Genomic DNA, 72,089 nt, shown 5'->3' on the forward strand with positions numbered 1-72,089 from the left:
TGGGAAGCCCAACAGCCACATAGGTACAACTTCTATGCGAAGGCACATGAACGGCAAGCACAAAGCACTTTGGGAGCAACACCTCAAAGGCAACAGGCAAACTAAAAGCCACCCTCCTTCTGGTCCAGCATCTTACTGCTCTACCTCTGCTGTCCTTGACCCGTCTGAACCACCCTCCACTCCGCCTTCCACCTTGACCACCAGTACCCATTCCCAGTCATCTGCCCCCAGCCAAGTTTCTGTGAGGGCCATGTTTGAGCGTAAGAAGCCAATGTCTGCGAGTCACCCCCTTGCCCGGCGTCTGACAGCTGGCTTGTCTGCACTCTTAGCCCGCCAGCTTTTACCATACCAGCTGGTGGACTCTGAGGCCTTCCGCAAATTTGTAGCAATTGGGACACCGCAGTGGAAGGTACCCAGCCGCAATTTTTTTTCAAAAAAGGGAATACCACACCTGTACCACCATGTGCAGAGCCAAGTCACCGCATCTCTGTCACTTAGTGTTGGGCCAAAGGTCCATATGACTACTGACGCATGGTCCTCCAAGCATGGTCAGGGCAGGTATGTCACCTACACTGCCCACTGGGTGAACTTGGTAATGGCTGGGAAGCAGGGAATGTGTGGCTCAACAACGACAGTGGAGTTGGTGTCACCGCCACGGATTGCACACGGTTCTGCCACCACCTCTACTCCTCCTTCGCTCTCTACCTCGTCTTCTTCCGCTTCTTCCTCCTCTGCTGCTGGGTCCTCCTCCTCCACACCTGTGCACCCCCAGCTCCCCCTAGGCTATGCGACGTGCCAGGTACGCCGTTGTCATGCTGTCTTGGGGATGACGTGCCTGGAAAGCAGAAACCATACCGGATCTGTACTCCTGTCATCTTTGCAGTCACAGGCCGATCAGTGGCTGACCCCACACCAACTGAAGATCGGAAAAGTGGTGTGTGACAATGGAAGCAATCTGTTGGCAGCACTGAGACTGGGCAATTTAACACATGTGCCCTGCATGGCACATGTTCTGAATGTAATAGTCCAACGTTTTGTCTCAAAGTACCTAGGATTCCAGGACGTTCTCAGGCAGTCCAGGAAGGTGTCGGCCCATTTCAGACGTTCCTATACAGCCATGGCACGCCTTGCTGACATTCAGCAGCGGTACAACATGCCAGTCAGGCGTTTGATTTGCGACAGCCAGACTCGCTGGAATTCAACGCTCCTCATGTTGGAACGTCTGCTGCAACAACAAAGAGCCGTCAACGAATACCTGTTTGAACTGGGTGGTAGGACTGGATCTGCAGAGCTGGGGATTTTTTTCCCCCGTTACTGGGTGCTTATGCGCGATGCCTGCAGGCTCATGCGCCCTTTTGAAGAGGTTACAAACATGGTCAGTCGCACCGAAGGCACCATCAGCGACCTAATACCCTTTGCTTTCTTCCTGGAGCGTGCCGTGCGACGAGTGACAGATGAGGCTGTAGACCAGCGTGACGAGGAGCAGGAAGCGCACGATTTCTGGTCGGAATCACCAGAACGAACCCAGGCACCTGCTGCAACGCAGGGAGAGGTGTCAGAAGTGGAGTCAGAGGAGGAAGGTGGCTTTGTGGAGGAGGAGGACCAACAGGAGCAGGCTTCACAGGGGGCTAGTGGTGACCTTTTGGGGACCCCTGGTCTTGTACGTGGCTGGGGGGAGGAGACCGTGGATGATGCAGTCCTTGATAACGAGGAAGCGGAGATGGATACCTCTGCATCCAACCTTGTGAGAATGGGGTCTTTCATGCTGTCATGCCTGTTGAAGGACCCCCGTATCAAGAGGCTTAAGGAGAAGTACCTGTACTGGGCCGCGACTCTACTAGACCCTCGGTACAAGCATAAAGTGGCAGAAATGTTACCAACATACCACAAGTCTGAAAGGATGCTGCATTTACAAACCAGCCTGCAAAACATGTTGTACAATGCTTTTAAGGGTGATGTCACTTCAGGAACTCATCAACATTCCAGGGGCAGAGGTGCCAGTAATCCTGCCACGAGCGCACCTGCAAGGACAAAGCACTTTGGACACTCTGTAACATCAGACATGCAAATGTTTTTTTGTCCAAGGCAGCGCCAGAACCCTTCTGGATCCACCCTCAAAGAACGCCTCAACCAGCAGGTAGCGGACTACCTGGCATTAACTGCAGATATCGACACTCTGAGGAGCGATGAACCCCTGGACTACTGGGTGCGCAGGCTTGATCTGTGGCCAGGGCTGTCACAATTTGCCATGAACCTCTTGTCTTGCCCCGCCTCAAGTGTCCTCTCAGAAAGGACCTTCAGTGCAGCAGGAGGGATTGTAACTGAGAAGAGAACTCGCCTAGGTCACAAAAGTGTGGATTACCTGACCTTTATTAAAATGAATGAGGGGTGGATCTCGGAGGGTTACTGCACGCCGGAAGACTTGTTCTGAGTTTCTGACTCCCCATGCAGCTGTCCTTCTCTGCACGCCTCATGACTCCACACACAGCTGTCCTTTAGCGTCCTCCTCCCTCCACCACCGTTACAAACTAGGGTGCAAACCCTACTGGTTTAATTTGAATCCAGGTAAATCCTGAGTTTTTCTGGCCTCCGTGCTTCAGTGGCTGCGACAAAAAAAATGAATATTTTCAGCATTTATATGGCATATTGTTTCTGGCCTCTGTGCTTCAGTGGCTGCGACAAAAAAAATGAATATTTTCAGCATTTATATGGCATATTTTTTCTGGCCTCTGTGCTTCAGTGGCTGTGACAAAAAAAAAAAAAAGAATATTTTCAGCATTTATATGGCATATTGTGTCTGGCCTCTGTGCTTCAGTGGCTGTGACAAAAAAAAAGAATATTTTCAGCATTTATATGGCATATTGTTTCTGGCCTCTGAGCTTCAGTGGCTGCGACAAAAATAAATGAATATTTTCATCATTTGTATGGCATATTTTTTCTGGCCTCTGTGCTGCAGTGGCTGTGACAAAAAAAAATGAATATTTTCAGCATTTATATGGCATATTGTTTCTGGCCTCTGTGCTTCAGTGGCTGTGACAAAAAAAATGAATATTTTCAGCATTTATATGGCATATTGTTTCTGGCCTCTGTGCTTCAGTGGCTGCGACAAAAATAAATGAATATTTTCATCATTTGTATGGCATATTTTTTCTGGCCTCTGTGCTGCAGTGGCTGACAAAAAAAAATGAATATTTTCAGCATTTATATGGCATATTGTTTCTGGCCTCTGTGCTTCAGTGGCTGCGACAAAAATAAATGAATATTTTCAGCATTTATATGGCATATTTTTTCTGGCCTCTGTGCTTCAGTGTCTGTGACAAAAAAAAATGAATATTTTCAGCATTTATATGGCATATTGTTTCTGGCCTCTGTGCTTCAGTGGCTGCGACAAAAATAAATGAATATTTTCAGCATTTATATGGCATATTTTTCCTGGCCTCTGTGCTGCAGTGGCTGCGACAAAAAAAAATGAATATTGTTTGCATTTATATGGCATATTTTTTCTGGCCTCTGTGCTGCAGTGGCTGCGACAAAAAAAAATTAATATTGTTTGCATTTATATGGCATATTTTTCCTGGCCTCTGTGCTGCAGTGGCTGCGACAAAAAAAATTAATATTGTTTGCATTTATATGGCATATTTTTTCTGGCCTCTGTGCTGCAGTGGCTGCGACAAAAAAAAATGAATATTTTCAGCATTTATATGGCATATTGTTTCTGGCCTTCTGGTTCAGTGGCTGCGACAAAAAAAACATAATTTTTCAGGAAAGTACACATGCCTAATTTTTCAGGGTTCTGCAACAGTGGCAAAATCGCATCTTTTATGGTCACCGCAGGTGATCAATAAAGTAGACCAAAACTGGGCCCACACTGCAGAATCAGTGTTTTTTGGTTCACTTCACTGTACATTGAATTACCTCTGCCTGACCGTGCGCACAAGCACGGTGACTGCTAAACACACCACTACAGAAATATTGCCACCAACAGGACGAACATCCTGGAGGTGACAAGCTCAACTAGTAATTAACAACTATCATTTGCTCACTTGACGGTATCATTCATTAAAGCTCTTTGCGTTTTTTTGCGTTGCAGTAAGCGCCGCGTTTCGTCTTTGCGTGTGAACAGGCTGTAACCTTTACATGTAGACGCCGGACGTTTTAAAGCATTTTATTACACAGGTTTAGAAATGTAGTGTGATTTCTGCCCTTTACAGCACAAAACGCAGCGCTGTGTCAACAATGTATTTTTCCGATACATTTTTGCCATTGATCCCCCTCTGGCATGCCACTGTCCAGGTCGTTGCACCCTTTAAACAACTTTAAAATCATTTTTCTGGCCAGAAATGTCTTTTCTAGCTTTTAAAATTCGCCTTCCCATTGAAGTCTATGGGGTTCGCGACGTTCGCGAACCGTTCGCATTTTTGACGCAAGTTCGCGAATATGTTTGCAAACTTTTTTTCCGACGTTCGCTACATCCCTAGTGCTTACATGGGTTTCTCTAGGCACACCGGTTTCTTCTCATAATTCAAAAACTTTCAGGCAGCTAAAACAATTCCTGATGAAAAATATGTTATATGTAAATATGACAGGGACCTTAGATGGAGAAGATGGGCCTGATGTAAATGAAATATAATTCCTGTAAATTGCTGTGGAATCTGTCAGCTCTCTATAAATAAAATAATAGTAATAATAACCAAACTCTATAAAGTTGTGTTTAAAACAAGACAAAACAGACAAATAATGAAAAACCGGTTGTTTGATAAAAATGCTAGATATGTAATTTATAATAATGTTACTGCCCAGACCTGTTATCATTATTATTAAAAGACAGTCAGGACAGCTTTTTCCATTAAAAGCAAAAACAGTGTAAATTTGTAGTTATGAAAAGATATAACTACAAAGTGAGATGCGTGATGACAGTGAATAAATCGATAAAGTCTGTTTTTAAAAAAAAAAACTGCAAATAGTTAATAAGCCAGTGTTTTCAAAAGTTTTTTTTTGCATAACTGTGAATAACATAAGTTTAGAACTTGGAATCAGACATGGAAATCGTGCAGTTTCTTTTTTTTTATGCCAGCTGTTAAACAATATGAAACACACATTGGAAAGAAATAGCATTGAAAACACCTCTCCTGCTCTGCCCTGTGTTTTCCGAAGGTGAAAATCACTTTTTGTGTACAGACACAATTACTAAATGTGATATCCTTGCTCCTGAATTATACTGAAATGTATGATATATATATGTGTGTCATGTAACACTGTTATTTGGTAAAACAGGCAAAGTGCAATGTAGAGGCTCTGACCATTAGTGCTAGATACAAAAACAATCATATAGCAGGAAGAAAACAGTTAAATACTTTGAGTGGGAGAAGACCAGCCTAACCTAAATTTTTCAGAGAGTAACCTAAGAGAGTATTGCTTGAAAAATAATTTGAATAATTTTGTTCATGTTACCAAATCTGTCTATTTAAAGGACATGTCAACCCAAAAATAACGTTTTGTCTACTAAATGAAAACTTAATTCTAAGCAACTTTGCCAAATACATTCATTACAAATTTTCTATGGTTTTTATGTTATTTGTATTTGTATTGCTGTTGAAAGCAGTGTTTCTATTCTCTGCCCTGGTGGCTCTGGCTTTTGAAACAATGTAACCAAAGCCAATGGATTAACAGACCTGTTTTGCTGGAGGAGACAGGCTTTTGCAACATTGTTTAAAAAGTAACAAGCAGGAGTTAAGCAAATGCTGCTCAGTAGCAATTACATTTACAAAAAACTTTTAAAGCACTATTCATATTGGAAAGTTGCTTGGAATTGTGTGTTCTTTTATTCAGCAAAAAATAGTTCACATGTAGTGATGAGCGAATTTATTCGCCAGGTGCGAATTCGCGGCGAATTCGCTGCCAGCGAATAAATTCGCCAAACGGCTGCGAAAATTCGCCGAAAAAATTCACCAGCTTCAAAAAATTTTTTCAAAAAATGGGCGCCGGCGTCAAAAACAAGAAACCGGCGCCGTTTAGTGAATTTTTCACCGTTTCGCGAATTTCGCGCAAAATTCGCGAATTTTTCGGCGAAGCGAAACGGCGCAAATTCACCCATTACTATTGTCCTTTAACAACGGCTTTGTATTTTTAGAAATCCTCACTGTACCCATGTATTTGTTCTTCCGCCACCAATGAAGAAACATATTGCTAAGACAGTGAAACCCACTCAATAAAAGCAGGCAAGAGATATAGGGAAGCAGAGAGAATAAATACTTTGCAGAGTTTCACAGTAGTACACGTGGCAAGAGGCTGCCAACAATCCCCCAGGGTCTTTTGCTCCAAAACTGTAAATAGCCCGGTATCTGTTAAAGAAAGGCAACCGCTTAAATTTATGTACAACGTAAATGTATGTATAATTTATGTATAACATACATATATTTTTAGCATTTGTGAAATGGAGAAGCTGATAAAAATTCTTCATTCACCTTCTGCTCATATAAAAATATTGTCACCTGCTCCCTGATGTACCTATTTGTATGATAGTGAAGCTTGATGTGGATCTAGACACTTCAGGACTGGAGCTCATGACCGACCTCAACATGGAGGGGAGCAGGTAATCAAAGAAGCAAGTTGCTGGTTCATATAGTATTCACATTATGAAAAGGATGGAGCTTTCTCAAGAATCCCTAATATATGTCATACATACATGTGATTCTCTTATAAGGCAGTTCTCCAATGTTAGGGGCTATTGGAACTACAGCCCAGAGACAAGTAGAGAGTGAGTGGTCAAGAATCAGCCATTTCTTTAGCTTCTATTTACTTTGAAATGAACTCTAGATGATTTGGGGTTGTACTGTAGATATAGAATGGAGTTTTGCATAAAGAAAAGAGAGACTTGTTTTGGTAGTTGTAAGATAGTGGTTAGTGCTACAAACTCCAATCAAATCCGCTTGGATTTTTTACGCTTATTTATTATTACATTTTCCTGAAAATTTGCTTTACAGGAAAAAAAATATCACTTTTCCACAATTTTTTTGGATTTTTCACCCAAAAACTCTGGTTTCTTATGCTTTTTTGCCTGAAAACTCCTAAGACTTTGCGGTGTTGCACGAAACCCAACGCACATCAAAAAATCATTGGGACTTCTCCCATTGACTTATATGCAACCTCGACAGGTCTGAGATGCCAGATTTTCTGACTTTTCCATCCTCAGGGTTTAATAAATTCCAAAAAATATGTGATTTTTTAAAAGTCTGATTTTATAAAAAAATCACTTATTTTTTGGGATTTTTGCATTCAGAGTTTAGTAAATTATCCCCTAAGCATTTTCTTTCTGGCTACTGGGCAATCAATTAAAAAATCCCACCCACTGCCAACTGTTATTGTAGGGAAACCTCAGAAAACTCTTGCAGTGTACCAGTGGCATTTTCTGTTCTTTTCTGTTTTAAATCATAAATTGTTTAGCTTCACTGTGGCAGAATCAACTTTTATACTTCATAAAATGTAAACAGGTTTTTGTTATTTATCACTTATTACACAGTGATGCCCTTGAGAAACATACGCAGAGAAAGAAAGGGTATGAGAATGATGTGTGTTGATGTGTTGAGCACCATTTATTCCATAGATTTAAGAATATACTGTATATAAATTGTATTTGTGACAAGAGTAGGTTGTAAGTTATCCTTATTATTATTGTCTAGGCTACTTTGGGGACTGCTTTTTTAATACATACAATCATACACAGCAGTGACCACCATTTTATCTCTGCTCGCTGCCCATGTCTGTCATACTACAGAGACAAGAATCAGAGCCGGGTCATTACTGATTATCTGTGCTCTTTGGACTGAGTTTAAATGGATTAGAAAAAGATGGTCTACAGGGAAATTCTATTTCTTCATGCTCGTTGACAGAATATGAGAAGAATAGATTTAATTTATATTTTGCATGGTTTCCTTAAGAAGGGCTCCAAACTGCAAGATAGATTGCCTGATAAGTGGCCCATCACATTAATTCCAATTTAAACACAATTTCATTCTCTTTAGAATGAGGTTGGTCACCGTGTTTTAACAACAGATTATCTCCTTCATGCAGTTGCCAGGATTATAGCTACTCCAATGTAAGGGATTCTTTTGAATTATTCATGTGTCAGTATTTAGATGAAGGAGCTGGGGTTAAACCCAAGTAAGCCCATAATCACTTTTTTTAAGAATCTAAAAGCTAAACTAAAAAAAAGCAACACTTTTTAGAATAAACAGTAAAACAGAAAGTGAAGTTTTGGTGCTTTATTATAAGTATGCCTCTCTTATGAGAAGACTGTGTTTTTGCTTTATTATAAGTATGCCTCTCTTATGAGAAGACTGTTTTCCATTTGTTTTGACTTTATACATTATGATGAGGATGAGGATCAGTTTTTGTGTGATCAGTTTTTGTGTGAAATGTTTAAAAAAAAGGGCAGTTCAGAGGCTTTTTTATTTACCAGTATCAGTGAACGGTAAAAATGCAGTTTATTGTTTATTCAGCATATTCCTTTTCAATATTATATTTATACTTATAAATAAGAATAAGCTGCCATATATTAGAATCTTAGATAGTGAAAAGTCACCACAGGCGGGAATAAAACTACTCCTGTGGTCATAAGAGCAGGATTTTACTTATGGACAATTCTTCTTCTGCAACAGGCAAACCTTTAATCATTTTATATGATATGAAATATTAGCCTTTAATAATTCTGCATAATATGGAATACTATAAATAAACAATTGTATCTGCATTTAATATACTATTCCCTAATATTTCCTTCAAATCTAAATATATTGCTTTTTATGGCAAATAAATACACAATGATTACTGTAGGGGCTTGGGTCATCCTCTTCTCAGTGTTTTCTTATGGCGTGCTGCCTGACTATGAGCAGGTATGCGGTGTCTGTGGAGAGAGACATATTTATTTCAGTGGCACATTGCCTTCACATATAATATTTTTGGAGAATATTTACTCATACTGATGGTTTAACTCTTAGCTATATCAGTCGATCATGCATGTGAACCAATTCTAGCATGTCAAGTGAGTATTGGCTGTGTTTTATCTTTCACTGAACCAAAAAAAAAACCTTTCTTCCCTAAAATAAATAATGATGCTACAGTATTTTAATATACAGCATAGTTTTTGTTATTTATGTCTCAATGTTAGGCTCTAATGTACTGTCTGTTATTAATACGCTGCTTTTAAGGAAAAAAGCTGCCTTAGGCAAGAATATAGATTGGTATAGATCATTTAATAAAGAAGGACCAGTTAGGTAAGGGGACTAACCACTAGTTTGTACTTGGATATGTCATTTTATTTATGACCAATGCTTAAAGTACTTTTCTCAAGTTCTTTTCTTATTATTTTTATAATCAGCTTTTTAACTTTATCTCTATTTTGGTTCTCTTTAGATGTCTTTTATAAAGAGATCATATAAATGCTAACATTGCAGTATTTCTCTCCTCCAGCTCCACACTCCTGACAATAGATATAGGGCAATCAACAGATGAGTAAGTGAGTTCAACGCTTCTGTAAAGAAGCACCACATAAAGCTGACAGTAGCTGTTACAAAATTTTGCTTCAACACTGAGATTTCAGGTCCTTTCTAAAGAACCACTTGTCATGCTTGAGAACTGACAGACAGAAAGGAAGGAGGCTGTAGGCAAGAAATCATGAGGGGATGTGTATAGAGACATATAAATACTATTTATGTGCATGTATAGTATAGGGATATGCTTTGAAAAAACAACAATAAATACATAAACGTGTGTGACTGTGAATATGTCCACCTACTATTATATTGATATTTTAGAATGTTCCTGGAGTGCTGAAAGCCACAAAATTGCAGCACTTAAAGCATTTGCACCTACCTCTTGCTCTGTATATACTGCTCACGGTAGCTTGGACTGGATATAAAATCTGGCGCCAATCACAGTACAACAAATAGTGGTGTAAGGGAGTCCTATACTTACGCAATTATATAATACTACATAGTTACATAGGATTGATAAAAAAAGGAAATTGTCCATCTGTTCTGATCCCTCTAAATTAGTCTCTTAGCATGTATATATTCACATTCGGGTCAAGATGTTTTGTTCTGCATCCTGGAGTTGCCCTTGGCAGTGTGCCCATCACTACTGAGCACTTTATAGTGAATTGTGCCATGATTTTTACTGTATGGCTCAAGCACCCAGCTTTATTCACACAGAGATAACTATGAAAGATCTACAGTAAATCATGGTGGCACTCTACAACAAAGTTATTTGAGGCTGGTTTTTATGAAGAGGAGCACCATCCTGGACATGAAGGCTAGCAGTTAGGGTCAATGGGGGGCAGTCCAACCACTTGCCCTCAGAACAAAAAAAAATTTTACACAGCCAGCCCCCGGTGCACCAAGGGAAGCTATAATAAGCAGGCCCATATAATATGATCTCAGAGCCTGCTAATTCTATATAGTTGCAAAGATATGGTGAAATGCCATGAAGCTGCAAGCGACATTGTGCTAGGTGCTCTGTATTTTGCAGACATTGTTCATTTTATACAAATTTAAAGTATGAAGTAAAAAAAAAAAAAAATCCTTTGCCAGAGAGAATGCTTGCCAATAATCAACCACCATATGACCTCCTGGGCTACTTAACATGCTGGCCGCCCAACCAATAGGAGTCAGTTGGGCAAGTGGAACCAGGCAGCCAATTGTTACTACTCCTGCGGGACCCCTGCCTGTCTTGCTACCGGTTGGCTACTCATCCTTATCCTCATCCTTATAAACCCTGACCATAGGCCCCCGAAGCAAACAACACAAAATTGTTCTAGTTGTGTGTTGTTCTACCGTGTTGGTGCTGTATGCTAATACAATCTACACTATATATATATATGCTCACATCCCTAAATGCAGTAAAAGTACATCTGATCCAAGCTACAATAAGCAGGCTCTGCTTTATATACTTACTCATTGGTATAAGGAAACCTCCTAGACATACTAACAGGGGATTTTACTATATGTCGGTTCTGTCCGCAGTAGTAACAGATTATCCTCTAAGCACAAGCTGAAATCCATGACTCAATATAACCCAGTAAAAGTAGAGGTCAGAATCTAATGACAGGCTGCTGAATCGAGTAACTATATGAACAGAAAAACAGTGCAATGTACATACTCATGAAAGCAAAGCCTTGGGAAGTTACTGTATTCTGGCTTATTCAGACTAAGCCCCACTGTCCTCTCTGTACTCTATAATTATTTGCAGTATTAGCAGCTCAGTGTCACAGGCTGGATTTCTATATAATACAGAGTATGTATTTAAGGCCCAGGCTGACCCATGCTGCTTGAGTGACTACAGTGAGATTAACTGCTGTAAAACAGATAATAAACAACCAAAGACTAACAAGCAGCTGCCCAAATAGTTCTACCCCAAAACCAGCAGTATACTGAGAAGTTAATGTGTTTATACTGCAGTTAATAACATTATATTACAGAGAGAGCTCTGCCTCATGTTTCTACCTGCTCAGAAGATAAGGAAGTGAACTGCTTCTTCCCCTGACATCACATCTGTAATGTACTCGTCAATCAGGAACCTTGAAGGCAGTGGGTACATGCAGATGCACAAGGGAAACCTCTGTGGATTTCTGCTGCGGAACCAACAAGGAATTGGTGCGTTTGGTAGTAACAAGTCCGTAAAGAGGTACCGGCAAGGATAAGGCAAAAATCTAGTCACAAATCAGGCAAAAAGGGTCAAGGCAGGCACCAGGAATCGAAGTCAAAAACTAGAAATGCCCAATAATAAATAACGCTTCTGCAGGATCTTTGAACAGAAGCCAGCTTGGGCACTGTTAAGATGGAGACAGGCCTTTTTAAAGGACAATTGGTGGCAAAATTTGAATCTCGCGGCGGAAAATGGCATCATGCCGCTCTGCATCAAGCGCAGGCAAACCAACACCAGCGTCACTTGCGCAGACCGGTGCATGTGACATCGCTGTGAGCGCACACCATCCCCACGTGGAGCAACAGCGTCACACGCTTGGCGCGAAATATAAAGACCCTGCCCAATTATAGCGTTTGTTTGGAACATTCCTGGGTTTTTGATATTTCTTGTTAACCTGATTCCTGGACTTTTGACCATTCCTGAACCTTGATTCTGAAATTATTCTGCCTGTCTTTGGACTTTTGCCTGGACTTCAATTACGACTTTGCTTGAACCTTTTTGTACTGCGATCTTGGAATAACTCCTAAAGCTTCCTCCTTGGTCTGGACTACTCCATTTTAAAGTATGAAGTAAAAAAAAAAAAAAATCCTTTGCCAGAGAGAATGCTTGCCAATAATCAACCACCATATGACCTCCTGGGCTACTTAACATGCTGGCCGCCCAACCAATAGGAGTCAGTTGGGCAAGTGGAACCAGGCAGCCAATTGTTACTACTCCTGCGGGACCCCTGCCTGTCTTGCTACCGGTTGGCTACTCATCCTTATCCTCATCCTTATAAACCCTGACCATAGGCCCCCGAAGCAAACAACACAAAATTGTTCTAGTTGTGTGTTGTTCTACCGTGTTGGTGCTGTATGCTAATACAATCTACACTATATATATATATGCTCACATCCCTAAATGCAGTAAAAGTACATCTGATCCAAGCTACAATAAGCAGGCTCTGCTTTATATACTTACTCATTGGTATAAGGAAACCTCCTAGACATACTAACAGGGGATTTTACTATATGTCGGTTCTGTCCGCAGTAGTAACAGATTATCCTCTAAGCACAAGCTGAAATCCATGACTCAATATAACCCAGTAAAAGTAGAGGTCAGAATCTAATGACAGGCTGCTGAATCGAGTAACTATATGAACAGAAAAACAGTGCAATGTACATACTCATGAAAGCAAAGCCTTGGGAAGTTACTGTATTCTGGCTTATTCAGACTAAGCCCCACTGTCCTCTCTGTACTCTATAATTATTTGCAGTATTAGCAGCTCAGTGTCACAGGCTGGATTTCTATATAATACAGAGTATGTATTTAAGGCCCAGGCTGACCCATGCTGCTTGAGTGACTACAGTGAGATTAACTGCTGTAAAACAGATAATAAACAACCAAAGACTAACAAGCAGCTGCCCAAATAGTTCTACCCCAAAACCAGCAGTATACTGAGAAGTTAATGTGTTTATACTGCAGTTAATAACATTATATTACAGAGAGAGCTCTGCCTCATGTTTCTACCTGCTCAGAAGATAAGGAAGTGAACTGCTTCTTCCCCTGACATCACATCTGTAATGTACTCGTCAATCAGGAACCTTGAAGGCAGTGGGTACATGCAGATGCACAAGGGAAACCTCTGTGGATTTCTGCTGCGGAACCAACAAGGAATTGGTGCGTTTGGTAGTAACAAGTCCGTAAAGAGGTACCGGCAAGGATAAGGCAAAAATCTAGTCACAAATCAGGCAAAAAGGGTCAAGGCAGGCACCAGGAATCGAAGTCAAAAACTAGAAATGTCCAATAATAAATAACGCTTCTGCAGGATCTTTGAACAGAAGCCAGCTTGGGCACTGTTAAGATGGAGACAGGCCTTTTTAAAGGACAATTGGTGGCAAAATTTGAATCTCGCGGTCGAAAATGGCATCATGCCGCTCTGCATCAAGCGCAGGCAAACCAACACCAGCGTCACTTGCGCAGACCGGTGCATGTGACATCGCTGTGAGCGCACACCATCCCCACGTGGAGCAACAGCGTCACACGCTTGGCGCGAAATATAAAGACCCTGCCCAATTATAGCGTTTGTTTGGAACATTCCTGGGTTTTTGATATTTCTTGTTAACCTGATTCCTGGACTTTTGACCATTCCTGAACCTTGATTCTGAAATTATTCTGCCTGTCTTTGGACTTTTGCCTGGACTTCAATTACGACTTTGCTTGAACCTTTTTGTACTGCGATCTTGGAATAACTCCTAAAGCTTCCTCCTTGGTCTGGACTACTCCAGCTGGGAGCCGATAGGCCCCCTGACAGAGGGGCATGAGTATCCTCAGCTTTCACACAAGATCTCTCCTCTGGCCCAAAACCCGTCCAATGAACCAAGTACTGATCATTGCCTCTCAATTTCCAAGAGTCCAAAATCTCTTGTATTTTGAATTCTTGATGTTCATCGAGAATACTGGGAGCATGAGGAAGTTGATCACCAGAAAAAAAAATTCTAACAAAAGGTTTGACCAGAGAAACGTGGAAGGAATTCGAAAATGTTCATACTAGAAGAAAGATCCAATCTGACAGATACAGGATTAATGATCTCTTTAATCTTGAAGGGTCCAATATAACGAGGTCCAAACTTGGGAGATGGCAAGCGAAGTTTAACGTGTTTAGTGGACAGCCAGACTAAATCTCAGAGTTGATAGGTAGGACTAGAACGACGGTGTTTGTCAGCAAGACAAGAAGAGGCTTTGAGGAGAGTTTGGTGGGCCTGGGTCCAGATGGACTTAAAGTCACGAACCAGTGCATCTGCTGCAGGTATCTCCATCTTAAAAATGTTAGGCGGAAAAGCCGAAGGTTTATAGCCAAATACAAAGAGAAACGGAGAACAACCCAGAGAATCATATTGTAGATTATTATGAGCAAACTCATCCCAGGGAAGAAGTTCAACCTCATTGTCTTGATTTTGGGAAATAAAACATTGTAGAAACTGCGCCAGAGTCTGATTGGTCCTTTCTGTCTGACCATTGCTTTGAGTACAGTAAGCCAAAGAAAGTTTAATTTGATAATCAAATGTTTTGAAAAAGCACGCCAAAATCTGGATACAAACTGCACCCCACGGTCGGACACAATAGACTGAGGAACACCACAAAAGATCTCTTTGATGGAAATTTGGGCTAATCCAGCAGCAGAAGGAAGTTTCTTCTTCAAAGGAATAAAATGAGCCATCTTGGAGAATCTACCTACTACTACAGAATAGTAGTCATATCCAAAGATTTAGGCAAATCCACGATAAAGTCCATAGCAACGTCTAGCCAGGGTTGAGTAGGTATGGGTAATGGTTGGAGAAGGCCACACGGCAAAGCATCCCATTCTTCTGTTGTGCACAAACTGTGCAGGCAGATACAAAGAACTTGACATATTAAGCAAGTGAAGGCCATCCACAATAAATCAAAACAAACTTGTGGGTCATTTTGATGCCGGGATGACCTGAAATCTTAGACGAATGAGCCCATTCGAGAACTTGATCAACCCTTTGCTGAGGTACAATTATCTTCCCAGGAGGACATTCAGGAGGATGTTCCAAGTTGGAAAAGTCTGAGAAAGATCGCAAAGTTGGAGCCACTACTAATTCAGGGGAGATATATGGGGCATGATTACCCTCTCTCTGCACAAGACATCTGGATAAGGCATCCGCTTTCATATTCTTTAAACCAGGCCGATAAGAAATATAAAAGCTAAATCTAGAAAAGAACAGAGCTCAGCAGGCCTGACGAGGATTGATTGTATTCTAGGATTGAATGTATTCTGGATTCTTGTGATCCATTAGGATGGTAATGGGCTCCTTAGCGCCCTCTAGCAAATGACGCCACTCCTCAAGTTTGAGTTTAACAGTCAAAAGTTTATGGTTGCCCACATCATAATTTCTTTCAGCTGGAGAAAGTCTATGAGAAAAATAGGCACACGGATGAAGGGTCCCTTGGAACTCCGCTCTTTGAGACAGAACTGCACCTATTCCCACCTCGGAAGCATCAACCTCCAGAATAAACGGCTGGGCAGGATCTGGATGAAGAAGAATTAGAATTTTTGATTGTAGAGAACGTTTCATGTGCTTGAGGAGTCCATGAATATTTAAAAGGTTTCTTCGTGAGAGCCGTAATGGGAGCCACGGTCTGGGAAAAGTTCTTTACGACTTACGATAGAAATTGGCAAATCCCTAGAAGCATTGTATGGCTTTCAGACCCGAAGGAATGGGCCAGTCTAGAACAGCAGAAACATTAGCAGGATCCATCTCGAACCCGGAGGGAGAAATAATGTAGGCCAAAAACAAAATCATGGTCTTGTGAAATTCACATTTCTCAAGCTTGGCATAGGGACAATTCTCTCTTAACTTGAGTAGAACTTTCTTTACTTGGGATAGATGAACAAACAGTGAGGAAGAGTAAACAGGATGTCATCCAAATATACAACACAAGTCTTTAGAAACTCACGAAGGACATCCCTGATGAAATCTTGAAATACTGCGGGAGCGTTGGATAAACCGAACAGCATGACCGAATATTCATAATGGCCATCCCGGGTATTGAAGGCTGTCTTCCACTTGTCCCCCTGACAGATACGAATAAGGTTGTAAGCACCTCGTAAAGACTTCCGGGATTAGTGGTAGAGGATAACAGTTTTTGATTGTTATTTTGTTCAAAGCTCAATAATCAATGCACGGTCTGAGTGCCATCTTTTTTCTCAATGAAAAAGAAACCAGCTGGAGATTTCCTTATAAAGCCTCTGGATAGATTCTCCAGAATATATTCTTTCATAGCGTGTGTCTCAGGCATGGACAAGGTATATGTTCTTCCCTGGGAGGAATGGAGCTGGGAATTAAGTAAACGGGACAATCGTAGGGATGGTGAGGAGGTAGGATTTTAGGATTTCTCTTTTCAAAAACATCAGAGAAGTCCTTATAAACATCAGGAAGGAGAGGATTGGATGCTGGGAGCAATGGAGAAGAAGACACTAGAATAATCAAAGAAGAAATGCAGTTTGTATGGCAAAACGGACTCCAGGCCGCGAGTTCCCCAGTAGACTAATCAATAGACGGATTATGAAGTCGGAGCTAAGGAAAACCCAAAATTATGCGGCTTTCAGGGTGTTGAATAATCAGGAAGGGGACCTCCTCTTTATAAAGACTGCCAATACAAATTAGGACTGGAGAAGTAGCAGAGGTGTGGCATGCCATCCACAGTGCAGGCAGAAAGAGGAATCTCGAGAGGCACTGTACTTAAACCACAGGACTTAGCAAAAGAGATGTCAATAAAATTTCCTGCCGCTCCAGAATGCACAAAAGCTTGACAGAAAAACGTACCAGATAAGGTAAAGAGGGAAGCAGGGAGAAACACGTGAGAGCTGAAGGTAACTGGGAGTGCAGAAATCTTGCCTAGGGGAGACTCACATCTTGGCTGGAGCGCTTCCCTGATGCTGAGGTCTGGTTGGACAGGATCTAATGAGGTACCAGGCAAGGCCACAATACATACACAGACCTGCAGTTCTCCTACGTGTTCTCTCCTCAGCAGTTAAACGTGTAGCTCCAATCTGCATAGGTTTGTCTCGTACCGGCAGAGTAAGAGTAACGTGAGCGGGAAGTTAAGTCCCAAGAAAAGTTGAGGTAGCACGTTTGTGGGTTCGAAATTTAAGAGAGAATTTCTGCCTCATTCTGGAATCTATTTTGACAATGAAGATAATGAATTCTTCAAAAGCAGTAGGTAGATCCCGAGTAACCAGCTCATCTTTCAGATCCTCATTAAGCCCCCTCCAGAAAGCTACTATAAGAGCCTCGTTGTTCCAGGACACTTCTGCAGCCAGGCTCCAGAAGTTTATGGCATATTCGGATGTCAAACTGGATCCTTGACGTATTTTCATAAGCCTATCAAAGGCATTCAGTTTACGACCAGGAGCATCAGATCTGACGAAACATGGACAGAAAGGCAGTGGAGTCATGCACCAAGGGATCATCTCTATCCAATAAAGGAGAAGCCCAAGCAAGAGCTTTTCCCTGAAGCAAGGCAATAATATATGCAACTCTAGCTCTTTCTGTTGCAAACTGCTTAGGAGCCACTTCAAATTGGATCTTGCATTATGTCAAAAACCCACAACAGGCATCCGGATCACCACCATAAAGAACAAGGGCTGGAATCTTGGGAACCAAAGGACGTGCAGCCTGTGAGCACTGTGCAGAAGAGGATTGATGACCAGTGGTCCCACCGGGAGCGCGCACCTGCGCACCAGTAGACAGGGAGAGACGGACCAGGAGGTAAGAGAACAGAGAAATCGGCCGGCGCGTCTTACAACATCCCTCTATTTCTCCACCCCCAGCCCAGCTTTCCCCTGTCTTAACTCATTCCTTAACTCGCCCAATTACAGCTACATCTGATTTTGCCAATCTTTAAATATAAACCAGTGTAATTTGGCTGCTGGTTATTCTAATACCTTTTCACGCAGCCCTGCATTTATAGCTTCAGGGCTTTCCTTTTTTCTGACAAAGGAGCAGACTTCTCTATAAGCAGACTGAATACCTCAAAAGCTTACTTTTTGAGAGTACCTCTGCCTCTATTTGGGCTTTTTACTCAAGGAAAGTATCTATATTCTGTTACCAAGCTTTTTGGAGATTTTCTTTTTCTCAGCTCTCCAAAACTGCACAATCTGGTCTCTCTGCATCCTGGTTTCTACTTCCTGGACAAAGAGCTTACTTCCTTTTATCACAATTGATCATTCCAGCACGTGAACTGACCTTTCAGTGCACAACACAACTGCCATCTGCTGTGTGTCATTCAGAGAGCCTACTGGAAGAGACATACCCTGTAGTGATAGTCTGGTCACTTAATACTACTTAAAATGTATACTTAAAAACAGAAGAAATTGATGTTTCAAGGATTTGTTGTGCATTGCCTTGACCAGCACCACACATTTAAAGTTGTATTATCTTTAGTATCTCTTTTAATTATTTAAATCTTGGAACGCACTGTAGATGTAAGTGCAGTGATATTAATATTCAATGATATTAATATGTACTTTGGATAGTTTTGATAAACGTTTCATTTGCGATGATTCTTTGCAGCTCCACTAAGTTCTACCACAAACCAACAGCTGTGCTTAAAATGATGCTTGTTTTAATTTGTGTATTGGAGTTTAAATCCATAAACAGGAATAGCAGCTTAATACGTACCTGTGGTTAGAAGTACACATAAAATGTTATATTTCATGGACAATTGAATATCAATTATGTTTAGTTCCGCCAGTAGGGCACTAAATTAACCATACATAAAATTAAAACCCTCAGTCATGGACTGACTTTGCACCAAGCTAAACCTTAGGTATTTCTGCTTTAGGCATTGTCACATGCTAATTCTTTGAAATGATTAAAAGGATGAGTGGGTTGCTCTGTCTTTAGGACATATATTGAATTCTGTAAGACATTTTTACTGTAACACTGTAAGCTCTACAGGGCAGGGATGTCCTCCTACTGTGTTTCTTAACACATAGCACTTAAACTATGTTTCCTTATATGAGCTTTGTGTCCTGTGTATATTTATTGTATTTATTTTCTGACTTGTCTACTTTTACACTGTACTTTTATTTATATTGTATTTTATGCATTGTATAGCGCTGCAGCTCCTTAACAATTTTTATAAACACAAATACATACAATGTAATACAAGTATGTAATAAAAATAAGGTACAGTAATAGAGACACATATTTAGGCCAGGTGTACAAACCATAGCAACCCAATGGAATCAGAGGTTTCTTTCAAACAGTTCTATTCTTAAGTTATCACTGATTATATTGCTAAATCACAACTAACATTAGAACAAAGCTAAATATTATTGTAATACATATTAAATCTCCTTTCCATAAAATTTAGATTAGAAATTTTATGTTAGATATGAAAAATATAGATAGGTGACATTTTTGATGAAGCAAATGAACACCTCAGAAAACATTGGCAAGCTCATAAACAATATATATTTGCTCCAAAACTCTAGACCAGTGATGTTAACGTGGAATTTACATGTCATTGTAAATGTCATATCAGAATAATTGTATAAAGCATATTTCCTGTTTTTAGCATTCAAATAAAATGTATTTTTATGCATAGCACAGGATCCATTCAAATATTCTCTAAAAGAAGACAATTCTTTCTAAAGAAAGTTAATAAGAGGGAATGGCAGATTAAGATGTGAGCCGATGCAATCTTTTTAGAAACCTAAGCTTAGCCTGGAGAAACTGTGTTATGTTGAGATAGCACCACAAATAATATATTGCCCTGCCCAGCCTTTCACTACTCATTTTGCCTAATTTTGCCTATCTGCCACAGACAGCCTTCTACAGAGTTGTCAAAACAGGGCAATATGGGATAAATGGGATACATTTTCTTACGCCTAGCCTATTACGATCTCATTCATTTATATGAGTGACTGTGAAGCCTTTTAATGGAAACCCCTTCATGCGGCTGTCTCCTATTTAGCAGCCAGCAAACAAGAAGCCAATAAAGGTGCCTGCGGGGGTGAAGACCAAAACGGTTTTGATTTGCCTTTGCTCAAAGCAAAACTGTTGTCATTCATGTCATCTTTGTTTGGCTTTATCGACACACAAAGTGCTTTTATCTTGTGCAGCACACCCACACAGGGATGTAGGCTGGCACTATCAAAGAGCGATGACCAGGATGGCCAGAATTTTAAAATTCACTGGGTTTTTTTTATCGAACATCCAGCCATCCTGCTAGGAGGTTAACTATTTCTGTGAGCTGCAGCTAAACACATTGTAAGGAACACTTTTTATTTGATTATTCCTTCTGACCTAAATGTAAAATTGGTACATATATACTTGCCAGATTATGTTGTTGTGCCATTTCTATATTCCACATTTGATTTGTATTCCACAAATGCTCTAAGGGCATAATTTAAGTGAGGTAGACAAATGAATGTTTGTGAAGAAGTCCAGCAGCACTATTGACACACAATATCACTCCATGCCATTATGGCTAATGGCACATGGAGCATTTTGACCACTCGTGCCATCCAACCCAAAAGAGCAGTGATCAAAATGCCTCTGTCTGTCACATTTGTAATCTTATTGAATGGAAAGCTATGATACATGGACCTAAAATATGTTCAAATGAGGTGGCTCAGTTGTTAGCAGTGCTTGCCTTTCAGCATCAGGTATTTGAGTCCTATGTTTCATTCCAATTAGTGGTTTGTAGGTTTTCTCTGTTTTTGCAAGAGTTTCATTTTAAAAACAAAGACAAGTTAATTTTTGTAAGAAATGCTATTGTGTCAACGTAATAAAAATATACAGGTATAGGATCTGTTATTAGGAAATCCATTATCCAGAAAGCTCTGAATTAAAGGATGGCCATCTCCCATAGACTCAATTTTAATAAAATAATTCATAATAAAATGATATTCACTCCTTGAACCACTTCTGCTGTAAAGGACCAGAACAGGGTGACCCTTGCACAGTGGTGTCACAGACCCTGCTCCGCCTATTACATCGGAAATCCTCCTTCACTACAATACTACAGGTATGGGACCTGGGGTTGGAACCAGGGGTTTTCCGGATAACAAATCTTTATACCTCAAATCTACTAGAAAATCATGTTGGGTTTATTTCATGAAAACATTAAATAAAACCAAAGGGCTAGTTTTGCTTCCAATAAGGATTAATTACTAGTGATGAATGACATTTTTTGCTGACAAAATGGCGCCCACAGACTACAAGGGGTGAAAAAAATTGGCGTGCCGCATCGTGCAACAAGAAAATTTGACACCCATACGCCCATCAATGTATTTTGGCAAATATTTGACATTTCAAGAATTTTTGGTGCCACTGCCCTAGATGAGCAGACAACTAAGGCTCTGGTTCACTCCTATTGCTTTCCATGTAATTGCAAGTAGCCTTGACTTGTTTCACCTGTTAATCTGGTGTAAGACATTAAACTGCATATAAAACCCCCTGCGCTGCACTGACTCATTGTAGATCTATTTCCTGATAGTTCCTGGGTGTGATTCTTGTCTGTTTATCTGTTCCTGACCTTTACCTGTTTTGACCTTGCTGTATTGCTGCCTAAACCAACCCATGCCTGTTTGATGGATCCTGACTTTGTACCATGTTACCAATTGGTTTTGACCTCAGCCTGTTTATCCTGACTACACTCCTGGTTCCTGATTCTGTATCTGATTAGTACTGTTCCTGCCTGCTCCACATCTGCACTCTCTGTTCCCCATCCTTCCTGTACACATTATGGTTCCCTTGCCTGCCCAGAACTTCCCCCTTTGTCCTCTCACTTTAAGACCTGGCGGCAATCTGAGTAGCATAGAGCTCCTCCCGAAGTGAAAGGAGGTTTGTTCTGAGTTTTGGGATACTATATGTGGCAGTCTTATAATTTATTAAAAGATCCCAAATGAAAAAGCACAAACTAAAAAAGTCGCAAAAAACTATGACTTTTTCGTAATCAAAAACAACCCGAAAACCTCTAAAAATATGATCAAAGAAAGATCTTCCAGTTGTCATCGAGATTTCAGCCATTGACTACTACATGATTTAAATAGGTTTTAGCTGGAGTATTTTCGGTTTCTGAATTGTGGCAGTTTTGTTTCATAATAAATCCTGGAACTGTCGCTCTTTTTTCCCAGTGAAAAATGTGTGAAACGGCAAAAAAATTTGCGAAATGGCAAAAAGTTTGTGAAAAGCATTGCAGTCAATGGGTGCCAAAAAAACTGTTTTTATACACGCGACTATTTTATCCAAATTAATTAAAGTCAATTGGTGTCCGAATAATTTTTATGTATGCGCCAATTTTGACATGCGACCATTTTTTTTTGTCTCGTGAAAACATTCCTGGACGGCAAAACATGGAAATTTGCCGCGAATCCATGCCTGGTGAATTTATTCACCCATAACTATTGCTGATGCTTTGACTCCAAGAAGAGGCTCTGAGATGAAAGCCTGCTATTAGCAGACATAAAACTTATGTTAATGCTCAGAGAAGCATGCTGAGCAAGTCATCAATTAATTTTTATGGGTTTATGCTCCATTTAAAGAGTCAAAGAGTCAAGGGTTGCTACTGATAAACAAGAGATGGGAATGACAAAACAAACATATTTTTAAATACAATGGTGGTGAAATACATTATTTGCAGTGTAGTATCTGAAAATAGTAAGTTAGGCAGTTGGATGTATGAGCCTAATTACTGTATAATTTAACAAATGTCTTAACATGCATATTTCCTTTCCCTTTACATTGGAAATGATAACATTTTAGTTTAATAAATACGTGTAAGGGAAAATGTATACATGTGAGTAATCATGTGCACATAGTTTAATTATTTTTACATGGCTGAAATACTTCAAATTCAGTGTTCAGTGTTTTTAATGACACTATCCATTTAAAGCAACGTGTATCTTTATTCATGCAAAAAAGCACAGAACTGACATTATAAAGACATTCAGCATATTTTATTTCCTTGCATAGTACTGAGCTTGCATGAATGGCAATGTCGTGTCAGATATACTGATACCACTGTGATACAATGAGTTTACAAGCATATAACATATTACTGATACCGGGTGGATTCAGATATAGCTGTGCTGCTAAACCATTAATTAACCTCTAATGCACTTGGATTTTCTCTTATGCAGTCTTATCCCGATCAGGTAATTATTTACTATTATTTCTTTAACAGAACAGCCAGGAAGGGACTGTAAAAATGTGTTTTTGACCTTACCACATTTCTCGCTAACCAAGCCTAAATCAATTTCTATTCCTTTGCCTCCTCTTCTGTTTCGAGAGCACAAATCTGATTTTACCTTTAATCAAGCATATTGGAATCAAAGCAAGTGAAAAAGAATTCAGGATTTTTGGTTTTACATAATCAAACAAAAGAAAATGTGAAAAAGTGATGCCTTGGTAATGGCAATAACAGCCCAACCATTATTTTTCTTTTTATACAAATTGAAGTTTGTGACCAACCAAACAGTACTTGTTGCTGGACTACACATCCCAGCATACTTTAACATTTTATAAAGTGGGAGCTGCAGTCTAGTAAGATAAGAGTTATATTTAAAGGACTTAAGGTGGCCATAGACGCACAGATAATATCATACAAAACTAATTTTCGTACGATATTCGGTGCGTGTATGGTGGGAAAAGAGTCGACTGCTATTGGCAGAAGACTTGAATATCGGTCGGCCTTTGAATATCAGTCGGCCTTTGAAGGCACCCAAACATTGGGCATCGTTAGTGCTGAATCGTCAGATACAGGTAGAATTCTATTGTTTCTACCTGTATATCTGAAAATTCAGCTCTAAACGTGTGTATTGAAATGAACGATCTATCTTGGAAAGATCTTTTCCAAGTGTCACAGACACTTTCCAAGATGGTGACCCCCTGTGGCAAGGCTTTAACAATAAGTTCAGTATATAAAATATGACATTTATAGCCATATTCATTTTTAGGGTATAGTTCTCATTTAAAAGGATGCGCACACTATGGGGGACATTTACTGAAACTCAACTTTTTCTCACTATATATAAAAAAAATTCAACCAAACTCCCAAAACCTAATGCTCTTAATGTACTAATAAATTCAAACAATAAAAGAACATGCGGGAAAAAGTTGCAACAAAATCATGTAACTTTTATTTTTATGCTGGAAAAATTAGACTTTTTTGTATTATCGAACGAAACCCAGCTAAAACCCTTGAAGATCATGAAGGTAAAAACATCTTCAAATTGTTAAAGGGACATCTGCCCTTATCTTTTACATGTTTTGGACAGGTTTTTAGCAGAGTTTTAGTAGAGTATTTCTAAAAAGTCGAGGTTTAATAAATAGACCCCTATAGTTTATCCATAAACCCATCACATATTAGGTTGATGCAAAGTGGGACAAACTGTGCATAAAAATGCTCATGTTCATAAATATACTCCAAGGATTTTCTTGGCTAGCATAGTGAGATGGATATAGAAGTGAAAAAGCATGCAGCAATATGACAGACACTGGCAGTAACTATACAGAATTTACATAATATCTATTTAAAATGGCCCACAACTTGATGGAACAAGAGACATGTACCATGAAAGAGAACATTTTCCTAAATCTTAATTAGCATTTTAGCAGAAGCCAGCAATCTCTGAAATATAAAAAAAAAACATTTCATAGCTGTTAAGCAAATGTGTTTACTGCCTGTTAATTATGTAACTTGCAGTTATTTTAAAATGGAAATTGTAACAATCACACTGTATTATACACCTTTATTTAAAGTGTTTCTGGCTTCCACAGACATAAAGTAGCGTAGAAATGATGTCTGCCCACAGTTTGATTTAAAACCTTTATATAGAATTTATTATAGACCCTTGGCCTCATCCAATATTTGTTTTTGTTATTTAGAACATCATTAAAATCGCTGCTACAAACAGTGCCTAAGTAGCTGAGCAATTATTTTATATGTACAAACTTTATATACAGGGCACAATGACATACACCCTTACAAGCAATTATTCATTATCCATTATGCAGCAGCCAGTACTAAAATGATAGCTAATTTCCACAGTATGACAGCAAAGAGCCAAATAGGCTCAAAGCAATACATGGGGGGTAGCAGTCAAAGAGTTAACTGCACAGGTGTTAGGTTTGTCATTATCTTAGAATATCACAGGTGTACCAGATTGCTAACAGGTGAGCTACTTGATACAGGTAAGGCTATGATTGGCTAAAGGGATTGAAATGTGGTCAGGTGATAACAGTGATCCCCTATACAAGCAGGTCTCCAAAGAGGTATCCTTACCATCGGGGAATCAGGTCCTGTGACATCCATGAAGAACCTGGAGCATAGCGAGCTTCATGGCAACAACCCACCCCCTTCCCTAAAAGGAAACAATTTTCAGATACATTTTTGAAATAAATTGTCGCAGCCTGAGGAAGTCTGTTTGGAAAGAGAGTTATGTATAATTTTGTCAACTGCTTCTGGCTGGTGGCAGGGCGGGAGCTTTAAATATTGTTAAGGTGGTCTGGGAACAAGGATACCAGGCTGGCTGGTTTTGACATGAATGTTTATGGCATTGTATTTATGTTAAAGCTAGGTCAGGTTCACACAAATGACTTAGAGACAGATTTATTAACATTCATATTTATTTTTTGAAGGACACTGCAAACTTTCAAGTGCTAAAACTCTTGCATGTGAAAAATGTCGTAACTATAAAATGTATTTATAATATTTATTGAACATAAAGACCACAAAAACTATTTATTAACATTCTCATTTTAGTGGTTTTAGAGGTTTTTGAAACCTCAAATAAACTCACTTTCTCTAAAACCATGAATAAACTCACTTTCTCTAAAACAACAAATAAACTCACTTTCACTAAAACCACGAATAAACTCACTTTCTCTAACACCACAAACAAACTAACTTTCTTTAAAACCATGAACACTATGGAATTTATTAAAAGATCAGTTTATAAAAAAATTAAAATAGCCTCTGAATGATCCAAAAGAAAATCGAAATTCTCTGAAAAACCTCTAAAACCACAAACAAATGACAGATCTTTTCAAGATCTTTTCAACAGCTTTTACTTGGCGTACTTTTGTATTCATATTTGAATTTTACACTTGATGAATTAGAAAAAATTAAAGGATTAAAGAATTGAGAAAAATGTGCTAAAAAGCCTGAATCAGAAAATCTAACTTTCCCAGAACATTCTTAAATTGGCCTCTTAATGTAAATGTATGCCGTCTAAAAAATGCCCAGTACATGTAGAAGTCAATGGGAGCTGTACTTATTGAATTTAAAAATATTTAGTTACTCATTTAGTTACTGCTTTTTATATTTCAATCTTTTACTAAATAAGCAGACCACCTTGCTAAAAGAATTTAAGCATATAGAAGTTACTGAAGAGAAGTCAAACTCAGTGGTTATACTTGGCTCTTGTGTATTAAGTATGTGCGTTTGTATGTGTGTGTTACTAAATAATTCAACTAAACTTATAAAACAGTCACAAAAGCTTGATTGATACCATCTCTTTGATTATTGACTGAGAAAGTCTTCAAGTGACTGAACACAGTTCAGTGAGAACTCTGAACATGACATCAATCAAATCCAGCCTATAGTGGAAGGTCTTTATCAATGTCCACAAAATTACTGGAGCATGACTTGGTTAAAGAATGATATACATCATCTTCCGATAGCTAAGATTCACCTCTAACTCAGGAACATTGTTATCTAAGACTCTGAAAAGATTTGATAGCATATACACGAACATGTATTATCGAAAAAATGTAGTATTTATTAAAGCAAATTTCTATGGACGTCAATGGAATTGTCTAACAATTTTATTTATTTTTCCAGTTCCTGAAAACATTTAAGATTTTCAGCCTCATAGAAAATAAATGGAACAATGTGATTCTCCTGGGCAATTCTGTACTGTTTTGCTGAAAAATTATCAAAACTGCAAAAATCTGTAAAAATGCGTTGACGTCAAAGGGCGTATTTAGCAATAACTTTATTCAATCCTCAGCAACTTTTTTTTTATTGAAACCTGCTGTAGAATTTTGCTCATCACTAGCATTTTTTCCAATTAATCTTGAATTCAGATAAATTGGCCACTCTAGTCTACTAAAAAAAAACCTTTAAACATATAGGGGGTTATTTATAAAAATACAAATTTTTCTGATAATTTTATTTTAAAAAGTCAGACTCCACAATTTGACCTTATTTATTTAATTATTTAATTGGATTGGGGAAAAACTCTATCAAATCAAGTGAAAATCCGAATCGTAAGATTTTTTCTGCTTTTTTTCCCGAATTGCTTGATTTTTTCTGGGGTTTTCCCCAAAAAGTCTGAAATAGTCTTATCTTTAGGCTAATTCCAGTCCAGACCACAGAAACCTCCAAACAGATATGGGACCTCTCCCACTGACTTATATACAGCCTTGGCAGGTCTGAGATACCGGATTTTCAGATTCTGACTTTTTCCATCCCCGTGGTATAATAAATGTCGAAAAATTCAGATTTTATAGTAATTCAGATTTTGTAGTAATAAAATAACTTTTTAAAAAGTAATTATTTGCTTAAAATTTAAGTCTATGAGAAATGGCAATTCTGTAATTCAGATATTTCTGGACATTGGGTTTGTGGCTATGAGATCCCATACCTGTACATTTAACTTAATACAATAAAAACAAAAATAACATTTGTTGCTAGCTGGTAGCATTAATTGTGCCCCTGGTTGATGTTGTGTATTCTGCAATATTATTCGTATAGTGTTGTGAAATGTAGATTCTGCAATTTACCACAGCCAGGTAAATGATGCAACTGAGGTTCCCACAGATTAAACAATTTATTGAGATTATCCAGCCCAGACATCAAATTATACAGTGGTTAGGGTTACTTCCTTCCTCTCTCCTTTTCTTCTCTACTTCTCTTTTCTCTTCCCTGTGCTTCTACCTCTTTCTCCTTCTAAAAATCAGCCAAAACCAGCTCCATTGTTATACTGTTTCTATGCCATTGACCAAAATGGGAATGGTTCGGATTGGCTGATGACAAGTTAAACAGGTTTTTAGTTAAACCAGCTAATTTCTTTAGATTTTCTTTTTACCAATAACTACTGTACAAACAGTTCCTCTTTGAAATGTAAAAGACCCTCTCCAGATGGTTTCTTGGGGTATTTTGTTGTCACCCACCTGTTAGCATATCAGTTAGTAAACAAAGTATCCTATCTTACTACAGGATGGGTAATCCTTTGAAGTAAGCAGGAACTAGAGTTTGGGTCATACACAGTCAGCACATCTCCTATGTAACTAAGGATTATTACAATCCTATGACAGTCAGGAACTAAATGAATTTATACAGCTGTCATTGTTGAATACCAATGTTTTGTGGTACACACACACACGGCTGTTAACATATATACAGTACATCTAATTGGTTTGTTTGGTTACTACACACAGACCATATGCTGTGCCATTATTTTTTTGTATGTTAGAAATATGAAGTGCACTCCTTGCATCATTGCTTACAGACATTGCTATTGTGTTCATGAAACTCTGTTTGAAATGCAGTGTCCACCAGGAATGAATATAGAGAAATACATTATTAACTGATTACAGTGCTTAGGTTAGACAGTCTAATATCTATTCAAACACACAGCACCATTGAATGATTTTCATTGAAGCGTATACTTCCTTACATAGCTGAAAGACATGCTGTTCTGTGCTGTCTGGGGTAAACTGCCAATAAACCACTTACAGTTCTAAAAATGCATAAAGTACGAGCACCTTAACTTGTGTGCACTGCTGACTTGATTGTGTTTTGCAACTTATAATGCTCATATACAACTTTTCTTTCTTTTTTACCTTCATTTCTGAGATGTCTGAAGGGGAATCAGATGCATCTCAGCATGCGTGTGATAAATTATCTGGGAAAGCAGAGTGTGATTAGGGTGATATTCACAGAATCACTGACATTTCTCAGCACAACCGACATCCCAATAAATGTCAAAAGCTGTGTTGGTTCTTTGTGCTTTGTGAGCAAGAAATCAAATGGCACCTCTCCAAACTCCTTTCATGTTAGGAATGTAGTTGTTATTTCTGAAGAAATGATTAATCCGTTGTATATATCTTGTGCTTACAATACAAAAACACATTTGAATGCACGTTTGAATAATCTAGTAAAAATTCCAGATTTATTATTAGAAGAAAACATGTCTTTAAGGCTAAGACTGAGGGCACGTGGAACACTACTTATGAAGGATTGAAAATAAATGGGACAAATTCAGGTTGCAAACAAAATCTGGTGTGAACAATGGTGTAAAAAGCATTGGTGCTCAAAACCGTTTTCAAGAACAATTTTAACTTGGCTGCTGATTTTACATGACACATTCTGGTCAATATTTTTGTTGTGTTATAATGCTGCTTTTTACACACATCTATAAACATGCCCTTAACTGTCATGTCAGGTGAGACCAACATCTGGTTGAGGTTAAATTACAACTTTTAGGATACCACTGACATTTGTGGGATTGTGTGAGTTGCCATTTCACAACAGATGGACATAGAGTCCCATTTTGGATAACCCATCTACATGTTTTTTCTTTTCAATTTTGGGTTCCAGACTTTCTACCTTGCCCTTCACCCTTTAAAGTGCCTGTTTTGTCTTACAGATAAGCATAAATAATTTTGCTCCACTAATCTAATTATCTAATAAAAAATTAACTTTCATCTCTAGAAACAATGTAACAAAACAAATACAAATACGTTTTTTTTCTGATTAAAATAACAGGCAAAAAGTATGTTCAGCACAAACCCAACTAATTAAACCCATGTTGAACAAGGCAGACATTGGAAACCAGCTGTCCTTTCAAATACTGTAAAGGTGAGGGCCTCCTTTCCTATGTACAATATCTCAACATTTAACAATTATACTTAATAAACTTGTGCACTTTTTATTGTTTATAATTCTTGTTTTCTATGCTATAATATATTATACAATGATGTTGTATAAAGTTTTACATACAGTATATTCATATTGCTGAAAAACTATGCAGAGAAACCCTCAACAGTTGAAGAGCTGCAAACACAATTTTTGTTGTTTTAAATATATATGGCAAAACCATATTCATATAACATAAAAGAGTGGTTTGCTGCTATTATGCTATTTCAGTGCAAAATCCATTTAGTATCAAGTTTTGAATGAAAGGAAAAGATGGCAAATGGCAGTGCTGTATTTTGGGCATTTCTAGATAATAGGCTCCCTAGTAACAGCTTTCATACTTATGTTATATAACTAAAAATGCACACCTTTTTATTTTGGATTGCAAAAACATAAGGCCTGTTATCTCAAGTGGGAAGTCATCTACTTGTAGCTTGGCTCAAATTTCCCAATGGGCCATAGACTTTATTTTGGCTTTTTTTCAGTCAGTTTTGTATGAACTGAGAAAGCTGTATTTTCAATGAAGCATAGGTCTCTAGAAACAAGTAACACCTGAATGAAATGATAAACCAAAATAAGAACATGAAAATGTATTGTAATTTTAAAGAAAAAGGCAGTGGGCTCATTTATAAACTTTGCGCAGGGCAGATTGGTTCGCAAAGTGAATATATTTGCCCTGCGCATGGTTACATTTATGAAGCTGAATAAGAGGGTGCAAATAGAATTGCAAATTATCTATAGGAGCTTTTTAAATATGTCACAATTCACAAATTGCGAATATTTATGCACACACTCAATTACACGACTCAATTACGCCACAACATTGGTGGGGGATAAAATATTCTCAAAACAGTTTCACAAACTGCAAATTTAAGTTACTGTCAACGCTATTTTCGCGCACAACAACCTCGCACATTGGGTGCGCTAGCGCAAACTCCCGTCTCATTTGCGCACCATTTGCGAAAATTTAATTCACACTGTGAATTCGCAAAACCGGAAAGAGGGGCAGAGCAGTGCAATATATTAGCATTCAGGAAAAAACATGCACAATACTAAAAAAAGTTTAAATAGTAACCCATACATTCAAATTTCAATAAATGCTTTATTTTGAATAATAATAAAGGCTATGAATTCATTGTGTTACCTTGTATCTCTAATAGAGGTCACGTTGCAGCACTGATGAAACAACTAGCAAACTAGGGGACCTACATTGTATGAAAAAATTGGAAATGTCCCTGAGGACTATGATTACGGAAGAGGGAGTTTTGTGATCTCTCTGGCTTTCATTATAATGAAGGGTGAGTCCTTATGACTCTGTAGTTCGCTACGCTCTCATAGAGATAATTAAGTAATAACATCTTCTGAGGCAGGTAATGTCATCAGAGCCTTTTGGGAAAATTAGCACCAAAGGCAAAGACAAGGGTGGTTAATGGACTTATTACCTGTAGTATTATCTGTCTTGTAATGGAAGAAAGGTCTCAGGATATCAACAATAAAGAAGAATTTTTCTCCAAATCTTCCATATGTTTCCTCAATCTACTTATAGTACTATATCCATATTTTGAAGAACCAAGACGTGAAAAGATTTTAATGTGACATTATTTTTCTAAATTAGGTAATAAATCAGCTAAGTGGTTTTATGACCAGAGCAAACAAAACCCTTGAACTTTTATATAAATATATGAAATCAGAAACTCTAAAGGTATGAAAAGGTCTCTAATGGAACAGAACATAGCCCAACAATATTAAGAATTCTTAAAAGTACATCTGTGTTTTCAGGTGATAAGCACCTGAAATTAATCAGTTGAAATCTTTAGAAATGCTTTTCAGTCAGGCCTAAAGAACACCTTATTCAAACATTTTTGGCACCCAAAATTGCTTTTATTAAAATGCATCATTTAAACACAGCCTGTGCCAAGATTCATAAAAATGTATTGAGACTATCATTCTCAGGACTGCCCTGTTTTGTGAAAAAGGGGTTTGCAACTTTTCTTAAGCACAAAAGGTGTTTTTTATTACTAAATTAAACAGTGTACATTGCAGCTAATTCATTTTACTATTTTTATGTAATTGTCCCTTATCCTGTGCTTTCAAAAACAGACAGCGTAGTGCCTTCAGATAAACTATTGTTTCTCCTACTCAATGCATTTGGAGGAGTTACATTAAGGGGCCAATTTATTAAAATGCAACTTTTTTTTATGCCAAAAATTCCAAAAAAGTAGTGGAAAAAAAGTGTGACTTTTCCGGGATTTATTATGCAACAAAACTGAATCCAAAAATATTCCAACTAAGATCTATTGAAATAATGTCGAAGTCAGTGGCAGATGTCCCTTTGACACTGGAAGTTCTTTCTTTGGTTCTTGGCTTTTTAGAGGTTTTCAGGTGTTCTTGACGCTGCCTTTTGTGCGACAGTATGAAAAAGTTATAGTTATTGTGTGACAAGTCCAAAAAGTTGCAGTTTTTCAACTTTTGTGCTGCCTTTTCCATTCATGCTTTTTCTGATCTTTTAATAAAGGGCATTGGGAAATGGCATTTCTGCATTTAAAATATTTCTGGTGTTTTTTATATAATTATCATACCTACTGTATATAAACAAATAATGAGAAAGTTAGTTTGTTTTTATACATTCATTGGTTCAAGAATAACATTGAAAATGAGTTTATTAGTGGTTTCTGAAACAACTAAAATGAGAATGATGAATACGCCTCAACATGTTCAAGTCACTTTTAGCATGATATGCATTCCAGAAATACTCTCTGCTTCTCTGAATTATATTTGATTCAGTTGAATTTATTTTATGTTTCTTAGAGGACCTTGGAAAGCCTTCTTGTTGCCTCTAATATCAACAACTGTTTCCTGTCCCATTTCTTTCTGTACTCTACAAGCTGGTTTGTGGGACGTTGTTAAGTTCGCTTGCTTGTGAAAATTTCTGGATTTCAAATGACTCCGAAATTATCTCTTTGCAGCACTATATGTTCCCAACCCTTTTCATCCCTTTGTTGGGAACATAGTGCTTTAACGCTTTGCACCTAAGAGAATATTTTAGTGTTCAGTCACTGAGCAACTCTATGGTTAATGCCCATACAGTTTATAGAAAACTAAAAAAGGGAAAGAATCAGTGCCTTAAATGGCAACCTAAATCATAAAATGTTGAAAGCACAATTTATTATTTATGTATCAGGATGTCCTCATATCTGGTATTTAATCCCTATGTGCTCATTGAGATAGCACGTCCTATTACAACCATACAAGCTTCTCCCATCCCACCTTCAGGGTCTTGTGTCTAGATTCCAAAATTAACAATTTAAGTATGCTTTTCAGCTTAAGAGCAATAGGTACTTATAGTTTATACAAAATATTAATTACAGAAACTTAACAGTTGTTCTTACTTTTTTGCAGGTACAGTTTGACCTCCAACTCATCACTGTTATTACTGACAATTACGTCCGTTAAGAGCTGCTTTGCATTTGGTCTGTTAAAATATTCCTTTTAAAGGCTGTTGTTAACTGCTGTACTTAGCATGCATTCACACCAAACCTGCACAAGGTATAGCTGGTGACTGAAGAAAAATAATTTTGGCACATTCCCCAGTCATGTACCCTGGACCTGATAATTTTCTTGGAAGAGGAAAACTTGCTTTGTTAAAAAGGTTAGCACTTTTGCTCAGTGGATTATTATCCTCTAACTTTTTAAAAATTATGAAAATAATTATTCTTAAAATACAAAGTCAAACATATATGGCAAATTGTTTTTCATCTATATTTCGTTATGTAACAGGTGAATGGGTCAGGGTCTGCCTCAACCGCTTTTGGTATGGAGGAAGGGATTACCACTCTGGTATAAGCATACAGCAATCACTCTTGATCAAATAAACTTTGGGCGCCAGTGGTTCTTTAAAACAGCAGAACAATTTATTGAACTGGTGGTGCATTTCTAAATGGTCAATCACATTTCAAAGTGTATGCTCAGATGGTACTCTACACTCCACTACTCACAGATACTGTCTGATCCATTGTTAGTCAGCTTTATGAATTTGGTCACCTTGCCTGCCTTTGGTGCACATTCCCAACTGAAGTAACCTATTACACTTTCTGACCTGACACTTGCTTGCTCCTATACTGAGGTCTACCTCCACCTCCAGTCCTCCCAGATACACACCACCTCCTCCAGAGAGCGGGTGCACCAGAATGAGAGAATGAACACATGGGAGCATCCCCTTTTATAACCTCTGGGAAACTACTCACCCTCCCCTCTGGGAAAAAGGACACAGTCTAGCTAGCTAACACATTCCCTGGGGCATAGGAAAACCTTACACTCCTACACTTATTTTCATACTTACTTTGTGGATGTTATTACCAATAACCTCTGTTGGTTCCTGGCTAAGAGATAAGAAAATTATGTTATGAGACATATTTAGATCTTGGTTAAAGAAGCCAAATGATATTTCCTTTAATATACTGGATTTTGGAGCATTTTCTTTGTTTTCAATATACCAGGTAAATTATGTTGCCAGATCCTACAGTGTGCACACATGGAGCCTGTTAGGGGTTTCCTGGATAAGGGGTATTTCTATAAATTAAATTGTTATACATTATTTATTATAGGTCAGATTTTAGTGGTTTTAGTGAGAAATCACTTTCTTTAAAACCACAAATGTCATGGAATTTATTAAAAGATCTGAATACAAAGGAAAAAAAATAGTTTTTCTGACAATTTCTAGCAAAAAAACCCCTGAAAACCTCTAAAATTCCGAACTGATTAAAAGTGGTCCAATAAGGTCAGTGCAGTTTCCATTGACTTCTATAGCTACTTGACAACTTTTATCTGGCAAATTTTTGCATTAGAGGTTTTCATGGTTTCTACAATTAATAAATCTCAAATTTTTAGAGCTTTTCAGAAATATAGGTAAACTTATGCTTGATGGAAATAATAGAAATTGGTGAAAGTAGTACAAACTACACCATATAGGGCTCATTTGGGCTCGTATTGGGGAGATACTTTAGTAGGACCATCTGACCTTGGGAGTCAGCCATTGGTCACAAAGATAATTGCAATCTATAAATTGGGATACAAATAAAAAAGGTTATTAAACGATAAAGTTACACTTAAGTATTTCCCTCTCAGCATTTTGTCTGTCTCTCTAGAAAAAGAAAAGAATGTGCATGCATGAAGACTAGAGAGACAAATGAGTTAATGAAGAGAAACTGAAGAATTCTAGAAATTGTACAGAGTTTGACAATGGCTGTATTTAGATCGATTTTTAGTTAAATGAAAGGAAACTTTTGTTGCAATTTAAAATTTTTAATAATAACATGGCACTCTGGCTCATAACAGGTTAAGGCATATATACAGTGGTGTGAAAAACTATTTGCCCCCTTCCTGATTTCTTATTCTTTTGCATGTTTGTCACACAAAATGTTTCAGATCATCAAACACATTTAACTATTAGTCAAAGATAACACAAGTAAACACAAAATGCAGTTTTTAAATGAGGGTTTTTATTATTTAGGGAGAAAAGAAATCCAAACCTGTGTGAAAAAGTAATTGCCCCCTGAACCTAATAACTGGTTGGGCCACTCTTAGCAGCAATAACTGCAATCAAGCGTTTGCGATAACTTGCAACGAGTCTTTTACAGCGCTCTGGAGGAATTTTGGCCCACTCATCTTTGCAGAATTGTTGTAATTCAGCTTTATTTGAGGGTTTTCTAGCATGAACCGCCTTTTTAAGGTCATGCCACAACATCTCAATAGGATTCAGGTCAGGACTTTGACTAGGCCACTCCAAAGTCTTCATTTTGTTTTTCTTCAGCCATTCAGAGGTGGATTTGCTGCGGTGTTTTGGGTCATTGTCCTGCTGCAGCACCCAAGATCGCTTCAGCTTGAGTTGACGAACAGATGGCCGGACATTCTCCTTCAGGATTTTTTGGTAGACAGTAGAATTCATGGTTCCATCTATCACAGCAAGTCTTCCAGGTCCTGAAGCAGCAAAAACCCCAGACCATCACACTACCACCACCATATTTTACTGTTGGTATGATGTTCTTTTTATGAAAAGCTGTGTTACTTTTACGCCAGATGTAACAGGACGCGCACCTTCCAAAAAGTTCAACTTTTGTCTCGTCGGTCCACAAGGTATTTTCCCAAAAGTCTTGGCAATCATTGAGATGTTTTTTAGCAAAATTGAGACGAGCCTTAATGTTCTTTTTGCTTAAAAGTGGTTTGCGCCTTGAAAATCTGCCATGCAGGCTGTTTTTGCCCAGTCTCTTTCTTATGGTGGAGTCGTGAACACTGACCTTAATTGAGGCAAGTGAGGCCTGCAGTTCTTTAGATGTTGTCCTGGGGTCTTTTGTGGCCTCTCGGATGAGTTGTCTCTGCGCTCTTGGGGTAATTTTGGTCGGCCGGCCACTCCTGGGAAGGTTCACCACTGTTTCATGTTTTTGCCATTTGTGGATAATGGCTCTCACTGTGGTTCGCTGGAGTCCCAAAGCTTTAGAAATGGCTTTATAACCTTTGAAATTGAACTCAGGTGTGATAAACCACAGTTAAGTTATTTTTTAACAAGGGGGGCAATCACTTTTTCACACACGCCCATGTAGATTTGGAGTTTTTTTTCTCCCTTAATAACGTAAACCTTCATTTAAAAACTGCATTTTGTGTTCAATTATGTTATCTTTGACTAATAGTTAACGGTTTTTGATGAGCAGAAACATTTAAGTGTGACAAACATGCAAAAGAATAAGAAATCAGGAAGGGGGCAAATAGTTTTTCACACCACTGTACATGATAGCACTATTAACTAACCCTGCAAAACAGAGTTATTGTGAAGGCATTATTAGTACCTTTCATCTTATTAAATACCTTTTATCTTACTCAGATTCTGATTTTTTCATTAGCTGCTCCTAAGAAGTCTTAAATAATACCGTATATCTCTGACTTTCTTCACAGGATGCTTTTTTAGAAAACCCTTCCTAGCTTGTAACTTCACTTCTGTTTGTGATGACTTTACTCAACAGGTATCTCAAGCTGATCAATATACCAGTCAATAAATGCCATAATCATGATTTACAGTCATTAAATATTTAGATATTCTCCTTCATGCCATGAACAAGACTTTGGATTAAGTCTCTGATGACACTGATACATTACATTAAGCAAATCTGAAATAATCAGAGTGATATAATTAAAATGAATTTGCCGATAATATTTTCTCTTAATGTTCAATGGTTTGTCATAGTAAAATGTATTAAATGAATATGGTTGCTATGATAATGTATTGGTATTGATTTATTTTTTTGCTAAACTCAATGAATAAAATGATCAGTGTTAACTGCTGACATATAATTATGCAGCGAAACATGGGAATTTGCAGTAAATTCATGCCTGGCGAATAAATTCACCCATCACTAGTAATCATTAAATTTTCAATGATTTGGGCACAATTTGGAAAGTCTCCCCAGCGAGAGTGTTAGTCATAGCTGTTCTCGCTGGATGTTTATTCCTTAATGGCATTCACCTATCTACTGTACCATCTCCAGAGTCACCCTTATATAATAACAAACAAAGATTAACATAACTTCATAACCATGGACAATTACCAATGACATTTTTCTAGTGCATTTAATACCCAAGGAATGCAAAACCATCTTTCAGAACTGATTGAGAGTGTTGTATATGGTTTAATCATAATCAAACTCCTGCTAGAACAACTAATTCTCTCTTTCACAAAAGAAAGGTTACCTGACTGTATCACAAATCTGTAATGCCTATATAAATTCAGCTAAAAGTACTGCACTAATTACATCTATTTTAAGTACAATAATGCTGCAATTGCTGAAGTCCAGCAACATAAGGGTATTAAAAGTGTCCACAGAAAAAATAACAAGGAACTCCTGAGAGCAGCTTTGTAGGCAATAATGGTTTTCAATGTGCGTATTTCTTTAAAAAGTAGTGGGCGAGAAAAAACTACAACAGAACAAATTAATTTTAATTGTAAAGATGGAATGATGCGTGCTCCTGCATGATTGTTGAACTACCTTTGGGAAGAAACATTAATAATTCCAATTTTCTTGCCATCATAATTGATTGCAGCTACTCATTATAAATGTGGAACAGCAAGAGATTTGGCATGGATCACCAACTGCAAAGCTATGTACAAAATCTTAATAAACAAAAGGTTTTCATTTTGATATGAAAAGCCCAATGAAAAAAATCCATGATACTAAAACTGACAAGGCTATAGTAAGCAACGTTACGTGGTTTGATGTGATTCAAGACAATACTGTATATCAGTTATCACTGAAGGGACAATAAAGGTGGCAGAAAAACATAGTTTCAGAAACCAATTGATTCTTTTAGTATTGCAATTGTAAATTGCAATTGCTGTGGTGCCCAGTGATATCTAGTTAAGGTGGCCATAGACGCACAGATAATATCGTACAAAGCGAATTTTCGTACAATATTGGGTGCGTGTATGGTGGTTAAAGAGCCGGCAGAAGACTTGGATATCGGTTGGCTCATCGATTGGGTTGGACAGAACATTTTTATCAGGTGCCTTTGAAGGCACCCAAACATTGGCCATTGTTAGTGCTGAATCGTCAGATACAGGTAGAGTTATATTGTTTCTACCTGTGTATCTGATAATTCACTTCTACACGTGTGTATGGAAATGAACGATCTTACCTGGAAAGATCTTTTCCAAGAAAGATTGTAATTGTTACGTCTATGGTCATCTTTACTCCACTGGTATATGCACTTCCACATACTAGTACGGAATGCTGATTTGCTGGTTGTACCATGCATAATTTTCTCATCTGAATCGTTAGTTATAGTATGGAAAATTCTAAGCAACTTTTCAATTGGTCTTCATTATTTTTTGTAGTTTTTTTAAAAATGTATTTTCCTTCTTCTGCTGACTCTTTCCAGCTTTCAAATGGGGGTCACTGACCCCATCTAAAAAAACACAATGCCGTTTAAAGCTACACATGTATTGATATTACTTTTGATTATTCACCTTTCTATTCAGGTCCTCTCCTATTCGTATTCCAGTCTCTTTTTCAACTCAGTTCATAGTTGCTAGGGTAAGCAAAATAACTTAAAACCACAAATGAAAAAATTAAAACCATTTGCACAATTTCTCAGAATATTTCTTTCTACATCATAATAAAAGTAGATTTAAAGGTAAACAAATCCCTTTAAGCCCTGTGTAATGGCTCCCAATTGTGAGAAAATGTGAACCCGGTATGTACAGGAGGTGGGCAGAGGGGGGAAACTAGCATAGCTGCGGTAAAAAAAAGTATCTGTGGGAAAAGGAGATATCTGAAAAATGGTTAAAAATCAAAACTACCAACAATGGGACAGAGTCCCTAAAGAGCGAAGTGACTAACGCTATAGAAAATTCACCAGCGTGACATCATTTCGGAACATCGCCAATTTCCTAACAGGCGCAGGCGTCACTTCCCTAGCGAAGGAGATGGAAACTAGTAGTGCTTCGCACTCTAGCGCCAGGCAAATTTTCGCTCTGGCGAACGGACGCAACTCCGCAAATTCACTAAGATGCTGATTTTACTGAATGCTACCTCATTCGCCAGACTTGCCTTCGCCAGCTCAGACCAGGAAAAGTGCAAGGAAGTGCATAGGACTTCCTCAATTTTTACTCCCAAAAAACGCTGGCGTCTTTTCCTTTTTTCTGAGTGATAGCCTACAAAGGTCCATGAAATTTTTTGGGGGTAACCCAGTTCCCCCCTCCATTTTCTAACATATGGAACATAAATTATACACTGGGCTCATGTGTAAGGCATTATAACATTAATTATTTAACTTAATTATTTATTAAGGTTCCCTGGACTTGTGTAATGTAATGTATTTGCTGCAACATAAGTCCATGTAACTTTATCATTTCCCGCCATATGCAAATTAGGCAAAGCTAGCGCATCTTCGTTTTGATTGCGTAACGATAGCGAAAATTCGCCAGCGTTCTGTGCCCTGGACATAAGTTCGCACATTAGAGAATTGCCGTTGTCCCTGTCGCCTGGAAAAGTGTTACGATGGCTGTGAAGCTGTCGCTGGCGAATTTTCGCCGGTTAGGGAATTTGCCCCAATATGTATCACACTAGTTATGTATATTATGATTGTGGTGGTTGTTAAAAACATTCTAATTTTAGCTTGGCAATGTGTATCAGACTGTAACTGATATATTGGAATTGGCAAGGACGAAAAGTGGAAGGGCTCATATGCATTGTTCACCATATTTTTCACCTAAATATATTTTGCTAGAATTCCAGCTTAATTGAGTGCGGCTGCTAAGTAGAATATGCCAAAAGTTGGTGCAGTTTAGAAGTGGAGATGTTTATTAGTGTCTGTATTAGTAAATGTGGTGCAAGTTGTGTTTCTGTTTTGCTTGTCAGTAGGAGTGGGCTTTGCATTCTTTCCATTGAAAGAAATAGCATTAGTGTGCAATTAAGGACAGGCGAGTTGCACCATGGGGGGTTATTATTCTCACCTGGCTCATTTCATAAATATGGAACTTTTCTATAGAAAAAAGAGTGTGGTATTTTGTGTCATGATGTAGCAGAATGAGAGGGATCTGACAACATATGCAGGGGTCAAACAATAGACTTCTGTGGGCTGGATTATGGACAAGTGCAGTTGCCTATAGCAACAAATTAGAAAATAAATTTATCAGTCAACTACCATTTAAAAAATTTAAAAAAAAAAACAGATTAAAAATCCAGTGTGAGGTGCAGAGTGCGGTGCTAGTGGGTGCAAGGCAGTCCTGTTCTTACATCCTGCCATGTGGCACAGAACTTTGTTCAGTGGCATGTTAGGGCTGGGGGAAAACACATGGCAGTTTGCACACTGTTGCACATTTCATAATTTACTTCTATAAAGTCTATATTACAGTGATATATTTGGTTTCTGAAATGATTATCTTTGATTGAATTAGGGATGCACCGAATCCAGGATTCGGTTCGGGATTTGGCCAGGATTCGCCTTTTTCAGCAGGATTCGGATTCGGCCAAATCCTTCTACCCAGATGAACCGAATCCGAAATCCTAATTTGCAAATTAGGGGCGGGAGGGAAATTGCGTGACTTTTTGTCAAAAAACAAGGAAGAAAAAAATGTTTTCCCCTACCCAGTGGATTCGGTGCATCCCTAGTTTGAATCAAAGTAAAAGCATATTCAAATCATTCAATTGCGAGATTTATAGGCATCCTATTCTCAGGCCTAAGTAGCTGTTGTGTACAGTAGCATGTCACAATCATTAAGTAAGCATTCTATTTAACAAAAATAATTTGGCCTTGGGAAAATTTGACAAGTACATTTAACACAATGCAAAGTGTTACTTTCCTATGTAATTCTGGGTAGCTGAATCACACCAAGTTGGTCATAGTCAAAACTTTAAACAAAAAAAAAAGTATCTCAGGAAGATGCTGTAATACAGAAACACACATGTAACATTCTCATTATTTTCAAATACAAATTGTATTATCAAAATTTAGATAGAAATTGGGTGCAGTGGTTTACTAACAGGTCATGTGTACATTCCAAACCCAACAGAATTCTTCATGCATTTTGTTGCGGATAAAAAAAAGTTGCATGCCAGCAAGGATCAGATTGTTCCATACATTTTAAATGAGGCTAAAAAACCCTCAAATGTTTTAATGAACTGGGAAATGAAACTTGTTAGAAACAATCCCTATAGAACCTTGCCAGATTTTACTTGTTTTTTTCTGGTGACTTTTCATAGTTTTTTTTCTTTAATAAATTCTGACTATTTATGATTCCAAAGAATATTGTCAAGTATATTCACATTCAAGTTTTTTTTTGTGATAAAAATACTTGAACTTTAATAAATCTCCCCTTAGTCTTTCTTATCATCCATCAACAAGCCAGCTAAGCAATATGGATCAGTCCACAAGCACATGACTTTAGAAGTTAGTAAGGTCATATAGAAATAATTGTTATAAAATTGTCCTCATCGCATCAATCTCCCCATATCATTATCCCAAATTTTTGTGAGTCTGTGTTGGTTATGTATACTGTTGGTGCTCACTAGTTGGAGCCACCTAGGTTCTGGGGGGGGGGGTTGTTGAGCGCTTCTGATACAATACAATATCACTTTGTGGTAAAAAGTATTTGTTTGGGTGGTTCACCATCATGGTTGCAACTAACCTTCTGCTTTGTAAAATGTGCAGGGTGTCACTTCCAGTGTTTAATTACAATAACAGCATTAACAACGGATTTGCTGAAACAAAGCAGTTGTGTATTTTAGATGCAAAACTCTTTTTTACCCATGAGCCATATTCAAATGTAAAAACATTTGGGGAGCAATACCAGCATGCAAACATCCCTGAAGGTGCCAAATCAGGCCAACTTTGACTGGCAGACTAGAGGAGACTCACTTAGGCAGTATACCAGGTTTTTATGTAACCTGAACTTGCCTCCAAGCCAAGAATTGAAAAATAACCCCCATGCTTTTGATGCCACTGGGAGCAACTTCCAAGTGGGTGGTGAGCAACATGAGCCACTGATTGGGGATCATTGCTCTAAGGAGACCCTGAAATTATCTGCAGGTCAAGGCTGGTAATAATTGCAGGGCTTATTTACATCCATTGGGGCCTTTAATAGGCACTTGTGTGAATTCATCAGAGCAGGCTGAATGTCACATTAGTACTTGCTGACTCTAATAAGTATGTATAGCATAAAAGTAGACAGAGCTCAGGATATGGGATATTAGGCAATGGTAATATTTGGTGCTCCTGGAATCTTCCAAATAAAAGATTCCTGTTCCAAGCAATATATTTTATTAAAAATTAAATACAGTATCAAACTATGGGCCATTTGCTCTTTCCAGTGAAGCCAAATGGTGCATAAGCATTTGATTGCAGCGTTTCAGTTTATGAACCAGCCCGTAATTGTAGTACACGTATGGGACTTGTTATTCAGAATGCTTGGGATCTGATTTTTTTTGGATAAGTGGTCTTTATATAATTTGGATCTCCATACCTGAAGTCTACTAAAAAAAAATCATATAAACATTATTTAAACTCAATACCATGTTTTGCCCCAGTAAGGATTAATTATCTCTTTTTTTTTTTTTTAAACAATCTAAATTATATGGTTTAAACTGAGGCAATGGGGTATACACTTCCTGAGTTTTGATGCTGTCTGGACAATGGATTTCCAGATAATGGATCCAATACCTGTATCACCATTCTGCAGACTTGTCTGCTGGTCCAGTTCATTAGAATGTGAAATGTCTGGGCACTGTTAACAATGAAAAATTGCCTCTGATGACTGTAAAAAGCTAGTGGAAAAAGGTTTGTTGCTATGAGAGCAAGGTAATAAAAATGTGGCCATTTCTGCCAAATCAGACAATACTCAGGGCCGTTCCTGCCATGAGGGAATGGCCAGTTACAAGGGGAGGCAAAAAGCCACCTCCTGTAACTTTAAGAGCCGAATTTCCGTTTTTTAAACCAGAAATTTGGCTCTGCTAGTGCAGAAAGCGCAGTAGAAGCTCATTACACTAGCGATGCCGCACCTTTTGACCCGCTCCGCTAAACTTTTAAGCGCGGAGCAGAAGAGGGGGTGGCATCGGGGTTGCTGCCTCAGGCGGCAGCAGCCCACTGATCGCCCCCTGACAATACGAGCACATAATACTGTATATAAATATGTCACACAATAATTATCAGTTTTGATGTAGGTTTTATTTCCCATTAAGTCATCTGTCTTTAGTATTTTACACCCATTTATTGTAACATGTAGAATACAGCGCTCATCTGCCATTAAGCAAAACAATGCAGTGCTAATTCATTTAGATTAATTACTTGTGTGGGGTTTTTGCAAGGGCATGCTACAGAACAGGGCTGTAATTTTCCCATCTACCAACTTCATTTGCCAGGCTACATCTTCTTAGTCATTACAATGTGCAATTCCCTGAGTTATGTTTATAAGGGGTAACAATGATTGGATCCCAATGGCTTGCTAATAACAAAGGACAAGAAAGGACAAGAAAGGTGATTATTTCCTAATACACAGTTAGGGCAGGCACATAAGTACAAGACTGAGGACAAGTATTATACAGATAGTTGTAAATATTTAAACAGTAATAAATCAGTACCTGCACTGGTTCCAGGAAATACCTTGTAACTAATTGTCAAGCAATTGATTAGCTGACACTGAAACACAGAGGAAACTGCAGCCTTCAAGTTGCTAGAGAGAGGAGAAAGGCAGGTAAGAGAAATGGCTGAACTACACGCCAATACAATTTTAATAAAATACAGAACTCAGAAAGGCCAGGTTATACATGGTGAACGCAGTGCTAATAAATTATTAACAAAAACAGACAAGACCACAATAAGACTACAGTAGAGTTTAGACTACAATTTGCAGCTTTTCAGACACCCACACCTAACCTGTTTGCTCAGGCAAGGAACTGTAGCCACAGCCCACAGGGGTCCTATACATAGTCTCTGACAGCACCTGATTGGTGCAGACACAACATGCAATTAACCCCTATCCTTGCTGGAACAAGTAGCAAGTCTAACACCTTGTCTGTAGGACTTGCTAATAACACTCTTAGGGCTATGGCACAAGTTTAAATGTTTTGCCACCTCTGGGATTTTCAACTCAGTGGGCAGATAAAATGTCAGTTGGAAACAACACGGGTGTTGAAATGATTGAATTCCTCCATGTGCAATTGTCCTTATTCTTCTTATTTGATGTAAGAAGCAACCTCGAATCTTCATTTTCTTTTTTAATTAGAAATCAGCTTTCACCTATCTCTAAGGGAGTTATTTATTAAAGTCCGTTTTTTTCTGGTTGGAGCTTTAAAGCGGAAAACACAATTTTTTCGAAGAAAAAAACCCCTAAAATGTTTTGTGTTTTATTAAACCGGAGGCTGCTAAAAGTCCAAATAAAAAATATTCCATCCCAAACATAGCCCATCCCCCTGGTCTATTGTCTAGTTTTATTAGAAGAACTTGAAGAAGTGCAAATGGTGCAAATCACTAAGAAATGTATTTATTTCCCTGTTGTTATCCCTCTGCATTGGTCTACAGATGCCATTTATGCTCTGAACAGCCCACTAGAAATCCCTTTATCCTGATGTGAGTAATGACAGCTTTGAATGAGTGCTCTGTACCACTTGCTGAGTCTCCAAGAAAACTGTTTCAGAAACAGTTGTCAATCACAGCACCAGATACCAGCATTAATAAGATATGTATGAAGAATAAATGTGGTAGAACAAATTTAAGAACTTTCTACAGCTGTCAAAGCAAAAGAACTCTCCCCTGCCATTGAAAGGAATATATCACATGAACAGCAGGCATAAAATATCTACATTGTACCTAAAATCCCATTTCTCTCAGATATTGGCAGATATTTTGTGAAACTACTATAAAAAATACTGCACAAGTTAAAAAGGTAGTACATTTTAGCCAAACTGAGTTGTTGCTATTGCCAACTGATTTTTCTGTTATTACCAGTCATAACATCAAAGGGAACACTATAGAAACTGTCTCCTAAAGGCATTTCATCATCTGTGATTATCCAGCATTTTATAACTGAATTTCAAAAGACATTGAGATCACTTAAGATAACAGCCATGTTTCTCTTTGTATCATCAAAACTGCTGACAAATTATTTCATGTTATATAATTATATCAGTGACAACGCTAAGCTTATGAAACACAAGCACCTATGCAAATTTATTAAAATCAGAAATCGTGCCTATACTAGATTAAATTTATCAAGCCCTCAATAGAGTGAGAATCTTCACCATGTGTCTCTGTCTCCACTTCACCACAGCAGATGAGACTGGGCCTAATGTATTTTATTCCAATCATTTCAAAGTTCATGGGCAAAATATTTGGTCAATCTTCCAGTAGCCTGCATGTTACTCTCCCAAGTTCTGCATGCAAGCCATATATACTACAAACACAGCTAGAGGAACTTCTGGTATGTTGGAGAGAGATACAATAATGCAATTTGATGAGTGCATTAATGAGTTTAGAATAGACTTTCAATAGTAACAACAGTAACAGCAATCGTTGGTTATGCAATCATCATGGCTCATAGAGGTTATATGTCATATTTCAATCAATCATATTATTTTCATACATCATCCATCATTACCATGTATCAACTGTCATATATTTCATTGGAGGGTCTACCATCCCATATGGCATTTTTAAATACTTGGTGCTGCAATTGACTTGCTATTTTAAACTGCGCAAGAATTTTAATAAAAGAAAACTAACTCTAACTTTGCATGATCTGAACAAGGTTTTTAATGCAATACTCAATAACACAGATAACTCCCTAAGTTACTATTGTACTATAACCAAATGGGTATTTTCTTAATCACCTTCTGTTATCCATCAAAATATAACCACAGATATCCAGATTTTGAGATAAAAGGAATAATAGAGCCCTGTAACCTGCACTCATCTACCTTATGGAAATCCAAGGATATCAGGTTAGAATATATTGATTGAGGTAGCCATGATAGTATATCATTACCCATCTCTCCTTAAACTCACAGAGTACTTCAACCCCTCCATCCCATTAGAGATTGACTAATTTTGGAAAAAAAACTGAATTTGATCATTAGCTCACTCAAATGCTGAAGAAATACTTCCCATTGATGACTTAGCAGGTTTTAGGAGGCATCGTTGAATTTTTTTGAAAATGTATTTCATAAATATGTAATACAAGTAATTCAAAAATATTTTATAAATCTTGACAAGTAAAATAACCCTTAATTTTTGAATCGAGGTAGGTTGTTGTAAAATTCACAAACAGTGTCAGAAATTACAAAGTTCTTTAATAAATATTTTTTGAGCCTAGTATGAAGAAATTCATTCTGTGTTTTTCCAAGATAACAGCTTGATCTAATTTATGAATATACAGTACATGACAAAACAATTGTACTAAACGTTTTAGTATATATGTCATTATGTGTGAGTTAATATTTCATATGTTCAAAAAAAAAAAATTAAACTACAAATATAATGAATTTGGTTAATTGCCTGCTGCTATAAATATGGTTTGTAGTTCTGCTATTTGCTCAGCCACCCAAAGAAACAATGGTTGCTTAGCCAGTATAAAACTGCAGGCTGAGCACCTTTATAGGAATGTATGGGAAGCGTTCTAAGGATAAATATATATATTTATCACTTTTATTTTAGAAAAGTCCATAAGGAAAAAAACAAATTACAATATAATGGCCCTTTAATAAGTTATGAAATGCTATGTACAATGCTATGTACAACACATATAGTATGTATCTTTAAGTCTTACTAAACAATATAGATGTGAAAACTTCTCAGGCAATGCTTTTATTTAGGCCTTAATTGAAAGAGATGTCATAGTAGCACACTCTTGTTGAGTTGCCATTTATTAGGAAAACTGCTCTATCAATATAGTGCTCAGTCGCACGTGGTTTAAAGCAAGCCTGTTGGCGAGGCTTTTAGACAGATAATAGTGTACTGGTATTTATTTTCAAGAGCTGTACAATCTTAAAATAACCTTGTTTACCACAGTACAAGGTACAGTATATTCTATACAATCATTATATTAGCATACCATTATCATTTAGCTAGAAGACCATGGAGGACATTGTCTGTAACGCAGGTAAAAACTAAATTTGTATTCCTCCCTGCTCCCACACGAATAGGCCTCAGCATGACTGCTTCCCCAGACACTTGCTATGTCTCCAGAGTGTTACACAAAGTAACACAACGCACAGCATAGAATTGCCAAGACTGGGAAACGTGGCAGATAAAGGTCACAAAAAGAAGAATATTGTTTTCTTATTTACTGCTGCTGTGCCTCAAGAGAGCAGGCCCTGTCAGTACTGCAATTAAGATACCAATCCTATGGCGGTTTGCTGTGCTTGGTCACTCTGAGTTATGATTTTTGAAATGACATAGCCACCTCCAACAGATGAAATTCTGCCTAACAATATCTTCTGTGAGGATTTGTCTCTGATTCTGTGAGCATGAACTCTGGAGAATTCTAGGTTTGAAAATCCTTAGACAATGTTTACATTACCGGATAGTAACCTTGGGATGAATCCACCTGCATGCTCATGCTCAGTGCTTTTTATTAGGGGTTTTAAGGCGCATTGATGTGGTGCGTAGGGAGGCACTGACAGACATAACCATCTCAATCTCAGCAAATAACCAGTACTGCAAATACACACATTTACTCCCCTGCACAAAAACAGCCATTAACAGATATAAAATGCTTCAGTTGTCCCAATTTAATTATGTGATGTGATTTGTACAAGAGAGAATATCTGAATCTCTCCTTATAACGTCGGGTACCTTCTGACTAAAAGAGATATGGGATTGGGATAGCATTTATAGCATTAAAGAATTATATTTTTCTCTTGTTAATTTAACATTCTTTTCAGTCTGTTCATTGTAATCAGATGAATTCTGCTTTATGTTCATCATAAATTCTTGACAGTTATTACATCCTTTCACACCAGTATTGGTGATATAGAAGATTTATATTTTAATGTCATTATAATATCTCTTAATGCAGAAAAAAGATCAGGGGATTTGCTGCAGATTACTACAGGATCAGGTCCAAACCATCAGTTACTTAATATTACAGACAGCTGTGGTCTCCTTGCTTTCATAACATGACCTCCGAAAGTTCACCACATTTGGAAAAGGATTTATCTTAGGCTCTCATAAGCTTAGGGTGTCATTTAACCAAGACTAGGCTTTAATGCTGATTAAATAATAGTGTACCTTTATTCATGACTCAACACTGTTAAATATTTCTTCCTTGCTAATTCAGAAGCTACAAACTTAATATTGACCCCCTTGATGTGGATATAAAATAATTATAACCAGTTATTTCACTACTCAGTAAAAAAAGGTTTTAAACCTTACCAATTAGTCACTTAAGTCCAACATAAGTAGGTAAACCATTGGCATGCTAAAACTCTGGTTTGGAAGTTAAACATTTGCAAAATCATGTCTTTCAGCAACCTTTCTCATATAAATACTTATATAATTGGTAAAGAGCCATGACTGCACCTATGTGTGTACCGGTAAACCTATCCAGAAAGCTTCAAATTATCGAAAGGCCATTTCCATTTTAATAAAATAATACAATTTTTAAAAAAATATTTAATTTTTCTCTGTAATAATTAAACAGTACATTTTACTTGAACCCAACTAAGATATCATTAATGTAAAGGAAGTAGAGCCAGGCACTTGCAGATCAACTGCAAACTGTTTTATTAGTACAACATGTTTCGGGCAAGGCCCTTTATCAAGTAATGATAAAGGGCCTTGCCCGAAACATGTCGTACTAATAAAACTATTTGCAGTTGATCTGCGAGTGCCTGGCTCTACTTCCTTTACATAGATTGACATGCCTTATCTGGACAAAGGCAGAGCTTTGAGGCACACCAAGGCATTATTGGAACCAGTGTTTACATACATAAGATATAATTAACCCTTATTGGAAGCAAAACAATCCTATTAGGTTTAATTAATGTTTAAATAAATTTTTAGTAGACAAGGTATAAAGATCCAAATTATGAAAAAAATCCCTTATCTGGAAAACCCTAGGTCTCGAGTATTCTGGTCCCATACCTGGAAGTAATGAAAAATATTCTAAATAGTGCAAGAAATGTCATTCAGAAATGTATTTATATTGCAGCATTAAACTTCGGTCCCTTGCATTGCTGAGTTCAGCAAACAGATTCACCCATATACGAAATATACAGATAAGGATCATTATCAATAATTTATAACTTTTGGTCCAAAATAGTCTCTAATATCATGCCAAAAGGTCAGTTTTATAATACAATATGAAGAGCTTAGAAAAGGCATAGATAACACCACAACCACAAAAGTGGTTTGAATATTGTTTTATTTGTATACTATTTTTCATTTGATGAAAACGGTGAACTGCAATTTCTACCCTGACCCCTTGTGTTCTTAAATATTAATTAAATAAATAAAAATGAACACATTCAAATTAAATGTTTCATTAAGAAATTCTTAATTAAGTTATTCTTCATTATCACTGTCTAAGCAAACTATCTCACTATGGAGGAAATTTACTAAAGGACTAACGCTACCGAAAATTCACCAGCATGATGTCATTTTGGCACTTCGCCGATTTACTAATGGGTGTATACTCTAGCACTACTTCGCACCCTAATGCCAGCAAAGTTGTGCTCTGGCGAAGGGATGTAACTACGCTAATTCACTAACTTGGGGATATTACTGAACGTTACCTATTGCGCAAGACTTGACTTCGCCAGCTTAGACCAGGCAAAGTGCAACAGAGTTGATAGGAGGATCTTTAAAAATAGTTAACATTTTTCTAAGTCCCAAAAAACAGTGCGTCTTTTAACATTTTCAGGGTGATAGGCTGAAAAAAAAAAAATCTAATTTTTTTTGGGGTAACCTCCTTCCCCCCTACATTTCCTAACATATGGCACCTAAACTATACAGTGGGCACATGTGTAGGGCAATATAAGACCTATATTTTATTTAATGAATGTTTCCCAGGCTTGTGTAGTGTAATGTAGTTTATGCTGCATATACGTTCATTGTACTTTAACTTGGGGTCATATGCAAATTAAACATTGCTAGTGTAACTTCGCTTTGCTTGACGAATTAAGGCTAGCCCAACTTCGCTACCTTTCGCCTCCCTGGGAGCAACTTCGGATTTTAGTGAATTTGAGCAGCCCTGGCCAGTGGCGTAACTTCGGATGCCAGGGCCCCCCTGCAAAAAATTTTCAGGGCCCCCTCTGCACAAAATAGTGGGAGAATTTCATGTATAATATCCCCAGGATTCATAGAAGGATGGCACGGTAGCGATTCCATGTATAAATGCCCCAGAACTATATAAGGATGGCACAGTAGCAATTTCACATATAAATACCCTCGAATTATAGAAGGCCTGTAAAAATGGTGGTTGATCCCAATGTTGTTAATAGGGAAAGGTAAATATATTTTATCCAGAAAAGGTGGCAACTCTACTCACAGCATAAAGACATACAGGAGAGAACATGGAAGGGGCCCCTGCACAGATTGCTCTATAGGGGCCCCAGTTTAAATCATTTGATCATACTCATACCAGCTACAGTCTAGTTCAGTCTTGTTAGAATAAAGCCAAACTTATACCCACCTAAGGGCTCCTCCCACTGACTCCCCTAGCATGCACTGCCACCCTAGCCTGCCCCTCCCAGCATGCATGGCCAGTCTATCCTACCAGCTCCCAGCATGCACTGCCACCCTATCCTACCTCCTCCCAGCATGCATTGCATGTCACACCGTGTGCCTCACAGATCCTGTGGAAATGCAGGTTGGAGTTGCACAGATGGCGCAGGCAGTATGACAAGCAGCTCAATGAACATGAGTGGCCCACACGGAAAGGGCACGGCAGTCCTAGCGCGGAAGGCACAGAGCCCCCACTAGAATACTCGCCTGTTGCTCGAAGTTCACCACACCCTTCACATCGCCGCTTCCCGCCAGCACACACACCGCCTTCACCATGGCTGCAGCACAACTACCGACAACTTACACCAGTGAGCTTAAAGCGAGACAACGAGTAACAAAACTGCCCCATGTGATTCCTCCACTCCTCCAGCCAATAAAAGCAGCACTTTTAAGACCCACCGCCCTCGCAGCTGTCAAATGAGTGAGCTTACTGAGCCACGTGACCCGAGGGCTGGCCGCCTGCTCTGCTCGGGGCTGTGTGTAAATTAAAGCGACGCGCCAACCAAAACGTATTTAATGATTGGCCAAAGGCGGCAGTCTGCCTCTGCGCATTGAGGCAAGTTTGTCTGGCTGGTACTGCTGCGCCTGCGCATACTACTGAGGAAGCAGGCCCCACCGGGCCCCCTGTACCACCGGGCCCCCCGCAACTGCGGGGTCTGCTTCCTCGGTGGTTACGCCACTTGCCCTGGCGAAACTACGCCTGGCGAAGTGTGGCAAAGTGAATTTGCCCCTATATGTCGACTTTGGGTCTCATTTCATTTTTTTGGATGGACAGTTGGGCTCCAGTCATATTTAGCTGTTTCTCCACCTGCATATAAATACAGGCCAATAAAAAGCTATGCCAGTTACCTATGTCTCAGCCTGTGTTAAGACACATGGTGCAGATTCTGTTGTGAAAAAGCACACTCAAGTGTTTTCACCCTGACAATTCGCAATGTCTGCACACATGCTGATGTAGTGCTTATAAATGCAGACACAGGAGCGAACAAAAATGAGTGGTTTGGCTGTGTATGACCATACCCTTAGCTGTTGTACATCTACATAATCAGTCTAGGGTCTCTTTACTAGAGATGGGTGAAATTTGCAAAACTGCAAAAAATTCGTGAAACGCATTGAAGTCAATGGGCGTCTGAATAATTTTGACTCGTGACAATTTTTATTCATCAGCTAATTTTTTTTGATGCACCGGATTTTTCGCCAGTGAATTGTCGCAGCAGTTTTGCAAATTCATTCGATTGCGGCGAAATGCGAATATTCGCTGTGAATTGGTGTCTGGCAAATTTATTCGCCCATCACTACTCTTTACTAGATGATGTATTTGAGCTTTATTTAAAGAGTCTATATAATATATAATATATATAATATAAACCCTGTATGTATAGACCAATGATTGAGAGCAGGACAGTGAAGGAAAAAATTATATTTCAGAAATTGCACTCAATTTTGTGCTGATTTGAAGTCTTTTATTTCTAAGGCAAAGCTCATATTAAAATTTCAGTTTCACAATAGTTCCCCTTTAATGCAAATAAATATAAACAATACCTTTGGCTTTATATATCTGTGGTGGGAAATATATTTTATATTATAGTTTCATAACCTTTCCATTCTAATTAGCCTCCTTTCTGAAGTTTACAACTCTGTAAAGTACTGTATGGTACATATTATGATGTGAAATTTAGCTTTACAAGTCTAGCAAAAGTTATGTGCTCTGTAATTATAAGTTCACAAGTTCCTGTGTTTAAAAGGAGATTGCATACGCAATCGATTAAACAAAAATCCTAACTGTTTCTTCATGTTTGTCATGCTCGGGATCAAAAGATGAACATTAATTAACATATTTACCAGTCAATAAAAATAGTCACCTCTAGCTAAACATTTGTTTTTAATTAAGAATTTGCAAGGATACTGTGTAGTTGTCTTATGCTGCTGTGTTGGATACAGAAGATCTGTTGATGCATATAGCATAATTAATCTGGAAATTGTTTTTATTGTCCATATATATTTACAATTATCCATTTCATAAAGAGTATAGTGTTTTAGTTGTACATTTTGATCATCCTTTCACTTCCCATTTCTGCTTCAAAAAAAAAAGGAAGGACACAAACATAAGAATATAAATAAAAGAATAAGTACAGGTATGGGACCTCATATCCAGAATGCTTAGGATCTGGGGTTTTCTGGATAATGGATCTTTCTGTAATTTGGATTTTATGCCTTAAATCTACTGGAAAATCATGTAAACATTAAATAAACCAATAGGCTGGTTTGCTTCCTACTGCTTCGGTTCTGTCTCATTATTACAGAGAAAAAATAAATCATTTTTTAAAAATTCTGATTATTTCGATAAAATGGGGTCTATGGGAGATGGCCTTTCCGAGCTTTCTGGATTATGGGTTTTTAAATCCCATACCTGTACCAGAGTACAATAAAAACATTACATAATTGTATTTTTGATAACTCTGCTATATATTGTATTTCAAATATTTACTGTAATAAAAACAAATCCACAATTGCTGAAAATAATTTGCTCAGCTACAATTATTTTAAACATGGTGGCACACCAGGATACTAGGGGAAAAAAAGATTAAGAGCAATTCACAAACAGCTATGTTTAGTGCCTACAATACATTGCAATGTCAGATTGTGAAAATTGCTGTTAATAAATCTTCTTTATATTTCCATTACATAACTGAACTGCCTTTCTGTTTCATATTTGTCAAAAATGGAAAATTTAAGCTCCATATTCAAAAAAAAAAAAAACCCATAAATATAAATAGCCAGATTTAAAAGAGGGAAAAAAAGGCTTTGACACACAATTATAAAATATTTTTAAATCTGTCAAATGTGTTTGATAAATATTTTATGTATTTAAATGATATGACAATAATGGTTGTTTACATTTTATGAAGCAACACTGGTTGTACAGTATTCTGGCTTATGCTGCAGTTGTTAGTAGAAGTGTCACTACTCATCATGACTTGACATTCATTTTCATAATAAATTATTGGTATATTATAGCTGGGAAATTATCTTTCATTATCTTATGGAACTGACACAAGTACCAATCTCCTAGTTCTGACTGATGAGTGTTTATTTAGCATATTAGTGTTACTTTATCTGGAAAACCCCAGGTCCCAAGCATTCCGAAAAATAGATCCCACACATGTCCAGTCAATAACTAAAGCAAAGTTGCTCCAGCACACGTATAATGAAAAATGGGACATCCCCTTGTTTAATAGAGTCAAGCCAAAAAGGCTTTAAAACTGCCCCAGAAACGTTGTAACCTTTTTGGATTGACACTATTAAACACAGGGTTATCCCCTTTTGTTTATCACACAAGATTCAACGGAAATTCAAAATGAATTCATTCATGCCACCAGCGTTGCTCTGGCATCTGGCTCTCTCCTCAGACGGCAGCGTCCCACTAGGCACCAGGGGCGTCAAAAACGCCGCTCCTGGTACTTTAAGAGACAAATTTCCGGTTTTCAAACCGAAAATTCAGCTCTTCTAGCGCAGAGAGTGCAAAAAGGTAAGCGCACGGGGGATGGGGGGCGGCAGCAACTGCTGCTGCCTCAGGCGGCGGAGGGGCCAGGATCACTCCTGCATGCCACATATTTATGTCTTTTGTTCTCTATGAATTGGGCTATCCCTACAAATACCTGTTACCACTCCAGTCCACAATAAATTCAGCTAGCAGGCTCATACACCTTACCAACCAATTCTTGCCTGCCATGCCACCCTGCCAGTCAGACATCTATTGCTAGACTCCTATGACGGGAAGGAGATATAACAAAGTAAAGGTATGCGATTCATTAAAAATATTTTCTTTTTTTCTCCAATAACAAAACAATACCATGTACTTTATCCCACATAACATATAATTAATCCTTATTGGAGGCAAAACAATCCTATTTAATGAATGTTTCAATGATATTTTAGAAAACTTAAGGTATGGAGATCTAAATTACGAAAATACTTTTTATCTGAAAACTCCCAGGTCCCAATAATTCTGGATAACAGGACCTATATTCTCTTATATAATTAATGTAACAAAACATATTGTTTTCACTTGTAAATAAAATCCCTTTATTTTCAAATGCCAGTGTCTCGTTAATGAGGGGTATAATGGGGAACCCTTGCTGCAATCAGTAATGATAACAAGTAATCCTAGAATAAACATATTCTATAGATGGAAACAAATGCTGAGAGCCAAGGTATGGTCAGGGTGGATAAATAATGCTTTTCTATATCGAGTAATGTAGTTAGAGTAATTTTTTGCCTCATACCCCTTTCTTCTTTTTGATTGTAGGCTCTTTTGAGCCTCTTTTGTTTGTATATATATATATACATATATATATATATAATTTTCACATAGAGCCGCACACCATTTTCTTCTTTGTGAATCAAATAATATTTATTTGCATAAGTTTGTGTTCCAAAGAAGAAAATGGTGTGCGGCTCTATGTGAAAATTATACATAATATTTGAACCAGCACCCACATTCAAGAAATCTGGATCCGAGTGCGGCTGCCTGCAGGAAACTATATATATGTAATGCCATTGGGCATTACATCCCTAACAACTAGTGATGGGCGAATAAATTAGCCAGGCATGGATTCACTGTGAATTTCCAAGTTTGCAAGCTTCAAAGTTGGCACGCACATAAAAATTGTATTATTCGGACGCCCATTGACTTTAATGCATTTGGACAAAATAGTCGCTCGTATAAAAATTGACGTTTGTATCAAAAATTATTTGCTTTACACAAATTTTAGGACAGAATCGCCCATCACTACGAACAACACAGTTAGCAATAATGGATCATACTATACAAATTGTTTCCTTTTTTACACTTCAGTAGCTCTGGAGCTGTAGCCCTTGCACTTACTGTCTGGGTGTGTGATAATCAATTGCTACTAATTATGTTTTATGCTTTGCACTTATTAAACATGTATTGATAGCTGGTGTCTCCTTATATTAATCAGAACACTGTCTAACATTGAAGGACATTTGCTGAAATGTTATATCCATTGCAAAATTCAATACCATTCTCTACATTCAATATCCATCACAAGTCGGCAGATGACCTAAACATTAAAACCTCAGGGTTAGCTACACATACAGAGAACTGAATGAATTTATCAAGTGAAATTGACACGTATAAGTAATAAAAGTGCACTAATGTTTTTGGTTTCTCTTGCTGTTTTGGTCTCATTGGTAGCACTCCATTGATTCATAATAAGTGTGTGTGCTTCTGGATATGTATAATTGAAAGAATGAAACCTTTCTGTTTCAGACTACATATCATGAACAGGCAGTTTTGATATTTTTAAATATAATTTTTATCTATCAATACAAACATTTACCACTTATAGTCCCGTATAGTCCCGTAGGAGTCTCAGTGGTTTGTAGAGCTGGAGAATAAATAAAAATAGTTTTGTTATTTTGTCATAGTTCAACTTAGTTGTCTAATTCTGGGCAGTGTCATTCTGTGGCTACTAAAGCAAATAAAGTTCTGTCTTGCATAAAAAAGAGCATTAAATCAAGGGATGAAAACATAAGTTTGCCTCTTTATAGGTACCTGGGAAGGCCTCATCTGGAGTATGCAGTGCAGTTTTGGACTCCAGTCCTTAAGAGGGATATAAATGAGCTGGAGAGAGTGCAGAGACATGCAACTAAATTGGTTAGAGGGATGGAAGGGTAGACTGTCAAGGTTGGGGTTGTTTTGTCTGGAAAAAGGTGCTTGCGAGGGGACATGATTACACTTTACAAGTACATTAGAGGACATTATAGACAAATAGCAGGGGACCTTTTTACCCATAAAGAGGATCACCGTACCAGAGGCCTCCCCTTCAGACTAGAAGAAAAGAACTTTTGATGCAACGTAGGGGGTTCTTTACAGTGAGGTCAGTGAGGTTGTGGAATGCACTGGCGGGTGGTGTTGTGATGCTGATTCAGTTAATTAGAAAGATAGGCCCAGGTTTGATTGTGTCCACAGATCAAGGTTGTTTCATTCAAAGAAGCCCTCCTCTTAGGGTCTTTTCTCCAATTTTCAGGTGCCCAAGGTGGGTTATAAGGCTGTTGTTTTAGGAAGCCATATGCAATAGATATTTCAGAGGCCTGTATTTGGATTACTAAAAGTCTACACGAAGGGAAACGCTCCAGATTTTACGTGCAAGCTGATACTATTTGTTTGTGAGTACCCACCTAAACAAGCTCCTGAGGAGAGTCCTTTCTAACCCTTTTTGGTGAAGGTTGACAGTAAAGAAAGGTCACACATATATGGTGTAACAAGCGATCTGTTCCCTACACAAGAGGTGGCAACATTGCAAAACGATATTACCCTATTTGCCTGTTTGTCTGTCTCCCGTGCCTCTGGCGCTGGCTCTTTTATTTTAGTAACTGATTCAGTTAATGCCTTTAAGAGTGGCTTGGATGATTTCTTGGACAGACATAATATCAAAGGCTATTGTGATACTAAACTCTATAGTTAGTATAGATATGGGTGTATATACTGTAATTTATGTGGAGGGGTGTGTGTATGGATGCTGAGTTTTCATTTGAAGGGGTTGAACTTGAAGGACTTTGTCTTTTTCTCAACCTGATTTAACTATGTAACTGTGTAACTTATTTAATCCATTTATGTAATATAGAAGTGTACCATGCGTGGTGGGTAAACAATTTTTAACAAACACATTCCAGGGTTGAGGTGTGATAAATCTCACATTCAAATTCCAGTTGTGAGTTTTGACAAAAAAAAAATTGGAAATTCAAAAACTAATTTACCATTCGACCCTTAGTAAATCTTCCCCCAAATGATAAAATATGGCTCATTGAGATAGACAGTACAACCTACTGGAATAAACAGAGGTCCATTATGCAGGAGGATTACCTGTGTTCAGGTAATATAATTATCTAGCAAACATGGAGTAGCTTCAGTTTCCTTGTTGCCCTGTTGCATTTAAGAAATAACAAACCTCATTGACTTTTTGAGATTAAAACAAGTCATTAAGTATGTTTATCACAAGCCCTATTCTTTGTACTTATGTTAACAAGGGGGTATATTGCCATTTAAAACATCTAGATATTTTCAATATTAACATATATTTTAAATATATATGATACGGATTTACATTCTACACATAACTGATATTTGTTAAGATATGGGGCAAATTTACCTAGGGTCGAATATCGAGGGTTAACCCTCGTATTCGACTGCCGAATTAAAATCCTTCGGCTTCGAATATCGAAGTCGAAGGATTTAGTGCAAATAGTTTGATCGAACTATCGAAGGAATAATCGTTCGATCAAACAATTAAATCCTTCGAATCGAACGGTTCGAAGGATTTTAATCCATCGATCGAAGGATTATCCTTCGATCAAAAAATTGATAGGAGGCCTATGGGGACCTTCCCCATAGGCTAACATTGGCCTTGGTAGGTTTTAGGCGAACTAGGGGGTCGAAGTTTTTTTAAAGGGACAGTATTTCGACTGGTCGAATAGTCGAACGATTTTTAGTTTGAATCATTCGATTCGAAGTCGATGGTCGAAGTAGCCCATTCGATGATCGAAGTAGCCAAAAAAACACTTCGAAATTCGAAGTATTTTTCCTCTATTCCTTCACTCGAGCTAAGTGAATGGGCCCCATGGTGTTTTTTGAGACAACAAATATCCAGTTAAATAAGTGATTGGTATTAGTGATTTGGTCTGAAGGTCTCCTTCTTACAAGAGGTATATTTATCAAAAAGTGAAGTTAGAGATCACCGCAGTCCACTAGAGTGAAATTCCGCCACTCTCCATTCATTTCTATGGGATTTTGAAAGGCGTATTTATCAAAGGATGAACTTTCACTTTAACCCATTGATAAATACTCTTTTAGAAATCCCATAGAATTGAATGGAGAGTGGCAGAATTTCACTCTAGAGGACTGTGGCGATCTCTAACTTCATTCTTTGATAAATATACCCCATTGTCTCTATTAGATAAAACAAAATCATTAACTGCCATTTCTGTTCATATGCAGACTTCTTTGTCTGGTTAAGATAGATGTTTTTCTGCCAACTCACGTCCAATTGCTATTACTGAAAGACCATTACTTTTAGCTTGTGCATTTACCACTTTCTGCTTTACATCTGTCAGGAATTTCATTTATTTTGATTGGAGCTTCTGTTTGAACAATACGGATGATCATTTTGTTTTTTTATGTGTTCTGGAAGCCAAGGCATAACATTTAGTGTTTGGCTAATTCTCTTTTTCTGATGGAAACACATTGCACTAGGGGCGGGGGGGATCCTAGTGGCCATATCGAGGCACATGGTGGTTGCTTTTATTTAATGCGTAACTAAGTGAAGATTATGTGAATTACTACTATCATTGCAAAAACTGCCAGCTTTGCAGGTTCAGCAATATGGTTATAAGCTGTAATTTGCAAATTCTCTCATGGTACATAAATTAACTTTCAGGGCACTAACACATATTTGCAAATACTGAACACTCAGAAATTCACTCTCAAAATGATCATAGATAATGCTGTTCAGGATAACTTCTTTCTTCTATATCAGAAAACAAAATCATAATAATTCGATGAAAAATATATGATGGCCAATATTCTCACGAGTCTCCGGTAAATCTATTGTGGACTATGACTTAGCCAAGTGCATGTATTGCTAACCACATTCAAGTCATGATATGGGACATCTGTCTATAATACCTGTGTATCTATAATAAATGTGTAGTCTGTGTTCAGTACATCTGCCAATTGCCAATGGAACATGTACCATTGCCCCTTCTCCCCCTCAACAACTGTTTTCATCTCTGGAATTAATTGTTCTGGGAGCTAATATGCTGTAACCTCTAGGTAACATTGACCTCTGAGTATCAAAATTTTAAATGCATTTATGGGACTGGTATCCAGAATGCAAGGGACCAGGAGTTTTCCGGATAATGGATTATTTGGTAATTTGCATCTTCATAACTTAAGGCTGGTTTTTCATCCAATAAGGAATACTTATATCTTAGTTTGGATCAAACACATGGTACTGTTTTACTATTACAGAGAAAAAAGGAAATAATTTTGAAGAATTTTGGATTATTTGGATAAAATGGAGTCTATAGTAGATTGCCTTTCCATAATTCTGAGATTTATGGATAACAAGTTTCTGGATAATGGATACCATACCTGTAATGGTTTTTATCAATACAAAATTATGACTAACTTTATAAGCAAGTAAAGCAAGTAAAACAATTTTGATAACCGAATTCCAAATTATATTTGCCAAGGCAGGAAGAACAATAAAAGCATCAGAACTGCAGATGTCTTGGGGGCTAAATATATGTCAGGGCTATTTACTATGATATTTATCTGCTGAAAGCAAACTTAATGGTGACAGTAAGGCATTTCACTTTAGCAAAATAATGTTTATTTTACCTGGAAACAAGCCAGCCAACCATCAATGTTAGGTTCTGTATGCCCTGCTGGAAATAGACTTTTGACATTTTGACTGATTCCTATGGTTATTTTCATGACAATAGCAAGGACAAATAACTGCCCTGCTACCCCACTAATGGCCTAAAAATAACAGGTTACAGACACCATAAGAACTTATAATAATAATATGTATACCAATCACCGTGCCAGCTACCAACCGCGTCAACTCTTCCAACATGGTGGGTACGTAGGGTTTACCATTGATAATAAATCACAACACCTTCCAGAGGCCCTGGAAATCAAGCAGGTACTCACCAGAATGCCAAACCAATATATCTCCTGATTTTCCAAGGGCTAAGACCACTCTCAGAGATCCGTCCCCTTAGCTGTGACATTAATACCCTAATATGTCCCCACTATAAACTTAACCTGTGTCCCACTAGCCCTGGTCACAAATTGTGACATCTAACACAATCTGGTTTGCTCAAGAAAATTAGGATGGGACTCCTGTATCTTCTCGTTAAATATTGATAATTAAAAGAAATATCAGACTTTTGCTTTTGTTTTCTAACTTGTAGGTGACTGTTCAAATCTAATTGCTAAGTCAAATCTAGTTCAAATCTAGTTGCTATGGGAAACACCAACAGTGATATTTATCTGCAATGTTAGTAAACAGAGCTAAATGTTTGCAAAAGACAGGTTTATTTTCAAATGGCATTCATTTCGTTATACTATTCTAGCCACAAATGGGTTGAAACAAAATGTTTTTTCTTTGTGTCCCTCTAGCCCCATCTGACCCTGAGCACCGTCATAATACATGAAGATGAAGACAATTCATTGTTTATTAAAGTGCTGCATAGGCCACCATAGAAAACATAAAACAACAATAACTGCACAAAATCAAGTTCTACCAATAGGTATAAGAATTGACATTTGGCTTTTTTTATAGAAAATCTTAGGTATGTTTTTTAAATATTGTACTCATCACTGTCAATGAAAACCAGTCTCTTATGCTTTGTTTTATTTGCTTGCTCTTTGTGTATGGTACAGTACATAATGAATGTTTCTGTCTATAAAACGGTAACATAGGCAAGTCATTGTAGACAAAATCCAAAATGTGTGCCAAGATAGTGACAAAATTGCAGAATATAGCTGACTATTCTTCCTGCCTTTATAGGGTAAAGTGAATATGAAATAAAAGTTTCCTGAGTAGAGGATTCTCAGGTCTCTTTCAAGGTTTGACTAAATCCCAGGCTGGGATCACAGTAGGGACTGATATAAGTCTGATATCTAGATTCAGACGCTTTTGTACTTTGAGACTCTTGAATGAAACCCTGTTAACCACTTGTTTAAAAATGTCTGAATGCTGATTTAATTATGGTGAAGCAGGGTGCAGTGTGCACTGTTCTTTTGCACTTTGCAATGTTCGGGTGCACAAAATAATGGCACAGGGTGCAAAGGGAGCCTGTACTTACTGACTGCTACATAATAGGCAGTAGAAACAGGGCTGACTTTTGGCTGCTGCACACTGAATCTTACACTAGATTTTTTCATTTGGTGCAAGGTACTGAGATAAGCAAGTGTTCTCAAATGAACACTAAAAGCTACAATTTTATACCCCTTTATGCTCTAGCACTTTCACCCAGAGCCATTCTACATGACACTTTTGTTGCCCTTCATCTCCCATATCATTCTCTGCCATTAGGGAGTTAACCCTATTTCTGGGCTGTGATAGAATTACATTATCACTTACTTATTTCTATTTGTCTTCATTGATGAAAAAAATATCTCACAACATTTATGCTTTTATACTTACAAGAGTTTTTTTTTTTTTTTTTTTTACAAAAAACAATATATATCTCTGTAAGAAATGCAGCATTCCCTTTCAATAACGTGCTAGTGAATTGTTAATTGTGTGCAAATAACGTATTTCTTGCACATTGCGCTTTTAGCATAGCAGAGTCCTGCTTGGTTTAGATTGAACAACTGTAGCTGAAGAAAGAATCTGACAATTTGGAATAATTGCTTACTTTACACACTATTAGTTTTGGAATAATAGTAGTGATATATAAAATAGAGAAATGTGCAACAAACAAAGAATTTATTTGTTTTGCCTGTTTTATTTTCATTTTGTTTTTGTTTGCTCAACAAATAAGGTATGAGTGCCCTTTATTTGATTCACCCGTCTTTAACAGTAAAGTACAAATAATACTTCAGTTTAAATACAGTCCTACTCACAGGAGTTTACCGTTTATGGGATATCACAGTCTGATCTGATCACAACCATCGCAGATGTATCAGCAAGTAGAGTTAATCAATGGCATTAAAAATCTATGGGGAAAGTGTGTCGCCAGTCCAGTGAATTATGAAAAATGTTTGAAAGCAGTAACATCAAATGTCAAGGCAGATTTCATTTAAAATGGTTTAGGTTTACACTTTTTCTGAGAGAAGGATGTAGCCTTTAGTGCCTGCTTCTATTAATAATACAGGCCACTGTAACTACATATGGCATGAGGTAATTTGCTTAGTCTAGGATTTATAGGGCTGTCAATCTAGTTGCTTCTGACACTTGACATTGCACATTATAAAAGACCTTGGTTTACAACAGTTAAATACTCCTAGAGGTTTTTATAACTACTGGGTAACTGGGTAATTGTCTAAATAAGTGCTGTCCAACTTCTGTGGTACTGAGGGCCAAAATTTTACTGGCCTATGTGGTGGAGAGCCGATAATAGAAGTCAGTGTTGGCCAATCCCCCTTTTAAACCACACCCATTTTTAAAATTTTTTTGCTACTATTTTCTTATTGTTTGTTGAAATATAAATGGCTTGCTTCATAGCTCAAAAATGATGTTTGGAAAATCCAGAAAATGATTTCTGGATCAAATATATGTACAGTACCTTTTTACATAAACACAACTGAATGCACTCATGTGAAAAGGGAAGGTATATTTTCCTTTAAAGTCTTTTTTTAATATATTTAAATTTGACAAAGATTTTCACCTTTGTACATCTATTACCGTCAAACTCCTTAGTATAGCTAATATAGTGAAATAAAGCAGACTGTAAGCAAGTCACATCATATTCAGCCTATAATACTTTTGGCCACTCCCTGACCTTTCATGTTGTTAAATGACTTAATGATTCAGAAATAGAGTAACTTCAAGATTAAAGACATCTAAAGGTCTCCTTATATAATTGGTGTGATTAGAATAATAAAAGGGATTTTGATCTGGAAGCTTTTACACTTTATTTATGTAAGGTGACATATGTCAGATGGATTGTTAGACATATCAGCAAAATGAAAGTCATCACCTACTTAGGTTTGTAAGTGCCTCATTAATGCTTTACAGACCTTGGGTAAAGAAATACAGTTAATACCAAAAGCATGACAAATTCAAATTTGTCCTAAATGTTTATTGCTTGTGGCCACAAAAGTTGCCAGCAAGAAGCTAAAAAAAGGGACAACGGTAATATTGATTTAACAAATGTATCCCAGTAATGAGAGGGCGAACACAATTTGCTTCTTGAAATAAACATTCTTATTTATTTTTTTGTGCTAGTTCATAATAAGAAGTGGCATGAGTAAAGTATTTGTTCTCCACCTAAAATACCTTGCTAACACTATTGGTTTTAATTCAGAAATCGAAGGATACTGTACCCGTGAAAAAGATGTAGATGTTAGAGTGCTAATGAAAGCAATGAATACTGCTATGGTGTCATATAAGGTATCCCTAAACCTAAAACAAATGCCAAGGTCCTGGTCCACACTTCTGCCTATAACAGCCGCCTTTTGCTTCGAGAGGAGTCCTCCGCTATTCGGATGCCGCAAGGTCTTAAAGAGAGAGAACCAAGGCGATAGTTCTGGGCAGACATAATGTGTGACATGAGGGATGGGGAACCAGGAAGCATAGTCGAGAGACAGGCCAAGGTCAATACCAATCAGTAATGCAGTACAAAGTCAGGATCCGTGAGAATGGTCCATTCCTGTTAATGAAATCACCGTCAGTGTGGGAAGATGTATGTAGAGACTATGGTCCAACTTTCTCTTTGGACCAAGAATTTATTTTGTCACAAAATATCAGGGAACAACAAGCTAGACTCTTGATTGCTATATACAAGTAGCTAAAGCTCACCACAAGCAAGCAACAGTTTCCATTTGCAATCGTCACTGATCATCAACAGATCATTTCTGTTCAAATGGTTAGGGGAGAACTAGGTGCTCCAGAATTAAATGTAAAGTAACTCACCAAATAGTGAAAATGGTCCGGGTGCACCAGCCCCAGACCCCCAGCTTTAGGGAGCAGTACAGCAGAGAATAAGGAAGCAGACTAAGGCCATGGCTAAGCACCCTGAGGGGTGCGAAACATATAGGGTGGATGGAGATGCAGAGCATTTCTGCACCTGGTCATGCTGTGCTCTTCAACTAACTACTCTGGATGAGTAGGGGTTGAATTGGGTCAAAGTGAAAATGTAGAGAGTGATATTCTCAGACAATTTGTATTTGTCTTTAATTATTTATTTCTGGTTTTTGAGCTTTTTATTCAGCAGCTCTCCAGTTTGCAATTTCAGCAATCTGGGTTATAGGGTCCAAATTGCCCTAGCAACCATGTATTTTTTTTGAATAAGAGACTGGAATAGGAGAGAATATAAAGATGAATAATAAAAAGTAGCAATCCTGTTTACACCGCAGAGAGCAGCAGCAGCACGCTAGCCCTACCCTTACTATGTGCAATAGGGCCTCCCTCCAATGTTCTTGAATGAAATGCATGGTGCAAAGTGCAAAAAGGTGTTTTACACATTCCACCCTGCCTTCAATGTCATAAATGGCCCCTATAGTACAGAGACAAACATTTAATGCATTCTTAAATAAATGTTAGAGCAATATTCTGTTTATTACGTAACAGTTATAAACACTGTCTACACTTCATACTGTTTTATGTCTACTAAATCAATGAAGTGCATCTATGAAATACATAAATAGCCTAAAAACAATTAAATAAATTATGTAAGTTATTAAAGCTATTTCTAAATACTTCACTTGTTTTACTTTAGTAGGTTTAAAGAAGATAATCAAAATTCTGTTATCAAGGAACATTACAAGGGGCTATAGTGTCCTTTCACTTTTTTTCATATACAGGATGTCATGAAAAAAAAGGAACAATAGGTGTCAATAGAATTATGGTTTGGCTTTAGTGAAAGTAAGGAAACAACAATTCAACACATGAGAGTGAGAATTAAACATAGCAAGATGTCATTTATCTCTCAATACACAAGGTTAAAGGTACAAATGACAGAATGAGGAAGGAAGGGAGAGTCATCCCCTCCAAAACAATATATTTTTTCTAAAACAAATGAAAATCAGTGCAATGTTTTATCTAACACCTGCACTTTTTTCTTTTTATTTCCTTCTGACGAAATGGAAATTTCTTATAACTAAGATACGTTGTAAGCGGTCTTTCCCAACAGTACTACTGTTAAGGGTATAGGGGATGCTACAGTAGAGGGGCCTGCCAAGTTTGAGTTCATGAGGTTCTATGCACCCCAACCATTTTTTGTATGGCAGTTATCTTTTTTAACAGTGTTTGCTGATTCACTATAGGGTTGTTAGTAAAATAAAATGTGCTCATCTATTTTAGTCAGCCTTTAGACATTGAAAACAAATAATGCTGATCCAGTACAGTGCATGGAGAGATGCTTTGCAAATTACTGTAATCACAGGCTAAAGAGAGTAGACGTTTTGTCTGTACGGTATGGGACATAGATGGAATCTTTCTGTAATTTGGATCACTATACTTTAGTTCTACTAAAATATAATTTAAACATTACATAAACCCAATAGAGAACAAGGAAATCAATTTTAAAATTTTAATTATTTTCTTAAAATGGAGACTTTGGGAGATGGCCTTTCCGAGCTTTCTGAAGAGCTTTCTGAATAACAGGTTTCCTGAAAATGGGTCCCATACCTGTACATTAAAGAATGGTTCTAAGGGAGAGAAGTGATGACTCATTAGGATCCATTAAACTGTGGGGTTTTCTCACTATATTCTGAAAACCAATCTGATCAAAGCCACATGGATTCCCCCCCCACTATTTATGAATACATTTTCCCGAAAATTTTCTTGTGCGGGAAAAGATAAAAAAAATGAAAATCGTAAGTTTTTTATATGATTTGATGCCGAAAACGGTGACTTTTTCAGATTTGACACCCGAAACCTGTGACTTTTTTGGATTTGCTTAGAAGCAGGCCTTGTTTCTTGCTGCCTGTCTCACTGTTTGTGTAGCAAATAAAAAGAGTTTTTTCCAATTGTCTTAACTCTTTCTCTCTATCAGTTGTCTTAGCTCTTTCTCTCTCTCATCTTTGCAAAGATATATTTTGTATAACCAAGATGCAACAAAGGTGTAATAATAAAACTCATGATATGGAAATCAAAAAAAAAACAACTGTTTCAGTTTTTCAAAGTGTTTTACCTTTGGTTTGTTTTCATCTATGATCCAAAATATTAAAACACCCACCAACTTTTATATCTTACAAAAGCTGAACATCAGATCTGTCATCAGTTATGATAAACTTGAAATGTATTTATGGAAATAGTTGGAGAAGGCTTGTTTAAACAAAAACTCAGACATGGGACATATACAAGGAGAATAGTTATTTTATGAACAAGCAGCTAATCATCCTGATATCTGGTAAAAGATGTGTCTAACTCATTGAGTGATGCTTATAAACTAAGCTAAGGTCGAACTTTTACTCAGTGAGGCTTATTTATTAAACGTCGGATTTTAGTGTTTTATACTAACAATTAACCACAATTGTCATTGAATTTACTAAAAGATCCAAATAGAAAAAGTATGAAAAAAAAGCACTGAACAATGTGCTTAAAAATCCTAAAACCTCTAAAAATTCAATGTTCTTCAACAATTCTTAGTGAAAAAATCCAAAAACCTCTAAGGGGCAGATTTACTACGGTTCGAGTGAATTTTTGAAGTTAAAAAAGTAATTTTTTGAATACGTCGACCATCAAAATAGGATACTATGACTTTGAATTTACTTCAACTTCGATTTGAAGTAAAAATCGTTTGAATATTCGACCATTCGATAATCGAAGTACTGTCTCTTTAAAAAAACTTTGACTTAAATACTTCGCCAAATTAAACCTCCCGAAGTGCTATGTTAGAAAATGGTTGTAGAAGGTCCCCATATTCTAAGTCTTTGTACAGTACATCGAAGGATAAAATCGTTCGAACAATTTTCCTTCGATCGTTTGAATGTTAAATGCGGTGAAAAATCCTTCGACTTTGATATTTAAAGTCGAATGATTTCAATTCGAGGGTGGAATTTCAAAGTTTTTTTAACTTCGAAATTCGATCCTTAGTAAATCTGCCCCCTTTAAGACCTTTAAAGCAGTCCAGGAAGATAAGTGCAGCTCCCATTAACTTCTGTAGGTCCTTGACAATTTTTACTTAGCGAAGTTTGGCATTAGAGGGTTTTATGGTTTTTATACTTATATAAATCTTGACATTTTAGAACTTTTTAGAAATATAGAAAAAATTTGGGCCCCTTAGCATGTTTGTTTATACATATATTTATTATTTTCATATTTACCTATAAAATACACATCTTCATAATCAATAAAGGACAGATTTATTCAAATTCAATTAGATTTTTTAACCATGATTTTTTAATGGCAAAAAATGCAAAAAGCATTTTGCCATCAAAAAGCTGTGTTCATTGGGAACCCTGTTTCAAATTTAAGCTATGTTTGAATTTGAGTTTTGAGTAGAGATGAGTGAATCTGTCCTGTTTTGCTTCTCTGAAAATTTTGCGAAAAATTAGCAAAAAGATGAAAACACATTGCAGTCAAAATAATTTTGACGCACAACAATTTTGATGCAAGCTACAATTTTTATACTCTTTTGTCCAAATGCATTAAAGTCAATGGGCGTGCAGATAATTTTGACGTGTGACAATTTTGACGGCAGTTTTGTGAAAATCCATGCCTGGTGAATACATTTGCCCATCACTAGTTTTGAGATTAATTTGATTTAGTCATTGAAAAGGAAGGTTAGAATTTGATTTTACTGCTTTCCAGTTGTTTTTTGAAGACATTTTTAAATATTTAAATAAATAATTCCAGCTAGTAGAATTCTATTGACAGGCCCAGGAACACATTAGAAAAACAAGAGTTGGTAGACATTTCTCAGTCGATCCAGTCCAAGCTGGAAATGATAAACTGCTGCAGAATTATATAATTATAATTAGTAGCTTCATTTGTGTTGTTTTTCTAGTTGCACATCAAATATAATCCTCATTAATATTTAACTGTCACTTAATTACAACTTCATAGTAAACATTCAATAACTGCTTTACTGGACCTGAAAAAAAATCTTTTCAATTTCAAATTGATTTTGTGACAAGAGTTGACAGATATGGAGCTGGGTTACTGGAATGTATTTCTGGGTAGGTTTGTACCAACAATTAATTAAATACATTTATTGTGAATACAAAATCTAATGGAATTTGCATCATCCAGGTTTCTTACTAATTATTATGAAAACTTTGTTTTTCTTGCACTTCCTGTCAGTTTCTTGTTTCAAAGAAATAAATCACAGTGTACTTTGTGTCCACGCAAGTATGATTTTGTGTAATTATTTGGTTTTTTTATTAACAAAAAAGCCACTGACTTGCGTTGCATAAGGAAAATAATTTTACTCAGTTTATTTTTATGTTTATTTAAATAAACATGGATTGAACGATTAAAAATAGACCCAGACAGAGAGAGAACTTCAGAATAACCATAGCAACGCAGAGCAGCATTTTAAGTCTTGCTGAATGCAAGTCAAATATCACAAATAAATATGAATATCTATTCAACTAGAAATAGATTGTATATCTGTCTGTGTGTGTGTGTTTTAGGAATTTCACGGAAGGATTAAAGTAAGTTTAAAGAGACACCAGAAATTAAACTCTTTATATTTGTCATATTATTGCTGTAACCTATGTCCCAATGAGGGCTGTTTTTCTGATTGGCCAAGGTATGTCATGACGAGTTCCTGTATACAGTTCATATAGTGGAGGGACTTTTTGAACTTCACCTGCTGTACAAGGTGGATGCTGCTGGACAGCCTGGAACAAAAGGCCCCAGTAAAGGAGTTAACCCTTACCCTGTGAATGAGGTAAGTGGAGATAAGCAGAGGGCTAATTCGGGCTATGTTAAAAAGCGAAAAAGAAGAGCGGTGGTATACCAATGCCATTCACTCCCATGTTGTCCAGTGCTGTGGCAGATTCACTCCTAAGTCACATATCTTCAGTGTGGATTTGGAGAAAGCACATCCCAAATGTTATATTGCTTATGAAGACATTAAGGAGAGGTTGGACCACCTGGTTTATATAATGTCTCAAATACAACAATTGTCTGTTTGTGCCAGAACCCACTGTAACTCCAGGTCAACTACTTCTGACTACTTTACTCCAATATTTTGCCCTAAACGGTTAGGTAAGCATTTATCTACTTTACCTAGATAATATGTCAATATGTCCGTCAAGCAGATGGACAGCTGGGGAGAAACATATTATTGAATGTCAGACAAATATAGCATTGAACAGATGCACAGTTGGTAAAACATTTGGGAGCTGGATAGGGCAAGGTTTCAAGCAAAAATTGAAGAGTGATGCAGATAAGTTAAGCAAACATGTTAGTATACAAAACAAGTGTTAACAGAAAATTGTATACAACATTAATTTCTCAGATATAAATACATCCAAACATCGGTCCATTAGAGCAGCAGTGCAAAACATGCAAATCTTTATGCATTTGGGGAAGTGGCCACTTTATCATAAGGTTGCGGGCCGCACTTGGGGAAGATTATATTTTTTATCACTTTGTGTATTATATCACTTCGAGATGATTAAAATGAGAGCCTTCCATTTCTGGAAGATACTACATTCAAAAGCTTTTCCATTTCACATATCAATGCCTTGCCTGAAGGACATGAATCATGAATCACTTCCTGACAGTGTTCGCTCATTTCCTTATTTATAAAACTGACCATTGGCTAAGCTAGTGAGAAGAAGTGCGCATCAAATAATTTTTTAACGTATTCTTTTTATCAGCAATATATTTTAAACTGAGCCTCTCAGTTAACCCAGCTGAAAAGCCATTCAAAATACCCATTAGCTTTTGCTTTCTTCTGGATCAGTTAAACTTATTAGAATTCATGAAGTTTCTAACTCAATAGACTAAGGCGTGTTTTTAAATTTAGTATCTACTGCACACAAAGTATATAAGTAGACTTAGCTAATTACCTGTATATGTATGGGTGGACAGTCAGCTATTAATTTTTTATATGCTTCCCTGTTTTTGCACACATCTTTTTAAAACACCTGTTTTGCTATTGTTTCAGAAGTTAAATATGACAGAATAAACCTTCAAAGGGGATCTGAAACCTTTATTAATGTGCACCACAAAATACCCTAGTTCTTTGTATTAGATTACCAAAACCTTAAAGCTATAAGAAAAAGTGACAAACCAAAAACATACTCAGTTTTGTAGGTACCAGAGAATACATCAGAGTATCCTACTTTACTTACCATTACTGCACCAGTCATCTTGCTGCTATCTCACATACTGCAGGAGATTATTATGGACATGATATTACACTGTTATAAAATATCTGTAGGGAGGAGATACTATTGTTTAGTTGTTCTGTGTTTCTAGCTATTTTTGTGTACTTTATCATGTCTCTAAAACTTCAAATTGAACCAATCGCCATCTAAAACCTGACAAATTGCTGTTTTAGCCTATGGGGAACCTCCTAGAACCTATTTTGAGTAAATTGTTTTGTTTTAAAACACTTTAAATAAATATTTAAGTAAATAAAGAATTCTATCGACAGGCCCAGTTGGAAAAACAAGAGTTGGTAGACATTTCTCAGTCGATCCAGTCCATGCTGGAAATGTCAGTCCAGAAATCGATCCAAATTATTGAGCCCCAGTCAAAAAGTAGTGTTAATTGGTCCAGGCACTTGGATTCAGTCAAATCCAAATCCTGCTAAAAAAAGGCTTGGATTTGGACAAATCTGAACCTGCACCCAGTTTTTTCTGTCTATATAAGATAACATAATACTTATTATATACATATAATCTCTTTTACACATGCACAATCTTTCTTTTGCAATGGTTCTGTAGTTGACTAGATGGATAAATGTATACATGACAAACAATTAATTGATTGGTTCAAATTATACAAACTTGAAAC

This window comes from Xenopus laevis, chromosome 7S, assembly GCF_017654675.1.
Source record: "Xenopus laevis strain J_2021 chromosome 7S, Xenopus_laevis_v10.1, whole genome shotgun sequence".
NCBI lineage: Eukaryota > Metazoa > Chordata > Amphibia > Anura > Pipidae > Xenopus > Xenopus laevis.